Genomic DNA, 69,316 nt, shown 5'->3' with positions numbered 1-69,316 from the left:
AACGTAATGGGAAAAGCAGGCTACAGCTAAATTAAGACTTCACAGTAATAACAATAAAGACAAGTATTGAGTGATTGTATTTTAAATGAGCACAAGTAAAGTAGAACTGATGTAACAGCTGTTATATATGTTAGGTGTTTGTTATATATGTCAACGTTTATTTTCAAGTTTTATTTTGAGGGTCTTTTAAAGTTATTACATGCTGTCTCAGCTAGCAGTTAGCCGAATTAGCTGTTAGCTAAACTAACGTTAACTTGCCTGTGGAGGCTAACTGCAGACCGCTACAATCAGCTAGCAGTTAGCCGAATTAGCTGTTAGCTAAACTAACGTTAGCTTGGCTGTCGACCGGAAGCGTGGAACAGATCGTGCAGTGTCGTAAATCCTCGTACAACCGCGCATGCGCATGTGCAGAACGGATCGTGCAGGCAGAACGGATCGTGTACCGACAAAGCCCATAGACTAATTGCGACAGTGTCGTAAAGCGCCAATGTTATGGTCGTAAATTGGAGTAGTCGTCCTCTGAACTGAGTTTTCAGTCGCCCTTCAGCATTCAACACAAGAGTGCTCTTCTCGGCCAAAACAGACATCAGCCCAGCGTTACACCATGGCAGGGACAATTGCACGGAAAGCTATTGACCACCTGAAGAGCAAAGACTTTAGGGATTATTTGATGAGGTATGCAACGTTAACATGGAAGCTGTTCTTCTTTTTCTCATTTCTATTAGCGCTCATGCTAAAGCGACGTTAGCTTGTTGGGTGTCTAGTGATAAGATACAGCTCGGTAACGTTGGTTAAAACACGGCTGAATTTACTGTCCTGATCTGTCTAGACAACGTTTTAATAAAAGTCCATTCATATTTTTAACAATGTATGCTACTATTTGTTACGTTAGCATCGTTTATCTCGGTTCTCTGCCAGTTTTCAAGGACGATTGGACTTTCTGTAATGTTAACTCTGTTTCTTTAGTTAAATATTTTTTATCTAAACTAACGTTACATGGGAGGGCTATGTTGTCAGTTGTTCTAGAAACACCCCAAAACAATCAGCAAACCTTAAAATGGGTCGCAACTTGTGAGAGGCTCTGAAATAGGGTCGCAACTACTTTAACAACAGTATTGCGACTTAAACTGTGTTGTTCTTTGAAGTTGGAGCCAGTGTCAAATCTACCCTTAGAGATAAAGGCAAGCAGAGTAAACTACTTTTATTACGTTTTGACCTATTTTATACAGTCTATGGTTTTGACTTGTTGTCAAGACGTTGGTTAATGTGTACATGATGCCATGGTGGTGTGTACACTAGCCACAGTTTAGAATAGGGCTGCACAATTAATCGCAATTTTATCGAAATCGCAATATGAACTATATATCCAAATCGCAGAGGGCGCAATATTTGTTAAAGGCAAAATATGTGTCAAACCATTCTAAAATAAGTATTGTGGTAATGCAGAGACATCCCGGCCTACAAATTGTATCTATAGACTAAAGAAAAAAAATCTTTGTTTGGTACAGATCCTCGCAAAAAAAATCACACTTTTTTTTTATTTCATTTTTTTTCAATGAAAATAAGAATAATGATACAAAAATGATCATTCCCTCCAATATCGTGAATCATATCGCAATCGCAATATCAGTCAAAATAATCGCAATTAGATATTTTCCCTAATATTGTGCAGCCCTAGTTTAGAAGAATGCTTGATATTTAGAGTAAAGACTAAATTATGACACGGTGATGCAAGAGGCCATCTTTGTTTACATTTGTCACAGGTAAAGATGTTATCTCTTGGTGTGTTTTTTTTTATCCAGTAGAAAGTCAAGCAACTGCACTGTAGATGTGGGTTAGACACACATTATGTATGACCTTTGGCACCAGCTCTTGTGTTTCTTAGTTTTTCTGACAAAACAAGGTCCTTTTTTGGTGGTATGTTTCATTTAGTTGATAATACAGTAATCAATAAGTTTTCGTTTTTTTAAGATACATTAGTAGTCAATAAGTTAACCTTTAACTTGTTATGAATGCTGTGGCAGACATATGACTTTAAGCGTAGTTCAGTATTTTCATCCAGGTACTAAAATGTTTCCGGTCTAAAACCTGACCTATTTTAGGTGGCAGCAGCTCTTGTATCACAAAGCGCATATCAGCATGACTTATCTGTATTTATGTTATCTTTTCTATGTGGCCCTAAAAAAACAACCTGTTCAACAGCACGGTAAGTACTTATCCTTTCTGTCTGTCATTCTATCTGTGTCACTCCTCATCTGTGACTGCCCGCTTGTTTATGTCTACCTTTCTGTTTCATACCTAATATGGGTGTATCATGTTCAAATCTTTCCTGTCATGCTTTTCTCTTTTTCAGTACTTTTAATAATGGGATTCACAATACATATCTATTTACTATTATGTATTCTAGGGCTGGGAGGTAGGGAGAAAATCAGATATCACAATATTCTTGACCAAATACCTTGATATCGATATTGCTGCGATATTCTAGGGTTGACAATTGGTGCTTTACCAAAATATCTTCACACTTAGATTTTAGATAAATAATCATCAGTAATGTGGACATAATGTCTAAGTGGGTAAAGGCAAATAATAGAACAGCTAGAACAGTCTGGTAAGTTCAGAAAAGTACATCACTTTACTGTAATACAGCCTTTAAAACCAGTAAAAGATAACACTTATGTCATATCACGATATTACGATATCCAAAATCTAAGACGATATCTAGTCTCATATCACGATATCGATATAATATCAATATATTGCCCAGCCCTAATGTATTCACATGGTAGTTATGGTATAGTTCTGTTCTTCCGTACAACCAGTTAAAGATAAATGTTCAAACCATTTATCTATGGTCTTGGCTATATTTTTTCACTTTTATCTTTACAGCATTTCTGGGGTCCTGTAGCAAACTGGGGTCTTCCTATAGCCGCCATCACAGACATGAAGAAGAGCCCTGAGATCATCAGTGGCAGGATGACCTTCGGTAAGACAGAGATATGTACTGATAAACCCAGATGTGCACATGCAGGGCACGCGCAATACTCCCATCCTTTTTGGTTCAAGTTTGTTATAGGGTTAGGTTTGTAATTTGTACTTTATCTCAAGGTTACTTAGACATAAGAGATTAACTAGAAAATGCATTTCCTGCGGAAAATGCGTGGGAATGCTGAATAGCTGAATTGCTAAAGCTAAACTGGTTGAATAGCTTAAATCAGTAAGAAGAAGGTGAAGTAGTGACAATAGTTGAAAAAGTGGAAATCGGTAGAATGAGTATGAATTTCATTAAAAAGTTGAATAACCCCACTAATGTATAAAGTAATTTATATGTTATATAATATTTTATCTGAAATTATGAATTAGTATGGAAAACTTACAAATGCTGTGAGAAACATTGATGAAAATGCAGAAATATGGAACAAATTGTTTGTTCTAAACTGCTGAAAAACTTGTAAGTTGGAAGTTGAACTGCACATAAGTTAAGAGCTAAAATACATTTTAGAAAAGCTGGAAGCTAAACCGTAATACTGTCAAAAGTGGACGTTTCAATGAATTGACTAAGAAGACTATCAGCCATATCCATTGCATAGAACAAACAAGCAGAAAGAGAGAGAGAGAGGAAAGATAAAAGAGGAAAAAAGAGAAAAGGAATCAACTTTCAATAGCATATATGTCAGTGGTAACACACCATTGGAGCAAGTATGGGTTAAGTGTTTACTTCAGGGACACATTGATTGATGTACCTCAGTGTGTGTATATATGTGTGGCTGTGTGTGTATGTGTGTGTGTGTGTGCGTATGTGTTGGTGTGTGTGTGTGTGTATGTGTTTCTGTGTCTGCATGTGTGTGTGCGTGTGTTTGCGTGTGTGTTTCTGCATATGTGTGTTGGTGTGTGTATGTGTGTGTGTCTGCATTTGTGTTTGTGTGTGTGCATGTGTGTGTTGTGTTTGCGTGTGTGTTTCTGCATATGTGTGTGTGTGTGTGTTTGCGTGTGTGTGTTTTTGAGTGTGTGTGTGTGTGTGTGTGTTTGTGTGTGTGTGTGTGTGTGTGAGAAAAGACAGACAATATATAATGTTTTTTATGTCTGGGGAAAAGTGCTGTGTCATGCTATAAAGATTATCACAACATTACGTTACATGTCATTTAGCTTACACTTTTATCTAAAGCAACTTCCAATTGCTATATATGTCACAGGTAACACAGCTCAAAGTGGGCTTCAAACCTGGGTCTCCCAATCCAAGGGCATGTGTCATAAAAGAAAAAAGAAAAGGAAAAAAAAAAAGCAGTAAAGAAAACAAATTGCTATAGGGATTTAGTGTTTTGCTTAAGGACACATCAGTTAATGTAGCAGGGTGTGATTCGGACCCAGGTCTCCCATGTCAAAGGTATGAGTCATAACCACTACACTATGACACTCCTTCAGCTCTAATGAAGCCTTTCTTTGATCTGTCATTACCACACCTACTGTTAATATGTCACCTGTGGCACGCTACAGCTATTCAAAGACAGATTTTTTTAAAAAGGGGAAATTTTAAGGATTGGAAAAGATGCGGAAATATGAAATAAATTGTTTGAAAAATCTCAAAATGAAATATGTTGCTTCAAAAGAAGTGGGCTGAACAACATTGCATTGAAAACGAAAAATGAAATGCATTAATGACAAGGATGTTAAAAAAAACATAGTATACAATGGTATTAAGGCATCGAAATTGCCTAAATATGGATTGTTAGTTTATATCTAAAGTTAACTGAAACAATGAAAGTCTGAGGTCTTTAAAGTAACTTTTATATTATGTGTGTGTGTGTGTGTGTGTGTGTGTGTGTGTGTGTGTGTCAGCATGTGTGTTTTGGTGTGTGTGTGCCAGCATGTGTGTTTTGGTGTGTGTGTGTGTCTGCATATAAGTGTGTATGTGTGTGTGTGTGTGTGTGTTTGCGTGTGTGTGTGTGTGTTTTTGAGTGTGTGTATGTGTGTGTGTGTGTGTGTGTGTGTGTGAAAAGACAGACAATATATAATGTTTTTTATGTCTGGGGAAAAGTGCTGTGTCATGCTATAAAGATTATCACAACATTACGTTACATGTCATTTAGCTTACACTTTTATCTAAAGCAACTTCCAATTGCTATATATGTCACAGGTAACACAGCTCAAAGTGGGCTTCAAACCTGGGTCTCCCAATCCAAGGGCATGTGTCATAAAAGAAAAAAGAAAAGGAAAAAAAAAAAACAGTAAAGAAAACAAATTGCTATAGGGATTTAGTGTTTTGCTTAAGGACACATCAGTTAATGTAGCAGGGTGTGATTCGGACCCAGGTCTCCCAAGTCAAAGGTATGTGTCATAACCACTACACTATGATTGATATGAATAGGATTGCACTGCTGAAAAACTTTTCAACTTGTCAGTTGGAAGATAAACTGCATTACCTTATTAAGCTTAGAGAGAGAGAGAGGAATAGACAGACAGAGAGAGGAATAGACAAAGAGAGAGAGAGAGAGAGGAATAGACAGAGAGAGAGAGAGAGGAATAGACAGAGAGAGGAATAGACAGAGAGAGAGAGAGAGAGGAATAGACAGAGAGAGAGAGAGAGAGAGAGGAATAGACAGACAGACAGACAGAGAGAGAGAGAGAGGAATAGACAGAGAGAGAGAGAGAGAGAGGAATAGAGAGAGAGAGAGAGAAATAGACCGACAGAGCGAGAGAGGAATAGACAGACAGACAGACAGAAGTGGAACGCAAAAGATGTAGACTAATGTTCATATTACTGCCTGTAGTATTCAAGTTGACTGTCTGTGAAAGGGTTGTCATGGTAACGTATGACCAGTGAAAACACCCTTTGAAGTCTGTGATGAGATCTCTTTGATCTTTAATCAGGTTAACGACCGTGTCACCTGCTGAAACTGTCAGCTGTGCCCTACTGGAGCTATTCAAAGACACAGAGCAAGCTCTCAAATAAAGCCTCAGACTGCTAAAACGATAAGGGCTATCGGTGAAATGATGTAATCGTGACCACCACAAGGCCTTTGTGAACGTATTCATGTAAAATTTATGTTGATAAACTTAAAAATGTGGGCATATCAGCGATTTAAAAAGTGGTTCGCTCTGCGTTTCGCTGGGAAATGTGGAGGACATTTTCCATGGCCGTGAATGGAGGGAGATGTGGAACTCTTGTCATTTGGAAGCTCATCGAGCAAAAAAAGTATAAGGCATATCGCAAAAGTGAGCACATTGGCTGAAACTAGACAAAAATACCTACGTTTTGATGTATAAATTGTGTATGACAAGTAGATATTGTGGGCGTGAGAGCAATTTATAGAGAGGGGACAAAGATATTTTTTCTAAGGTGCTGCACTCTAGCGATGACATCATCCACTCTGACAGACGCAACACACACTCACTAGAAACGCAGAAAAATCCTGAAATGATCACTAAACTTAAACAGATTTTTCACAAAAACTGTAAAAGATATCAAACTGAAAAGCCATAGCATAATACCTGAATATTTTGTGAACATTTTAAAGTTTGTTTGGCGTCTGTAGGTGAAAGTATGAAGGAGCTGAAAATTTTGGGAGCAGAAGAAGATTTGAAGGATTTGAAGCATGCTCTCATTGACTTCAATGTTAAAAAAAAAGTCATAAAAAGCTTAATATTTTAAAAAGTATAAATAGTAGAAAAAAGTTGAAGAAGTCCCATCATTAGCTGAAAGAGCTGAACATTTTAAAAGTTGAATGGTTTTAATAGCTGAACGTATGCAGAAGTTACGGAGAGCCAAAAAACGTACGGAATAATAATAAGAAAAAGAAAAAATAAAGAACAGGATAACAATAGTTGGAATGCTGCTGAACAGCATTCCCACTAATTAAAGTAAACTACAGCTGCAATTCTTGTTAGGTCACTTTTGATATTTTCTGTTACTGCCCTTTTCTACGTTACATTCTGAATGATAGAGCATTTACTTTGGCCTGAAGAGGGTGTCAAAAGAACAGAAAACCTGGCAGAAAAGTTGCTTTTTGTGTGCAATTAAGCTAGGTGACATGTTTATGTAACATGTTTGAGCAGTAGTAAGGAGTTTCCAGCAGTAGGTGCTTTAAAAGAAGACAGTGCTGTAATAAACTAATGCATGTATGTTTTCTCACTCCTCTCAGCTCTGACCTGCTATTCACTGCTCTTCATGAGGTTTGCCTACAAGGTGCAGCCACGCAACTGGCTACTGTTTGCTTGCCATATCACCAATGAGGCAGCACAGCTGATGCAGGGAGCTCGTCTCATCAAATACAAGTAGGCAATATTCTATGCTGTGATATGCTGTTGTCGTTGTAAAGGTGGCTTAGCAGGCTACTATTTATATAATTTGCATGGTCATGAAGATTGTCTTTTTTTCCAGTTACTTTGAACCTGGTCTTTCATTTTTCCACAATGACTTTTGACCCAGTTCACCATTTGATCAATGACTTAACTGAAGAGTTATGATAAAGAGCAATGTTATTCAAGTGCCTTTAGCGCTTATATGATAGTGAACGTAAGACGTATGTTCAAAATAACTGAAATGATCTTTAAACTTAAGGTCATAGGCTAAAACAGAATTGTATAAACTCTGACTGTTTCTATATTATTACAGCATAGAGAAGAGGAAGGCATCCTAGTGAGCAGAGTGAAGCAGATGCAGAACGTTCATTGCGGAGTGGCTGCTTCAACAGCCACCTAAACCTGAACATCAAAACTAATGTATCTAAACATCTAATTATTGATACTGTGGTACTTGCACCATTTTTTAAAGCTGATGTTACCATGATTGATCTTCCTCATGAAGTTTTAGTCACTTTTTACTGCACAAACTCCTCCAAGAATTTAGGTCAACTGCTGTAATTAATTTTTTAGATTTTTGCAATATTCAACACATTGACACACATACCTGTGACATGGGTGAATGTACTCTCAGCTAATCAGCCTGACAGTCTTGTCATCAGCATTACTATTTTTATTACTATCTTAGCTGCTTAGTAATTGAAATATTAATGAATTTCAGAGAACTTAGCCTGAGGTCAGTTTGTGCTAAGCATATAGACTTTGTTGATTAACCTTTACTTAAACAAGAGGACACACTGAGTGCTAAGCTAAGAGTGTGTATGAGGATCCAATTTGGTATAGTTTTATTGCAGTATGACAAATAAGACAAGTTGCTTCTGTCAGTGCTGACCAAACATATACTGTATATTATGTGTTGTCATATGTCATTCACATTAATTTATTGTCATTGTATAATTCACATTATTCTTTCTCCAATTAGTGAATTGATTCTCTGAGTTTGTTCAAATAAACTGGCTATAACCAACTTCAACACAATTCAGCGAGTGAGTGATTTGTTTTTTAATGAAGATCTGCTTTGCAATTGCAGTTTTCATTTGATTCGTGTTGGTCTCAAAGTCCTGTTCCATGGTCATTGTTAGGATTTAGGTCACCTTTACAATGTCAGATATTTCACCATGGCAATGACAAGGAGGCCACTGCTCCGTATTTACATTCAACACTTTGTTCTGCAACCCAATGCCCTTGTTAAATTACCATCACATCTTTTTAACTAAGTTAAGTACAAATCAAATAAACAGGAAATTAATGGTTATTTCATATATGTTTTATGTACGCACCCCAGCTTTTATGAAGACCATTTTTAGATGTAAACAATTTTAAAGAATCTAAGAATATAGATAATTCTTCCAGGAAGGTTGTAAAACATGGAATAGCTTTCAGGAATTTGCATTTGTGTATAAACTATGTTTTTGAGTATTATGAAATTACTGAACAAAAATTCTAATTTAGTTGTCCTTCGAAATCAAACTATTACTATGAATCAGGGCTGGCATACCCAAATTATTAGCTGAAATCCAACTGTAGAAATCCTCCCAAAATTAATTAGATGCATTACAAAAAAAAAATATAATGTTCCATTGTTTCTATTCCTGAGCTACAAAATGTACATTCATCAAGGTCAATGTTAAACCTCAATCGTAAAAACTATAAGGATAAATATCAATCATTAATTTAAAGTGCACTTCTTTGGCTTTGGCTGGTAGAGGGAACTTAATATATTCACATCTAATTAAGAAATCCTTCATTAAATATCCCTGTTTTAAAGGTGAAGAAAAAAATTATTTTGAAAATACAGATCTTAAAAATGTATTATTACATTTATTATTTGAAAAAAGGCAATCCATTAATAAACAATGGGTAGGCCTACAGTCTCGGTACTGTAGGAAACGAAAATTTGCTTCCAGGAGATGGCAGTAGTGCAACAAAAAGAACCCAGTTGTGATAGTTGTAGTCAAACGAGAAAGAAGAAGACCAACATGGCGTCCGTGAGCAGTGATGAGTGGAGAACTGTTTGCGACAAATTCACCAATGCCCAAAACCTTACTGTTGTAGAATCACGAAATGACCCTGAGAATGACCCGTTCCGCTCCAAATACAAGGCCAGGGAGCTCCTCAGAGAGATACACTGCTCGCTTAAGAGTTTCGAGGCCGGCGAAGGTGAAGCGGAAAGAGGCGGTGAAGAGATCGGCGACCAGCGGCCGATAGAGCCGCCGGTGGACGGGCAGCTGGAGGACGGGTTCGGTCAGGGCTTCAGCGGCGACTCGCCTGCCGGGCTGCGGGCCGCTAAACTCGGGGCTGTGGAATACTATCTGGGCGTCAACCATGTTGACACAGAGGAGCTGTCAGCCGGACAGGAGCATCTGATGAACTGCATGAAACTGCTTGAGAGATGCAGAGTGTCGTCGGAGAATGTGTCGCTGTTTATCCATGTCAGGGTAACGTTGACGTTAACTTTCTAACAAAATAAACAGGCCATGCCTGCAGCTAACGTTAAGCTCAACCAAAGTTTTCTTAACAATAATGTTTGATAAACATTAAAGATATAAATAAAGAATGATAGATCGTGACCGAGCTGCTACATATCAACCATAACGAATTAACTGACCATAATATTGTTAAACTCCAATACAATTGCTAATGTCATCATCAATAATGCCATTGAAGTAGTGTTGTGTAGCTAGGCCTGTGGTAAAGTAGTTAAACCACAATTGCCCTTTTACATAGCTACATTACGGCGTTATGATTTCTCATAACATATGAATAAGAATCACAGAGTCCATCAGAGCCATCAGGTTTTTTATAAAGCCTTGTGAATAGATTAAATGTAGTAGGAGATCAGATGATGCTGATCACTTGCTCATGTATTGGCTGTTTGTGTTTTCAGAACCAGTTGGGTATCCTGTGGGCAGGCCGGGATGAGACGGAGACAGCTCAGGGATTCCTTGAAACAGCAGAATCCATCTACCAACGTTATATAAAGGAGGTAAGGTTGGTTGTTTACTTGAAGCCGCTTGTACATTGTCTGATTGATGAAAGGACAGGAGAGACTGTAGTAGAAGAAAACCATCACTGCTATCATGTACAGTAACTGTTTGCCTCCCAGGTTACTGTCTGATAAATATCTAGCTTCTTTATTGTCTCACGACCCGTCTACTATTTGTGTATTGTTAGAAAAGTTATGCTTACTTTTCTTTTAGTGTTAAACTATTTGCTTGAAGTAAATGCAAACTATTTCTGCCTCTCATGAGATAATCATGATAGCCACTGACCTTGTGAAAAGCACAGAATGCCCCTGAGGGCAGAGCACATGAGGAGGAGATGCCCGGCCTGACCAGAGATAATTAGACAGTATCTCCTTTGTAATACACTCCCTGATTGTTATAAAAAGACACTGCTGTGAATAGAGCACCAGTCATTTTTTTTCCTGTACTCTCTGGGTGATGTAAAATTGACTCTGCTTGCGCAAGTAAAAACGAACTTTGAGAGAAACTCCAGTGATTTCTGTCCATTCTTTGATAAATAATTATCCTAACAGGTATTATGACACTTGACAGTGTACACCGTAGTGAGTAGTAATGTAGTAGTAGTAGTAGTAGTAGTAGTAGTGATTAATACAGTTCGTTAAACAGTTGTTTCTTAGTAAATTTAGATTTTTTACACTTATTAATCATCGTCAATTTATCTCACTGTCAAGAGGTCGAGTGTCACATAACCATAATTTACCTGTCTGTCAGTAGCCAAGGCAGAGTATTATTATTGTTGTATTTTTAGTAAAAAGTTGTGTATGTGCTGTTGAAATTGCATTTTTCTGCATTCTCTGATTTTGTCCAGGGCTTAAAAGGTATTCCTACCCTGAAATTAAGATTAAATGTGAAGTAGGTAGCAAAAAGGGAGCAATTAAGTATGTGGCCTAACTGTGTGCCACTTGCTGTAACTGTGTTGATGACACCAGCATTCAAAAGACAAATTGACTGACGAGTATTAGTTTCTTGCAACCGCAAGAGGGGCAAGATCATGGAGCCATGGTTGTTGTGTTTTATGTTTTTCAGGACGGGAGTCCACCTACTGATATGGCAGAGTACTTCACTACTGAAGAGAAGCTGCTGACGCATCAGGAAAGGACCAAGAGGTAACTTTTAAACTCCAACATTCCCATAGGGAAGGCCCACACACATATTCATATTTACAGACTTCCCACCTGTTTAAATAATACTATTGTCCAAAGGTTTGCATAAGAGGGGTCATTCATGCAGCAAACCCTGGGTTTGATTTGTATCTTTCTCTATTACGATCTGCCTTCCCCAAATACCCATTCTACCTTTCACTCTTTCTCCAACTGCCCTTTCTCAGGTTTGAGTTGGCCTACACCCATACCATGTACTACCTTGCTCAAGTCTATAAAAACCTTGGTGAGTCTTATCTTGCTTATGTCAAATAAGTGCAACAGTATATATTTATTGACTGTAAATTAAACACCTAAAACATACATGTAAAATGTACTCCATAATATTTAAACAGACATAGAGAACTTAAAATGATCTCTAATCCATTAACATCCGTTTTTATCTAATAAGTAGTATTTTAAAGTTGCATCATATCCATCAATATTTAAGGCAAATTAGACATCTGTTTCTGAACTGGATTCCTATTTATCTATGTGGACATAATGAAACTGAGCCTTGTTGTGTGTCTGTATTAGTTTACTTGATGATAGTAATAATAACTATATTGTTTTGTCTCCCAGGTGAAACTGAGCGTGCTGCTACCTACTGCCACAGCACCCTGCAGAGACAGTTGCAGTTAAATCAGTACAGTCCAATGGAGTGGGCTCTGAACGCTGCTACACTATCACAGTATTACATCACTAAGGTAGGGCACATATTGATTCAAATTGATTTGAAAACAATTGATCTAAAACCTCACATCTAAAAGGATTGAGTGTGTTATCATCCAAACTTGAAAGAAAGAAAGAAATCTATTCTGCCTTGCTTCTGCACAATTTTGTGGATATATTTTTCAGAGACTTTACATGGAGTCGAATCATTTTGATTACATGACATACATACATAAATCATATATCTGCTCTTGTTGCTCACTTGCGTTGTCACTGTGTGTTTTCAGTATAAGTATTGAGAGCTGTGTGTGTGTGTGTGTGTGTGTGTGTGTGTGTGTGTGTGTGTGTGTGATTTCTAGGGCCGATACATGGAAGGCAGACATTGCCTCTCAGCAGCTACTGTCATATCAGGTTTGGCAGGAGAGGTTCCTTCTGAGGCAGCAGCACAGGAGAGTAAGCATCTATCTGAATCTTTAATTAATATGCACATACAAATAAGCATAGTTATTTGCTTATTTCCTTTTGTATTGTATAGTCCTAATCAACTACAATGAGTCTGGCAGGAACAAACCAACACAACTGTGTAGCAAAGCATTGCTACAGTTATTCGACCAATCCTACCTCCCTTTCTCAGTTATTCCCTCCCTCCCTTCCTCTCTCTGACTCCTTCCCCCTCCTTCCCCCTCACTCCCTCTCACTTCATCCAGATATACTGTATCTATCCTTCCTTCCGGCATATCTTAACATCTTTTTCTCCTTCCGTCTCACCCAGGTGAGACAGAGAGTGAGCGTAGGGAGCAGCTCATGCAGAAGAGGGCCGAGATTGCGAGATGTTGGATCAAATATTGTCTCAATGTCCTGCAGGACTCTAAGAAGCTGCTAGAGGTACGGCATGGTTGTATGTGTGTGGGCACTGATATGTGGCTGTTTCTAATATCTTTATACTCAAGTCCACGCCTCTCATATGAACAGCGATAGCCACCATGGCAAGGAAAAAGCACCATCCACAATAACATAAAACCTCAACTTTATCAGCAGTCAACCCAAGGAAAAAGAAGTTGGACTGTTTTTGTAACAACTATGGTATCTTTATATCTGTGTGTTTACCTACCGAAGTTTATGTTTACATGTCCACATGCTTAAGTGTCTCTCTACATAATTATATTGAGTGTGTCTTAAAATGTGCTTGCACATGTTTGTGACCAGGACAGCATCGGGGAGCTGGATACTGATCGTCAAGAAGAGTTGAAAAGAGCGAGGAGACGTGAGGAGGAGGAGGAAGAGAAGGGCAGGAAGAGCGCTCTGCTGTTTGGCTCTGAAGACACCTTTGACTCCATTGTTAGCCTGGAAGAGAAGGTCTATATACTGTGCCTGATGCTACTGCTAGTAGTAATGCTTTTTGTTATAACTATTAGTGTTACAGATCATGTTATACCTGTTAAAAGTCACCATTATCTCTGTGTCAGTAGCAGCAGCAATGCTTTTCTTTATCGATACTTAAAATGACAGTAGCTATCTTTTTAATGTCATGTCTTAGTAATACAGGGTTTTTAGCATCAGAGGGTGCCATTCTGCAAATGAATACTTAACCCATTTTAGAAGATGGGATCAAACTCTGCTTTCTGTTTTCCAGGTGCGCTGTTTGTTACCATTGGACTTCGCTGAGGCCAGAGCTGTATTTCTGGTGGGACAGAATTATGTCACGCAGGTACACACAAACACACACACACACACACACACACACACACACACACACACACACACACACACACACACACACTGAAACTGGTTTGGACAGACTCATCATCAATTTAGACACTCTTATACAAGTAAACGGACTCACACAGCAGTGGAGCACAGTTAAATAATCCCATGAAGCTGAGTTATTGAAGTTAGCAGAGAAAGACTGGACTTGACTTGAAACATCAGTGAATGTACCAAGCAGATAGCTGCAGATGTTTTTAACTGCACTGGTACTACTTTACCGTCCCTGAAGTCCTCAACCATATTGTCGACTTAAATATTTACCTCAAGAAGCAAATTGCATTATGATGTTAAGCTGATATTAAATGGCAGAGTTGCCCCTCAAAAGAATTTTGTATTGAAAGGCAATGAGGGAAATTGTGTAAGGAGCACAAAACCAGATTTTCTGTAAGTAAAAAAAATGTATCTGACAATCCTTCATCCTTCATCCAGACAGGTTTACATTTGGAAAAAAAAATGCCCCAAGCGTCGAACCCACAATGTATAGTTTCAACTACTAAACATGGCAAACTGTCTCCATCTTTTCACTCACTCTTGCAGGCCAAGGAGTACTTTCAGATGGACGGCTATGTGACGGACCACATCGAGATCTTGCAGGATCACAGCGCTCTGTTCCGGGCCCTGGCTTTCTTTGAAGAGGATCTGGAGCGGCGCTGCAAAATGCACAAACGCAGAGTTGACATGCTGGAGCCAATCTGCAATGGTACTGCACTAACTTTGTTCTTGAGTTGCATTTTTTTTTGAATATTTTCATAAAATAGATTACAGTAGGCAAAGATGACACAAATGTTCAACCCAAATGTCTTCACAAGCTGACATAATTGATTAAATCTGACTTTCTCTCACTCTCTCTGTTTGTCTACAGACCTGAACTCCCGGTACTACCTAATGATCCGCAGACAGATGATGTTTGAGTTGGCTGAGATCTACAATGAAATGATGGACCTGAAACTGACACTGGCCAACAGACAAGCTGATACACAGTCTCTAGATAACCACACTATTAAGAAATTCAACCATCTCTGCTCTGCCTCTGCCAAGTGAGTGTGTTGTGTGTGACTTATCTGTCTGTGCATCTACAGTTATTCCATCTAAATGATTTGAAATACTCTGTTCTCCTCTCCAGATACTTCCAGATGTTCCTAGACTCTCTGTGTTCTCCAGAGGGGAAGATTCCGGAGCACCTGGAGGAGGAGGTGCTCAGACCGGCTCTGGTGGCCCGCTTCAGATTGGCCCGACTCCACAGCCGGCTTATCAGCTCTTCACCCTCTGTTCAGCTGGAAAACCTTGACAAGTCTCTGGAAAACTACAAGTAAGAATATATATTTGTTATTTTATGGTGTTACATCCAAATACTTTCTGGTTTGCATATTGAAAGATGTGCTCTCGACAGGAGCCCTCTGCACGATAGTTATATGTTGACGTTAGTCTTGCATTGCCAGACCTTCCTCCACAGCGCTGCGGAGGAGGGTCTGGCTAGTCCACACAGCATTCTGGGATGGGAGAAAAACAGTGCTCTGGTTTATTGGCATTTCTTTAAACCAATCCCAATCGTCATGGGCAGCGCTAAGTGCTGGACGGAGCCCCGGTGCCGCTGCAAAATAGCCTCGGGAAGGAACTTGTTTTTGTGTATGTGTATGTTCAAAAGTTGTTTTAGTTGTGCAACAGAAAACTCAGATTGGACAGATCGTCTAGCTAGCTGTCTGGATTTACCCTGCAGAGATCTGAGGAGCAGTTAACCATAGTTTTCATAAATCCACCAGAGTTTAGAATTCCAACACAAAGAAAGCGGAAGGTACTGGACGTCCAGCCAAAAGAGGGACATCCGGTGGAATTACGGCCGGCACCAGAGCAATCCCAGAAGTGGAACGTCGTGGCTATAGACTAGGTTAATGTAGAAGCATAAGGTATATAGTAAGACAGGTGTATTTGGTGGAAAAGAAAGGACTTTGTTGAAAGCAGTTAAAATAAGTGGGCTGGGGTAGGTTTTATCTGGATGTACCTGTATAATGTGTTGACTGTCACTTTTAATCTCCACCTGTTGTCTAGATATGTGGTGCAGTACTGTGAGGCCCACCCTGAGGCAAAAGCCACTGTGGAGACAGAGCTGGAGCTGAGTACGGAGATGGTCGGTCTGCTCCCTCTCAAAATCAATCGCCTCAAAGCTAAGATGACTGCAAACAACTGAAGGACGCCACCGATCACTGACTGACTTGTTGTTTGACTGAAAGTGTTGAATCCATCCAATGAGTCAGTCTAAATTCACCATCTTTATGTACACTCCCAACAATTAGAGAAACTGGATGGCAGAGTGAATGACTTTCTTTTTTGTACTGGTGATGGCTTAATTTTGGTGCAGTGGGCATGCTGCTTCCAAAGGACCTTTGAACATATTACACACTGTACATATGTGCTCTCCTCTGTGAAGTAAAATGTGTGGTCAATTTACTTTTAATTCAAATAGCACCGTAAATATACCCACTTCAAAATTAATATGACAATGTCTTTCTCATAATACTAATACATAATTGAGAATAGTTGATGATATCTTTTCAACACTTTGAAGTGAATGTGGGTTGACCCAGACCTGTTTTTTCTCTTTACATCGATGCTTTCTTCCCACTCAGAGTGGTGTAAAGAAATCTTTGTTGGTCTATCGCTAAAACGCTCCCTTTGCAAGAAAAAATTAAAACTAGCTGCTTGGACTAAGGCAGTCCCCTTAACATCATTGTGGTGGATATGTACATAACAGATTTTTATTTTATTTTGTGTCATTTTATTTTACAATCCTATGTGACCCTATTCTGATGCATACTTGTTTTCTATTGTTAATCATATTGGTTTTCATTTAATGTGGCTTCATTTTGTGTAAAGCCCTTCAGCACACATTTTTTTTTTAGCTACTTTATGTCTCTGATGGTTAAACAATTGTTGAGGCCTACTGTAACCAGGGTTAGTGTGGTAATAATAGGCAGCCAGAGGTTCAGATCAGAGTCCTGCAGGGGTCCAGTTTTGCAAGCCCACGCGCACTAAGCTCAGTACCGGAACCGACCCGTTACCCTCAATTATCTCCAAGTCAAATCCAGACCTGATTCGTCCCGCAGTGACTTGTCACCTGTGATGTTGTTGATGTAATGCAAAAGTAACAAAAGATGAGCAATTTTGCGGTAATCTGTCTACATATCCAAAGTAACTGCCCGATTGCTATCAGTCAGCTGCATCCTCAGCTCCAGAATGTTTTGTAGATGGTCCTCTGCATATTTTGTCAGTCTGCGTGATACAGTTGGGATCAGGCAGAAGCTGAGCATCCACGCGGCCACCGATGTCAATCAAACCCTGTGCTAGTTCGTTTGAGTCTAATAATGCACAAACATTTTTATTTCTGATTTCTCCAGAAAAGTCCAACATATTTTGTCACCCGCTGCCCACCCGCATTAAGTTCATTTTTACCCGTGCCCGGGAATTTATATAAATATATTGTTTACCTGTTACACAACTTTTTTGCAGGTTTTATCTGTCGGGTACCCGACCCGGTGCAGGTCTCCAGTACACATAGTAGAGTTGACCCAGTTTGTACTATTTACAGGTTGTTGTTGCGCCTCAAACTGAGATGCTTATTCTGCAAATCACCAGAACAACTGCCTGAACTGTCAGAAACAACAGTTCCAGTGTCATAAAGTGGACTTAATGTTGGTTTGAGATATAATAATCTGCATGATGCCAGCTTCATCCAGTTCCAGTTAGTGTATTTTCTTCCTGTCTGAGTAATCACATTGTCATCCTTGTCATCAATGTACAGAAGATACTGTATGTAATAATAAACCAATTAACTAATACACATGTCACAATCACAATATCTGCTTTTTTACTTTATAAATAGAGGCTGTGTGTAAAATGGGTCCTCAGTCTTTTCTCTCTTATATCTCCATATAACAGAAATACCCAAGTTGATTTAATGGCTCTAGGTCCTGGAATAAAAGGCTAAAATGTCTCAGTTTGGGGCCCAGATTAGTTTAAAAACTTTCCCAGTCTGTTAAATTACTTAATGCAAAGAACTTTCTAAAAAAGAAATGTGAGGATGTTCTATAAAAGTTACAATAGGCTATACCTCAACTTAGATCTTTTTTGTCAATTATGTCTTTATATTGTTTGTCTCCCACAGCTGTGTCCTGCATTTAATGGACCATATATCTACACAGTGTATTGAGTAATAACAGCTATACATGTGTTACAGCTGGCAGAGATAAAAGGGACTTTTCATATTGATAGTTAAAAGTCCTAATAATAAAAAGAAAACTCAATCGCTTTCCTTGTGAGGTCCCTGACTTTGCAAATGCTGGATTAGAGTTTGAGAACATCAGCAACTTTTCAGATTCAGTTGCATGTTTTTGTACAACAGATGTCAGATGTGTGGGCTAATGCATGACCAATTTCCAACTATACATGAGGCCATTGTAATGTAATGAGGTCACTAGGGCAGACTAGAGTGAGGCGGTGCAAAAAAGCTGAAAGAACAGGCAGAGACTTTATTCTTCCATCAGCAGGTTCTTAAATGGTAACTCAGGTAGTTTGTTCAAAATCCAAATCAAAGTCCATGAGCAAATGGAAAACTTCCCGGAAGAGCAAAAGGTTCTTTAAAATTGAACAGAATTCCTCAACAGTGATCAACATTGGTGTCCGGTACTTTCCTGTCCTTTGGTGGTCCTTTCACAGTCCATTTCCACAGCTCTTTCCAGCCCTGTGTTCTCTGTTCCCCTGCTTCCTTTGTTCTGCTGTCTAGGAAGCTCCTTAGTCCTGCTTCAAAACCTACACCTGGGTAAGTGGTGAGGCATTCATCACCATCACAGTCATTCAAGTCCAAGTATCCTAAGGATGAACACCTAGTATCTTTCACCTAGTAGTGAGTTCTGTAGATCAAATTTGTGGAGAAGAAAAGTGGCGAAACATAGCTAATGCAGATGCTCCCATACATACAAAATATTGACTGTTATGTAAATTGCAGTTTATTATGAAACAATTTGTGGCTTCTTTATTCAATGGAAACTATTTCAATGCATCAGAACCTGCAATTCCTGCTTTCATTAATGCTCTCACTAATCTTTCTGATGCTTGTCTTGCCTTATGGAAAATCCACCCTTACACAGAATACGCATACAGATTCACAGTACACAATAGATTCATATTCATGTTTGGCACATTACTATGTACACTAATGCAGAATGTTTCTTGTAAGATTAATGTTATCAAGTGACAAGAATAACTGCAGATGTGCTGAAAAACCAGGTGACCTGCAGATGCTGTTGATGGTTACAATTCACATTATGCCAGTTATGAAGAAGTATATTAAATACAGACATGAAGGGAAAATCACTTTGAAACTCTCATCCCATTGGATGGATTTAAACCTTTTTAGAGAAGTCTGTACTTAAGCTTCTCAACCTTGTTAAATAAAAGTTATACTGATATAATGATTATGATCATCCAATATATGAAAATGCTAATATATATATAACCTTCACAGTTATATATATATAGTTACCATATATATATTAAACAGAATATCTCTTACATTAGTGATTGTATAGGCATTGTAGCATTTTATAATGCCTGAGTATTAAATAGAGACTTGAGACATGCTGTGTGTGCAGTAATGTGCGTAGCTGGGTATGTTACTCATAAATATGTCACTTACAGTATGTGTGTGTGTGTGTGTGTGTGTGTGTGTGTGTGTGTGTGTGTGTGTGTGAGGTGAGGCTGGGCAGGCTACTGTGTCATTTCCTGAAGGAAAATGATAGCAACTGATGTTACCACTTCCTGCAGCATCGTACCAATGTGTCAGCAGGAACAAACAGTTCTCTCTCTCTCTCTCTCTCTCTCTCTCTCTCTCTCTCTTTCTAACTGTGTCGTCTTCTCTTCTTGTCTGACACAGACAAGAAATAGGCCTGAAAAGGAGGAAGAGGAGTAAGCAGATCACAACGGTAGTCAATGAGAGGAATGCAGGAGCCACAGAACCACCTCTGTCTCTGTCGTACAAGAACTCGACAAATATTTGTCAGAGTGCTGACAGTAACACACACACACACACACACACACACACACACACACACACACACACACACACACATACTCACACACATACACAAACAAACAAACAAACAAACTGTGGTTTATGATGTTTGGATGGCCTTCTTTTGGTTCAGTCCAACTTAGTGACCTGTATGTGTGTGTGTGTGTGTGTGTGTGTGTGTGTGTGTGTGTGTGTGTGTGTGTGTGTGGGCTTGTTTAACTATATTTGTGGGGTCCAAAAACCGGGAGTCCAGTATACTTGTGGGGTCCCAACAGCTTTGTGAGGCCAAAATGCTGGACCCCACAAGTTTAAAGGGCTGTTTGAGGGTTAAGACTTGGTTGTAGGATTAGGGTTAGAATTAGGTTATGGTTAGGGTTAGGGTTAGGGTAAGGGTTAAGGTTAGGCATTTAGTTGTGATGGTTAAGGTTAGGGTAAGGGGCTAGGGAATGCATTATGTCAATGACGGGTCCCCACAAAGATAGTGCCACAAACCTGTGTGTGTGTGTGTGTGTGTGTGTGTGTGTGTGTTAGTTAGTGTGCGTGCGTGTGCGTGCGTGTGCGCGCGTGAGTGTTGGTGAGCAGCTCTTTCTGGTTCAACACACACCCTAGGTACACAGTTTAGCTTGTGTACCATGAAGAAAAGCTGGGTTGTGTAGCACCCTGTGATAAACATTGATAGTGAGGTGCAGTGAGATAATGTGATGTGAGATTAAACTGCTGATTCTCACAGAATGTGACAATCACAAAACCACAGACGTTGTCAGTTTAGTCCTTCCTATCGATTCAAGTAGCGTAACTGATGAAACCAACACTTTAGTAAGTGCATCAAAACAAATGCATGATTTGAAGGCAAACACAACATTAAATTTAGTTTCGACAAAATGTGTCAATATGTTATTAGTAGATACAGGAAGATGAGTGTGACATGGTAAATAAATAGGAAATTTTAGGGTCCGTTTTAAATAAATTGGTTTGAATATTTCATTCAATATAAAAGTGACAATTTCAATGAAGGGTTGGAAGAAGCAGATACAGAGTATAAATAATATATAATATATGTATCACTGTATACAGACGGAGAGGATTTTCCTTCTAATGATGACACCGCTCATAGGGTAATTTAAAGAAATACTGAGGTTTAAGAGAAGTTCAAGCTACCCTTGACATAAGAACAGCTTTTTTCCAACTGCCATCACTCTACTGATAAGTGGGGTCATCCCCACTTTGGCCAATCACCCACTTCTCTACACATTACATACTTATCATTCCAATATGCATCTTACCATTACCTTTTGCACTTTACATCCCACTCCATGTGGTTTTGATATTATGTCATATTTGTATATTTGTATTTTTGTATATTATGTTGATATGTGCCTATATGTATATTGTTGTCTCTATTGTACAGTATGTGTCCATATTCGATCTGTCTACTGAATGTTTACTACCACATGTCTATTTGTTAAATGTATAGAGTTAACACCTACCACAGTCAAATTCCTTGTCTATGTAAGTATACTTGGCCAATAAAACTGATTCTGATTCTGATTATTGGAATTTTTTCATAACCTGTTAGAAATTGACAGCGGCGAGATAGCTGCTCATTAGTAACATCCCAAAGGTCGCTCTAATACCTTTGGTCCTAACCCAATGTCACGATGGGACGGCACACTGAATTCTTCTTCTTTTATCCTAATATCTAACCATCATTAACACTTCCTTAAAATCACATGCACATTGCATTACATGCTTGCAACATGAGTTACAACCATGTATTTCTTCTTTTCATGTTTTCCTCTTCCAGCTCCAAACAGTGCAGGAGCATCCTGAGTAACTTCTGAGTCATCATTGAGTTAATCTGATAAATGCACTTCATTTGCCCAAGGCACCGGGACATGCCAGGTGTTCCACACTTGAAATGTCTCAACTTGTGTTTACCAGCACAGTGTTACGTCACAGAAAGAGAAACACACAGATAAACACAAACATGAGAGTGGTGGAGGATGCATTTAGATCTTCTACTAAAGTACAAATAGTAATACCATGGTAAGAAAATACTGCATTAGACTAAGTCCTGCTCTGAACATTTTACTTGAGTAAAAGTACAGAATTATTAGCAGCAACATGTATAGGCTACTTCAAGTATCAAAAGTGAACTACTCATAATGCCATATGGCCCTACTCAGAGTGCATTTTAATGTGATTAAGGGGAGCTCGTTTTAACTACTTCATACACTGTTTGGGTAGTTTAATCTACAAAATACATTATATTTTATAAAATGATCATATATTCCATTATGCTAAATTACTTTTGCAATGTAACTGTAATAACTGTAGCTAGCAAAAACATGCACAACAGTGGAGTCAAAATTTAAGTTTGAATACTCAAGTAAAGTACTAGTTCCTCAAAACTGTAATTAAGTAGATTCAACCAGCAACCACCAATGTGGAGATGCATAAAAAAACAAATAGGCCTACAAAAAATGGAAAAACAGGCGCTGACACATAAAAGCACGCACTTAAGTACATAATATCACACACAACACGGATAGTGTACACACACCCAGCCAAACATTTACTCATACTATAAAGAGAGGACACTTCAGTGGTAATATAATGTGCTATCTCAGGAGATGGGTCTGTTGCTGTTTTATACCGTCTATGGTCTGTTGCTGTGTAGAGTTTGGAGTAAGTTTGTTAATGCTAACAGGGGTTTGGGACCTGCAGTGACTCCCAGGACAGACACAGTATATATTAATAATTACTTGTGTTACCCACAGAAGGTGATGCTGTTGTTGCTGTTGTTGTTGTTGTTGTTGTTGTTGTTGTTGTTGTAGCAGTTGTATTTCTCTCCTTTTTCTGTTAAACCTTGTGAAAACTTGAAGTAAGCAAAGTGAAATCACAAGTAAAAGAAAATAAAGGGGTATACACCCCCCTCTCTCGCTCCCTCTCTCTCTCTCTCTCTCTCTCTCTCACACACACTCACACACACACACACACACACACACACACACACACACACACACACACACACATACACACACACACACACACACACACACACACACACACACACACACACACACACACACACACAATGAGCAAGCGTAAAATTGTTTTTTTGCATGACTTGAAGAGACCTAAAAAGATCAAATTCAATGGTCCGAGTTGTGGTGTGTAAAATAAGAAACTTTCAAAGATACTGTCGTTTTCTTATCTTACTACAAAATGAGCCCGCAGCCAATTAAGACAAATTGTCGTTTCTTCTTACGTTATTATCAGAAACAGATTGAATCTTCTGTTATTTCCTCAGTCCAAGTGTGCAGTTACGCAAACTTCAACCTGATATCTGATATTTGAGGCTGCTTATGCAAAAAAAAAGTTTCCACAGAGGATGTTCAGCCACTTTCTGCACAAGACTTCAGGAAACCATGACGCACTCAGAGGGCTGAACTCATTTAGGGGGAGTTTGGCTGTCTGTGTGAGTTTTACAGTTTACACTTATTCTTCACCACCAAGCACAAGAAGCTTCATTTCGAGGAGTGCCTTTATATTTCCCTGGTATATCTGTTAAAGAAAGACAAAGTTGAGGATGAAACTGATTCTGTTCCTCGTTATCTCCTGCCTCGCCTTACATAACGGAAAGGGTAAGTCGACAATGTGATTATAAAATACTTACGGACTCTTGTTACGGGGATACAGGTCGCAGCTTGTGGACTTCATGCGGGCTTTATTGAGACAGGCAGTAGTCAACATCCTGACAGTTTAAGTGCTTTCCCGGAATATCCTCACAATATCAGAGCAGTGAGTGACCCTAAAACTGGGGTCACTTTGATTGACAAGCAAAATTAGGAATCGTTCCGCTAATTGACTCACTATGTCAGCATAATGGGGTTACCGTAAGTAACTAAGACTCATATGTTAACTTCAGGTTACTTAGTCCTCACTGCTGATCTGATGGTATATGTACAAAACACTTTAAAGTCAACATTAATCTGTTCCTACTATAACATCATATGAGGATCATCACGGTAAGGAGGTTCATGAGGGGAAAACATGTGGGAGCCCCTGCCTGATCTAGTTATATTCAATCTGAAAGAGGAAAGGTTCAGTTTCCGAGTGAAGTTGCGTTGTGGCTTGTTGAACACTGTGTACATGTAAGGGGGCTTTTTGGACTCTCACCATGAAAGTGTCTTTTTTATATAGGCCTAGAGGAAGGAAACTGCATAGGGAAACCCTTAGGCCTATACATTTAAAAATAACATTCCTTTGATATGCTGAATTATATCTGATACTCAATGTTTTTAAATCAAGTAGTAATATTATAGACTCAACTTAAATAATAATAAATAATAATAATAATAATAATAATAATAATAATAATAATAATAATAATAATAATAATAATTAGGCTAACCCTCAATATTTAGGTTTGAAGGAGCTGATGGGATTACATTATACTGGAATTGTACCTCAAACGATTTCATGTGACAAATAAGAATGTATTGATATCCAAAGTATTACTCTAGTTTTCTATATATTGTCTACTGCATATGTGTAGACCACATATCACGTTCCCTTATAGTACATGTCCTAATTAATGTATTAATACAAGGTTACATTTAAAAAGAAAAAGGAAAAAGTATATAAGTAGGCTACTGTTGCTTTGGCTCTGTTCTTCTTGTACTTTGCCAATCACTAATAAGAGCACTAATAAGAGCAGCAGCTAAATCAAGATTTTATTCAGTTGAATAAGGGCTATAAATGAAATGATATAAACAAAATCTTATTTTATTATAGGTGTCACATAGTATGCACTTGACACCAACACTTACACCCAAGCAACAGATTATCATCAGTTTATACTGGGCCTATATGCCTTTTTAGTGACACTATTATTTTCCATTTTACTGAAACAAGTTTCAGACTACTTGTCACCCATATAAAAACATCCAAATGTATTATTAAATTATATTGATAAAACTCTCAGATATCTTCTGTATTGTAACTTGTGGTAGACTATCTTTGGCAGTAGTATCTGTGTGATACCATAATGTCACACCAACTTTTTTTTTTACGTTTTCTTTTCTTTTAATTTATCAAATGTATTAATGCCAAAAGTCAACAGTGTGGGCAAAACGGGAAATAGGGATTTTGGCTGAGCACTGTGCAAACAGGATGCGCAACATCAATCATCGAACATTTAAGATCCCCCGATCAGATGATAAGCAATGGAACACTCGATAGCTAATTTCTTTACAGAGGATATTGGTGGAAAAAAACTGCTAATGCTTAGCATCAGATAATTTCCATGATCAACTTGCTGCCATGTGTTGAGAAAAAGCGGTGATGCCATTACTTCCTATTCTTACATATTATTGAAGAGGATAAACACCGCTGAAGCCAGTTAGGTCAACTGCCACTTTACCCTGTTGCAGAATAATGCTGTAATATCCTGAAACACTCTATTACAAAGATCACTCTTTAGTATTGTTGCAACAAAATACACAAACTGGACATCAACAACCCTTTTCTTCTCTCTCTCTCTAGGAGCACCTAGAACTGCTGTGTATAAGTTTGTGAGATGTAACCCCAAGGGCGACCAGGCCAACTGTGTGACCCAACAAAGTCAAGAAATGGCGTGGAGTCCAGACCTACCAGCCAAACTGCCTGCTTCAACTGCACAGTATCTGTAAGTTTTCATGTGTTGTCTGTCTGTCTGTGAGTGTGAGAGTGTACAAACTTGGGATGTGATGGTTTATTTGCTCTGTGAGTTGCTCAGACTAAGGTGAGATTGTCTTTGTAGCAATGAGTCTGGAAAAACAAAACAACCATGACTGTGATAACATACTGTTTTCAGATAAATGCAGACTTTAAATATAGAAATGCTGATGCTGTATTGGATCAGTTACGTTGGTTAACCCAATTCCAGCAACACAACCTCTGTCCGCTTCTATCTCTGTGTGTATACATGTCTTTTGTGTGTGTGTTTGTGTGTGTGAGAGAGAGTATATAAGTGTGAGGTAGGTGGCCAAAAAAAACCAAAATAGAAGACAACGTGGAGGGATAAAGAAAGACAAAGGGACTGACAGAGAGGGCAGAGAGGTTAGAGCTGGAGAAAGAAAGACCTAAAGAAATCATGATCTATTTCATGTAGTCACTAAGTACAGAAGTAGGAGTATACTGTACATTATTAATGCAGAGGGTGTTGGTCTATGGCTGAGTTTGAAATTAAGGGCAGAAATGTTTTCTCTGAACTGAAAGATACTTTAATACAGATCATTTTAATTTGCTTACAGATTATTTTAAAGTAGATTGACCAAAATGTTTGTTTTTGTTAAACCTACTCAGAAGTTAGAAGTATGCTAGTGTGTCTTAAGCGGCATATACATCTAGCCTTAATCCCTTTGGCCTCTAGTGGTGTTTGGAGTTTTTCGTTTCTCCATGACCAACTGCTTCACAGCTTTGATTACTGTAAAATCATCCAACATCTAACTCTTCCAGCAGAAGTTAGGATTGAATTATGTCCTAGTTTTATCTTGAAAGGAATCTAAACCATAATTTTTATATAGACTCTCTGTCCAGATTGTTCAGTTTAGTTTAACTTGAACTTCAAAACTGTGACCCTCTGGAATTAATGAGCCAGTTAAGAACTGCATGTGTGCGTGTGTGTGTGTGTGTGTGTGTGTGTGTGTGTGTGTGTGTGTGTGTGTGTGTGTGTGTGTTATTAGCACATATGGTACGTGTGAAAGAATTTCTGTTTTAATATATGCGATTACTGAGAAAGTTTGTATCACAGTCTTAGCCCTCAATTTCCTCTTTTAGGGTTCCTCTTAACCAACATAAATTATATCAGTTAATGACTCATATTCAAAAAAAGGAAACTTCAAAAATGAATACCACAAATCATATTTTATCCAGCTGCAGTCCAGCTACAATGTTGTTGAAATCACACAGTGTGTTTTGAATGAATTTAATCAGCTGTAGCATAGTCTTCACATAATGTAAACTCTAACACAGTGACGTACATGCATTACAAGAGTTCCAAAGAAAAATGCAAACATTTAATCTGTCATAAAACACTGCTTCCTATCACATTTTCTAAAGCATAAAAAAGGTGGATGACTGATTGCTTTAGCATTACTCTGCAGCACTGTGGAGATAGGTCTGGCAATGCGAGACTACTTTAGCATCAATGCGCCAAAGCTACTCTACTGAGCTACTACCATCACATGATTGCACCTGGTCTGATCTATAAAATTGGTTAAAAGTCCAACTGAGAATTAAATGACTTAGTTGTGAGGCACCTTTTAACAGTTCTAAAAATGAGATTTAGGATCAGAGACTTGAAGGGGAAAAGAGGCAAGGAGGGTAGGAGACAGAAGGTAGCAAGTGGAAAGGATGGTAAAGTGTTGTTAGTCGGAGTCTTATCTGGCCTCTTACATCATCATTTCAGCTTGCTTGAAGCAGCAATGGCCTCAGCATCAGCCCTCCCTTTTGCAGCTTGCCTTGAACAGGAAGTCAGAGGGAAGTGTTGAGAGGAAGTGGGCTGTGACGCCTGGTGGGCTGCTACTGGTCTATTGTTTTGTATCAGCGTATGTGCCACAGTAGTCCGACATAAGTATGTGTGAGAAGTACCAGATAACATGTAAAAACTGGAAACTGTCATTTTCTTACACTGACTGGTTTATTTCAAATTGATACTGCTTCTAGAGTTACTCTATAAAAGAAAAGAGACATTTTTGCTGATTTAATAAGCTTCTTTTTCACTTGCTTAAAAAGAACCAAAAGCTTAAAACAGTAAATATACCTCTGTTCTTTTTTGGAGTACCAGCTTCAACACAAACAGTATCATTAGTCATTTCATATCACCAGTATGAAAAAACATAAACAAAGCAACGCCCAACTTTGGACCCTTAAAGCCCCCCTTCACTCAAAAATGTGTTTTGGTTGTTGTCACTGTCACTATGCAGAATGATATGTGTGCAGGGCTGCAACTAACAATTATTTTCTTCATTCATTTTTTTTGCTCTATGATGTCAATGTCATGACAACTTCAACTAGAGCAAAGCTGATGCAATGTGTAATGTTTTGCTTGTGAAGTTGTTACTTTTTGTTGTTTTTTATGCAGTGAAAATGTCAGTGATGATAAGGTTGCATGGTAACATGAGTATTATTTACTGAAATGATAAATGTGGACAGCCTTCTAAAAAAACACAACTACAACCTGCCAGACTCCATCAACTTTTAATATCTGAATCTCATTCTGTTTCCAGAGAGGCAGAGCCTGAGGAGGGTGAGAGTCCACCAAGGGAGGATGAAGTGGAGTTAAAGATGGAAGATGAGGAAACGCAGGGGGATGTATCTGTGCAGACTGAGGACGGGTCTGGAGGCTTTGAAGGCTCTGCAGCTGAAAGTACATTCATGGCAGACTGGGCCTTTGTGCCTGCTGAGAGTGAGGCAGGCTCCGGCGAGTCCAGGACAGAGGAAGACGGCAAGCTATACAAAGGTAATTTTTTAGAAAAAGGCTCTTGAGTTGCAAGCATTCAACAGTTTTCAAGGTCCTCCTTTTTTTCTGCTTCATGTAGTCTGATCTGTGCTTGTTTTTCTGCTTGTAGTTGGGGATACGAGTGGCATGAGGCGGTTGTTCCCTAGCAGGTCTCTGGTGGGTGAGGCAAAACCAGCAGAGCAGGAGCTGAGAGAAGACCACCTTCTGCAGCTGTAGACTGCACACACACACACACACACACACACACACACACACACACACACACACACACACACAAGGCTAGCATCTATTTAATTTCTTCCCTGTCTATTCAAATAGTAAAACAAATATTGCATCATCACCTGGTGGTTTAAAAACATGTTGCTCAGACATTAACAAATGTGCTATTGGTAGGAATTACTCTCTTCAGGGACAGAAGTACATTACTGTAAACAATGGAAAAGTAGCTACTAAAGTAAAAAAAAATGGTCTGCATTATTGAGACATATACACACTTTAATTTAGTCTAAGTTGGCAGTGACCTGTATTTGCGTTTTCTTGTGGAAAAGATGTGTAAGTTGGAATATGCTTTTTACCATAAAATTTAGAATATGCTCAAATAATTGTATTACCAGTGCAATAAGATGTTTGTCTTTGTCCACGTATTGCTCATTCTGTATAGCTGTGGTTCCAACCATTTTTGTTTTAGAGCTATGAGGCATGTGTTCCCTTTAGACACACAAAAGAAAATACATATTTATATTATCTGATCCCTTTACACTTACCCAGAAGGGTTATGCAACATATTTTGGTAAACTGCTGTTCTGCAAAGTTGAACAAGAGAATCTTGCACACCCAAACCCCTCAGGAACGGATTCACACAATCTTAACCAGTGTGAGCTGAAACATATTCAAAATATGTATTGTGCACTTGCATGCATTTCAACATGCTCTGTTGTCTAATTTGCATTTGAAATACAATAAAGGATTTATATCAACAGTATCATTTGTGTTTTCAGTAGATTTTTTCAAAAATCAGTTCTGTTAACTGTTTATTATATCTCTGCAGTCAGTTGGGTAGTTTGGATAGTTAATGGATAAACAGAGTTTTCTTGAGTTTATCCTCTTCTGCTCCAGCCTTCACTTTTATACTTGCTCAGAACATTAAAGAGATTATTTTTGGATGCTTTATAGTTGTATAATTTCCAAGGCTGTTTTTTGCATAAATATTTCAACTAAAATTACTTTATAAATCTACTTTTCTAACATAAAGAGAATATGTATGTAATGCATTAATAATCATAAATACTTACTTAGACATTGTACATTGTATGTTATGTTATTACTCATATGAAAGATGTATATGAGATGGGACATTACAGTACGCTTTTAGGACAACAGCTGGACAAAGCCAGTACAATTGAATTACAATAGGCATTGTCTAAGTTCCTCATTAAAAACAAATGTGCACACTAAACAACACGATAAACAGAATAATTAGTGGAAAGCTATTTTAAAGGGTGAGGGGTATTTTGAACAACATCACCAATTCAAGCCAGATAAAGACAGATAATTTGTATGACAGATTGTATTCAAATATTAGTTTATCCCACATATTGTACAGCCTGTATTGTATCAGTGTATATGTTGGCCGACTCAGACAAGTAACAACAAATTGCAGTAGATAAATGCCAAAGATATGTCTTAAATTTAGAAGCAGTATCGTCATTAGTCTGCCACCAGAGAGCACTGATCTTTAACTGTAAAATAAATGTCCCACTCAGTAGCCTACATATTTTGGTCACATGTTTTTTTTTCAATAACCAAATTAAGGGATCACTATCAAAAAAGGTGTGTATGTTAAAAAAAAGAATATCAAACAATATATCATGTTTTCCTCTCAACTTTATATATAGGCTACATATACGGGCGGTTTCCCAGACAGTGTTTAAATTAGGCCAAGACTAGGCCTTAATCTAGAATAGTTAATCACTGCTCAATAAATGGCTTTCTGAAACACAGACTAATTAGAGATTAAGAACACCTGGACTATGAAGTTTTGTACTAAAGTAAACAAGATTAATTTATAACCACCTGTGCCACTCTGAATTAGCTGGACTGAGGTTGCCTATAAAACATGGAATGGACCATGAAACACCTAAAACATAAGGAACTGGAGAAGGAAATTCAAGGAAAGCAATGGCAGCAGAAAAGAGACTGCGATCAAAAAACTTTAGTGAGCATGAGAAAAGTCTTTTAAAGACAATAGTATCAAGACACCCGGTCATTGAAGACAAACAGCACACATCTGCTGTGGAATCAAAGAAAAGGAATGCATGGAAATCCATCTGTAATGAATTTAATGCAAATGAACAAACATCCACAAGAACAATACAACAGCTTCAGGTAAGGATTGTCAATTTGTATTACCTTGATAGCTGTATTTTATTACTGTTCTGTGATATCAATGGATTGACACTACAGTATTATATTCGGTACAGGTTTTGTGGAAGAATATAAAAATCAACCTAAAAAAAACTGCTGCAGAAGCCCGAAGAGAGAGGTTTAAGACTGGTGGAGGACCTGCAAATAAAGATACTGATCAGTTGGATGACTTACTGACAGGAATAATGGAGAACCAGCAACCTTTGGAGAACATACCAGATGATGACCATCTAGACAGTTCAGATGAGGGATCACACACGCATACTACAATGGGTATATTTTGGCATTTCGTACTCTCCTTTCAAACTTTCCTTTCTTTGTTTCATTCTCTTTCATTTGATGTGGAACATTTCTCATTTAATGTGCATTTATTTGATTATATATGAACTGTTCTTTCTTTCAAGGAGAAAGTCAAAGGGACATAACTGAAGCGCTGCAAGGTAATTTACCCTCCACATCCTCAGAAACTAGGGTGGCAGTGTCTGCCAGTACCGGTCATCAAAACAAAAGAGTCACAATCCACGAAAAGCTGGCCATTGAATTTCATGAACACAAGTGACACACAACACAACAACACAAAAATGAAGATCCTCCAAGTAGCACTGGAAATGAAGGAGAGAGAGATGCAACTGTCTCAAATATCACAACAATGAATATGGAATAAAAATTGTTTATTAAATCATTTATGTTTTGGGTGTTTCTTTAATATACCAGACAAATACTTTTAAAATACATTCACACAGTCATTCGCTCATTACATGTGAAAATGTATCAGATCCCAGCAGAAGTGTGACAAGGCAATGTCAAAAGTGACACAATGCGAAAGCATCTCTGTAGGCAAGTCCTTCTGTGTGGTCTGTTGTAAATGGTGGTATATCTAGATTGTCATCCTCCTATATCGGGGGATCTGGGCATCCATGCTGTTTCAGGTAGTTGCGAAGAATGGCTGTTGCAATGATAACGGTGCAGCATCTTTTTGGTTGGAATCTAAGTGTTTTCCGAAGGCACTGAAAGCGACTCTTCCAAACTCCAAACATGCGCTCTACTAGTCCCCTAGTGCGCATATGAGCCTGGTTGTAGTGCCTTTGCTCAGTAGTTGTTGGGTGCAAGTATGGTGTAAACAGAAAATTCTTCTGAGCATACCTACTGTCACCAAGCAATATTCCCTTGTGATCTCCTCTTTCAAACTGAGAACACAGATGAGTTAAGGAAGATCCGGGAATCATGAGTTGCACCTTTCCAATGTGCAACAATGTTTGAAAACTGTAACTGGGGAGTGCATACACCTTGGACATTTATAGAAAACTGTCTGTATGATCATGTTCTAATTAAAGTGGCATATGGATTCTGTGGTTGTCACTAGAATTAAGTGAGGTTTATAATGACATTATGAACTAATGAAATAAACAAAGTAATTATGCAATTGGATGTATGCTATGCTCCCAAAATTAGTCATGGATTTGTTTCTGGATCAAGCAGCAATTGTAAAACAAAGTAACTTAATCTTTTTTTTAATAATATATATACAGTCTGGTGTCTTCAACCTGTGACTGTATCCCAGGGGAGTTTTTTAGCCTCCTCCCCCTGACAATACACACATGACCCGGATCACATGAGCCTTGCTACTACCTCCTGGTTCAGACAGACGGGCTACACGGATCGAGGCTAGCTGTTAGCTTCAACTGTCTACACGGCCGAGATGGTGAGTGTAAAAACAAGCGTCAGCTGTTTGAAATGAACTGAGGTATTAATTCATAAAACCCTGTATTTACACGGACAGCCAGTTTCACTTGATAGCAGCAATGTAATATTTTAGCCTGACAGGAAAGCTAGCTGGGTCGTTCGAAGTAGCATCAGTACGAGGCCGTCTCTGCTTTCTCAATGATGTTTTGGCTAGCTAGCTAACGGCCCTGCAGCTTTGGTTAGCAACAACTCTTGAAATTGCGTAAATGTGTTCATGTTTAAAGGATACGCGTTGATCGCTTCCTGATTTAGTTAGTTAAGGACAATTGCAGGTTGACACCCACTGACTTTGAAGCACCGTTGCTGTGTTTGCTCCTGTGAAGCTCATAAGGTTGCTTTTGGAGTTTCTACTAGGATGCTCCTAAATTATCTAGGAATTCCTCTTACGGAATACAGTGAATTAAAAGCATCCCATTCGTGTCCAGGCAGCGACTGGTCTCACATGACATCTCGATGATTTGGCTGATTGCTTCAGATTTGCTTCATGCTGAAGCATGTGTTTGTGACTTTGTGCCAGCTCAGAGGAAATTAATGTGGCTGTGCAGCTGGTGATAAGTGATTGAGTTAGTGTGGAAATAACAGATAGGGAGTAACTGTGGGGGATTTACATGGTTACAAATTCTAGCACTAGCACACCCATCAGTCCCATTCATGTACACACACACACACACACACACACACACACACACACACACACACACACACACACACACACGTACGTATACATGTTGAACTTAGCTGTGGTGGTGTCTGATTATTGCAGACAGCAACAAACTCTAATATACTTTGCTCAGTCTGTTGTAGCTTTAAAGTGCCTGTAAACTAGAATGCTGTCTGAGTCCTGTCCCAGTTATTTATAACGTCAGCCTGAAAACTGGGACTGACATTGTATTTTACTCTCTTAGATCAATATAACCACATATCATAGTGATCATAGATTTGTTTTTGTATTTGTTCTGATTTTGCCCTCACATTTTATACATTATACATTTATACATATTAACATATTATTCTGACAAACCCCCAATTAGTAAACTCAGAACAAATAGTCTTATGTATTTCATTAATAGCTTGTTTCCGTATGTAATACACTGTTTTCTATGCTGTACTTTGTGTTATCAGAGTTTCCTAGGAGGTTTATTTGGGCCGGTATGTGAGATAGACGTACTGCTGAACGATGCAGAGAACAGAAAGACAGCCGAGTTGAAGACAGAAGATGGCAAAGTGGAGAAACACTACCTGTTCTACGACGGAGAGTCTGTATCTGGCAAGGTAAACTGAGTTTACATTATTTATAAAGTGAGATGCAGAGCTCCACAAGTTTCAGTAAGGCGGTCCTACACACATGAAGCTTAATTTAAATTTGCTGTCATTGTATTTGTTAACAGTACTCAGTCAGCAGATAACAGAATTCTCAGCCATACCACAGTCTATAGGGATCCTCTCTTTAACTGAGCCCAGTGGGAAATGATGGTTCTTTTCATGTGTGTGCAATATTTGCTCTGACTTCGGGAGGAAGCGAAGCCTCTTAATTTGTTTAGGATCCACAAATGTATCAGCAGATATAGCAGCTTTATTAAGTAATATTGGAGGATCCAAATAACAAGGGATAGTTCTTGTCAGAGATGTTTTTGTGTTCTATAAGAGAGGATACTCTAGTTTTCTCTGTCAAAGTCAAAAATATTCTTTGTGACAACATGTTTTTACTTGATACTTATATCAAATATTTCCTCTCCAGGTGAATCTAAATGTGAAGCAGGGAGGAAAGCGACTGGAGCATCAGGGCATCCGCATTGAGTTTGTTGGACAGATAGGTAAGCCTGAAGTGGTGCATTTATAACTCTGTGTACAGTGTATGGAGAGTTGAATGTTATTTATGGTTATGATGAGCTTACCCAACTTACTTGCTCTGATGTAAGTAGGTTGGTGCTGATGGATTTATTCCTGTTTAACACTTGTAACCTCTAAATTGCTTTGCGCAACTAGCTCCATGAAATATTTGAAATGCTAATATGCTTTATAGCTAGAAAACTACTTGTCAACAGTCAGCTGCCGGCTTTCTCATGTGGCTAAAAGGTTTAACAAAGCATGTGGTCATCATGTGCAGCCCGCCATAGTGGAGCTAAACCCTCCTCCAACTGTATCTGCAGGAGGAGGAGGGGGATGAGATCAGTGTGTTGAAAGAGCGTGGAATCGATACTAAACTAATACATCAAACTTTTTGTAGCCTGTTTAAACTGTCATGAATTCTACACCATCACTCTAAATCCACTCTGCTGTATTTCAGAGCTGTTCTCTGATAAGAGCAACACCCATGAGTTTGTGGACTTGGTGAAAGAGTTGGCTCTACCTGGAGAACTCACCCAGAACAGGAGCTACGACTTTGAGTTCATGCAGGTGGAGAAGCCCTATGAGTCCTATACTGGAGCGAATGTCAGGCTAAGGTATATTTATTACACAGTTTGACATAAGGCAAACTGCAGGTTCTATTATCATATCAATCACACAGGGTGTATTTATGACACCCATGTATTTTAGTCTGACTTGATGTTTTTGATTGGCAGGGAACTTCAGCATCTCTTATCCACGTTCAATCTTATGGCAGCACACAGTCTGCAGGAGAACTTTGCTCTAGCTTCTCCTGTGCTGCTATCACAATGGAGGGGGACAGTACGAGATATTCACTACAGGGATCAATACATATATTTGCTGTAATTGGTATCAGTAGTGCTGAAATTCATTATTTTATTGTTCATGTACAGGAAATACAATAAATAATTGATCAATCATTTTTGTTATCAACAAACATTGTGCTAGCTACAGGTTTACAAATAACTGTTTTATGATTTTCTCTTTTTTAACAGCGTAACCAATTGTAGGATCATGTGATTTAACTTCTGAAAACTTTTTTTCTTTCCATTTTTTATCTTTTATGATTCATTAGAGCTACAAACTTTTGGAACACAATACCAAGCACTTTAAGACAATGCTCTACTCTGAAGTTTTAAATCAGGGGTTGATGCATAGAAGTGCAAAACATCCTGAACCCCCCCTAGTGGCAGCAGTGTAGGTCATAAATCCTGCCCCCTCCATGTTAGCGGATTAGACATTGGCCAAACTAAAAAAATCTAAGTACATGTCAAATAATGTTTTCCCAAAGATGGTGTCTGTCATTTTAGGTAGTTCTGATCACACTGATGTTTGTTCAAGTGTTAATTTTTTTTTTTTATTACTTATTTGATGCTATTGAAACGTCATGGTTGACAGCTGTGATTTACTTGCGATATTGATACCGCGGCCCCACTGCCCAATCACTGCTGCACACACAGACTCTGGCTCCAAAATTACAAGATGGCGGCGCCCGTATCCAGGATATTTTGGCTTCACTTTTGTACAGTGGGAGGAAGTGGAGACACGTTGTCCATCTTTATGTACAGTTTATTGTTTAAATCACAACTGAAATCATGGCTGAAACATAACCAATTATGTGACCATTAACCAATCATGTTTTGGATAGACCTCAACGGTCCCGCCCCTCCTCCGAGAGACCTTGGGTTCCGGAAGTAATTTTCCCATTCATTTCTCCCATTGACGTCTGGAAAAATCCATATATAAAGAGTTTTAGTCCATGCCTTAGGCTAACCAGACTTGACGTGACTCATAAGCATACAAATATCATTTCGAGTGAAAAAACAAAGAGAAAATCCAAAAGTTAAAGGTACAAGACCGTGTACATATTTTCATTATCGAGCGAAGGAACTACTCATCCCATAAACCACCAGCGCACCACGGAATAAAGGAAGCTAACGTTAGTTTAGCTAACAGCTAATTCGTCTAACCGCTAGCTGAGACAGCATGTAATAATTTTAAAAGACCCTCAAAATAAAACCTGAAAATAACTGTTAAAATATATAACAGCTGTTTTGCCTGCTTTTCCCAGTGTTTAGTTTGAGTTAACGTTATTTTAGACTGAATCAAGCTGTCAGCTAGCGGTTAGCCGAATTAGCTGTTAGCTAAACTAACGTTAGCTTCCCGGTGGAGGCTAACAACAGAAGCGTGGAACAGATCGTGATTCGTGCAGTGTCGTAAATCCTTGTAGAACAGGATTATCATCTTGCGCATTGCGCATGACGGATCGTGTGCAGGCAGCACAGATCGTGTACCGACAGCTCACCCTCCTCACCAGCATGAGTTCCACCAGTCAGAGGCATCATTGTGGGATTGTTCAGGATTGTGGGTAATGAAGGACTTATCCAAGACATCGCAAATAAGACATTTATCTCAAAACAAGGTTGGTGCCCCATGAACTTTTGGCGTCTATATGAGCATATACAATCGCTTAGTCATGTCGGCATGCTGGTTTTAAGTCTACCATCGACAGTTAGGATTTATGGCTTATACTCCAGTTGTCAATGGAGAAATTGCATTGTATTTTTACTTCCGGAACCCGCTGTGGGCGGGACTGTTGAGCTCTAAAGTCTATATCGACGACGTTTAATTTCCGGGATTGTTCGGGTGATGTGGGAAATTCCGCCGGATGTCCCTAATTTTCAGACAGATGTCCGTCACCTTCCACTTTATTTGTGTTGGCATTCTAAACTCTGGTCAATTTATGAGGATTATGGTTAACTGCTCCTCAGATCTCTGCAGGGCTAATCCAGACAGCTAGCTAGACTATCTGTCCAATCTGAGTTTTCTACTGCACAACTAAAACAACCTTTGAACGTACAGTACACGTTCCACCAAAACAAGTTCCTTCCCGAGGCTATTTTGCAGAGGCACCGTTGCGCCGTCCAGCACTTAGCGCTGCCCAAGACAATTGTGATTGGTTTAAAGAAATGCCAATAAACCAGAGCATGTTTTTCTCCCATCCCGGAATGTTGTGTGGACTAGCCAGACCCTCCTCTACAGCGCTGTGGAGGAGGGTCTGGCAATGCAAGACTATGTTTTGTATGATGTAATGTTTTAAATGGGAAGTTGGGGAGATGGGAAATCAAAATGTAGTCAACGGATGGATAATTACAGTAGTAGTTTAGTTGCAGCCCTATGCTATTAATAATATATCTTAGAAACAGCCCAATTTAACTTGATTCTAATGAACAGTACATGAAAATTGCAGTGGCTAGCCAAAATATGACCAAAACACATTCAGGGTTGTTTGAGTTAGGTATGCACAAATGTGAAGTAGAAAGAAAAGACTCAATTTTATTTTTCCTGCAAATTTCATATGGTTGTTACAGATTGACACAGAGGGGAATTATCTTTGGATGACAGCATCTTCAGCATTGTTTCGGTCCGACTCTTAAAGATTGCGTTGTCTGTTCTTGTCACAGGTATTTCCTCAGGGTGACAATAGTTCGTCGTCTGTCTGACTTAGTGAAGGAATACGAGCTGATTGTCCACCAGTTAGCCACCTACCCAGACGTCAACAACTCGATCAAGATGGAAGTCGGCATAGAAGATTGTCTTCACATTGAGTTTGAATACAATAAGTCAAAGTAAGACCAATATAATATATTTAACTTTCATGGTAAAGTCTTTTTTTGCTCCCTCAGCAAGCCTCAAATCCAAATAACAGTCAGTTCAAGCAGCTCCTCTTCGTGTCTCTTTGTTAGATACCACCTTAAGGATGTGATTGTTGGGAAGATCTACTTCCTGCTGGTCAGGATCAAGATCCAACACATGGAGCTACAGCTCATCAAGAAGGAGATAACAGGCATAGGTAAGAATCAAGGGTAAATACGTGTAAAATGAAACTAACACAGATCTGACGTGCGAATGGACCAGCAGCATGACTCTGTTAACGTTGAAGTTCATCACTTTTGAGGTTTCTCTACCTGTAAAATTCTGTAGTTGGTTTACTTTTCTGTAAGGTCCCAATAAGAGCAGAAACGTCTGTCAGCTCTGCTCCACTTTACCACATTCTATCACATAATCAAGTCATTTTTGTCCTCCATTTTAGGTCCCAGTACTACCACAGAGACAGAGACGGTTGCAAAGTATGAAATCATGGATGGAGCTCCAGTTAAAGGAGAATCAATCCCCATCAGACTGTTCCTGGCAGGTAAGTTCTCTTCTCTTCTCTTCTCTTGCAGTTACAAGTAATAATAGCATATTTGTACTGAAAGATTAAGCGATAGCATATCCCATCTTCTGTTTCCTTACAGGATATGACCTGACACCCACCATGAGGGATGTCAACAAGAAGTTCTCTGTACGCTACTTCCTTAATCTGGTGCTGGTAGATGAAGAGGACAGAAGATACTTTAAACAACAGGTAACACACTTGCAGGCATAGCAAGAGCATTTTGGTGTTTTAAGCCCCCAACGTTGTCTTCCAGGCAGCGCTGCATGGAAGGCACTACGGTTAAGGTTAGGTGCCTTGAAGTTGACGGTCGCAGCGCTGCCTTGAAGTCGACGGTGGGGGATTAAAACACCATCAAGCTAGTATTCCACATCAACAGTGATGATAGGTTTTCAATGTCCCCGGGAACTAACTTTTTTCACCATTCTCCGAGAAACGTCCCGAAATACAATCTAAGTCGTCCTGAAATGAATGTGGACTAGGGCTGCAACAACGAATCGATAAAATCGATAAAATTTGATTATTAAAAAAAGTTGGCAACGAATTTCATTATCGATTCGTTGTATCAATATGCCACTCAGTCGCGGACATAAAAAAAAAATATACTGAGTTGAGCGGAGCAGTGCAGAGCGGAGCAGCGCAGAGCGGAGCAGGGGTAGAGGAAATATGCAGCCCAGCCCCGTAGTCGCGGCCGTCCTTTTCGGCTGTCTCCCGGCGTGTGCGGCGTCCTTTCCCCGTAAGGTATTTTGTGCTGGCCACCACGAGAAAAACGTCCCTGTGAACACGTATCAGTAGATTCAGAATAACGTGACATTTACACGAACTGCCGTGAGACCGGGTTGAAATACGGAGAGACCCGTAACGTTGTTCTGAAACGCATGGCGGAGGCAGAGAAATCCGTACGACCTAAGTCGTCCAAGGTGTGGGAGCATTTCACACTAAATAAATCGAAAACGTGTTAATTGCAAGATAAGAATAAGCGACATGGCATGGCACGGGCGCACCACGGTGACGATTCAGCACCTAAAACGTAAACATGTTGGAGTCCTTGATGAGGAGGAAGGGAGTTCAACAGCAGGGTAAAGTCACTACACAATCCTACTTTTGTTCCGTTTTGAAGTGAGGAACGTAACGTCCCTCCAGTGGTGCTGTTGTGGTATTTACTCGTTATCCAGCTTGACAAGCATGACCAGCTAGCGTTAGCTCGTTAATAACAGTAGTAAAGCAGGGGTGGTATAATTTGCAAGACTAAAGACACATTTTTATTCACTCGCCTTTTTTGGCCCATTCATTTTTCAATCTATTGTCATGTATATATTCTGTGCTTTGTCCCATATCAGTTATTGTTGACAAATATATTGTGTGTGTTGTACTTTTTAATTTCATTTTAAAGTTCTTTTATAGCACTTGGTCATCTTAAGATGTGTTTAAATGTGGTGTACAAATGAACTTAACTTGCACTGATGGTAATAATTTAATGAATAAGCTTCAAGTGAACGTGTGTGTGTGTGTGTGTGTGTGTGTGTGTGTGTGTGTGTGTGTGTGTGTGTGTGTGTGTGTGTGTGTGTGTGTGTGTGTGTGTGTGTGTGTGTGTGTGTGGTCTGTATCTGCTCTTTGGGTTACTTACCTTTACACAACTATTAACTAAAACAACAAGTATGTAAGTATGTATTGAGTTGATGTAAATTAATGCTTTTTTGTTTTTATCTGATTCATTGATTAATCGAAAAAATAATCGACAGATTAATCGATTATTAAAATAATCGTTAGTTGCAGCCCTAATGTGGACCATCACAAATTTAAAAAATCTTTGTTTTTCAACATTATCATTAGTTAAAGAGCTCCTATTATACTCCTTTTCACCATCATATGTGTCTTCTTGGGGTCTCCTAGATTAGGTTTACATGCTTTGATGTTCAAAAAACATATTATGTTTCTCATACTCTCATTCTCATCATCGCTGCAGCGCCTCCACCTGAAACGCTTTGTCTGAGTTCCAGTCTGCTCGGATTGGTAAGCTGGCCCACTCTGTTGTGATTGGTCAACCAAATTCCAACCACTGGGCGGGCTGTGCTTGCTCAGGCAGAACCTATGGGCAGCACATGTGAAAAACTGGGCTGGCTTTTTCCATCAATGACATCATTAATTGAGGAATTTCAAACGGGAATGTGGGTGAGGCGTTTTCATGCAGTTGGGAAAAAGTGCTGTCTGTGGGAGAGAAAGCGCCATTTGAAATGAAATGTGTTTTGTTGTACTTTTAACACCTGTTACATACACACAAATATATATATAACATTACAAAATGGGAAAAATCCAAAAAAAGCATAACAGGGGCTCTTTAAAATCATTCAAAGTGACATCATAAACATGATTAGAACATTGATCATCAAACTTTTTATTTAAAATCCTCTGAACAGATTAGATTAGAGACTAGTTTTGGTGCTTTACTACAAAGCTGTCTGTCTGTCAAGCCTATTACAAAGTTGATTCATTCATTGATGATAATGGTTGGTACAGCAATGGCCCAAGAAGCGTAGCAGTGGCCAAGAAAGGCAGTGAAGAAGACCACTGCTACCAAGCAAACATGGATGCAAACAATGCAGGATTTAAAATATTGTCTCTGCAGATGTTTTATAACAAAGAAAACACATTTAACACATTGGTGAAATACAGTTAGTTTTGGTGAGAAACACTGAATGGAAACACCCCCACTAGATTTCGAATTGGGATTACTGTAAATTTTCATTCCTTCATTCTTCTGCCTCTGTGTTTAGGAGATTGTTTTGTGGAGAAAAGCTCCAGAGAAGATCAGGAAAAGAAACTTCCATCAGCGCTACGAGTCACCCGAGCCCCGAACCCAGCCAGTTGATGCAGAGCAGCCAGAGATGTGAGGGTGATGCTATGAACTGAAAATACACACAGACACACACCAACTCTTCACTGCTGAACAGCCAGAGGTGTGAGGGCTGCCACACTATCTCCCTGGACTGAGAAATGTATACATGAATACATATAACATACCTTCAGACATCCCCGTTACCACTCCACAGCTTCAGATGTGAGCTGTCCGACCACCTTCACTCTCTCCCCCAGGACTGAAACACACTCGCATACAGACGCACAAGCATACCATCCAAGAAGGCTGAAAGCTGAATGTCAAGGCCAGAATGCAAAGCAAACAGACCCAAGTAAGGAACAGTGAGGCAGCCTATTTGATCTTGGCGTCTCTGAAAACACACATACATTCATACACAAGTGAAGCCATACAATCTCAGTTTGCTGAATGCATAATAAAACAGAAGCAAAGAGGAGATGGCTACAGACCACTATACCACACCATTTATCCATTTCTTCTGCAACAGGAGCTTCTTTTGTTTGCATATTTGGACAGCACTTATCCTGGACTTTCTCTGGCATCCCCCCCCACACACACACATTTCTAGAGTCTGGCTGGGCTAGCCAGTGATTTAAAGTATTTAAGACGTGGGGATCAGCCTGAGCAAAGGACATGAGAAGCTAAGCTATGAGTCAACACACGCACTCTGTGTTTATTCACAATAAGCTATGATATTGCCACTGTGCTCTTGTTGAACCGTCTAGCTGGGAAATCAAGAGTTTTCCAGTTGTTGGTAAGTATGTTGCAACAGTCCACAGACTGCTTCTTCCATGCACTCTTCCATGTCTGTCTGGTGCAACAAATGTCCATCTTAACATAAATATAATCTTATATTTCATCTTCAAATGCGGCTGTTTTGGTAAAATGAAAACATGTTCCAGTCTTGCATCTCTCCAGTTCCAGTCCACATTTTATTTCATACAAGAAATGTGTTGGATTCAAGATAAGCATTATTATTTCAATGTCATTTATTTCATAAAATAATTGAATCATATAAAATAATTTAGTGCTGCAACTAATGATTAATTGCATTATCGATTAAACTGCACATTCTCGATTAATTGATTATTCATTTAGTCTATAAAATGTTAGGTATAAAAAAGGTATGTCTTGTTTTGTTTGACCAGTAGTCCAAAAATTTACAATTACATAATGGAGAGAAACACAGCCAATGCTTACATTGGAGAAGCTAGAACTGGAGAATGTTTGTAGTTTTTACCTTAAAAATTACTGAAACATTTAATCAACCATCAAAATAGTTGCAATTAGTTCTTTGACGATTCACAAATCGATTAATCGACTAATCATTGCAGCTCTAAAAGCATCATACATTCAAAGTTGTTGCTTGTAAAAGATTCTTGAACTCAATACAACATTTCAGTCTTTTGTTAAGTTGAATATTTGATGCAGTATTCACTGATGGGGTCTATTTATTACAGGATTGCCTCCAAACTGATTTGGCGATTCACCCCTAGGTTTTTCTTAAGTCAAGATGTTTCTCTGGTACAGGGCCTTTTGCTTGATCTTTAAAGTGCTGTTTATTTATGACTAATCTTGAAGAATAGAAACCATTTGTTGTTTGTCTTCCCTAAGATATTTTAAGGGTCCGTTCACCCAAATTACAAAAAAAAGGAACATATTTTTTTCCAAGCCAGATATGTGGATTATCTGGATTAACAGGGAGTTAGATTTCAGTGCTTTGAGCACCAAAAATTAAATTCCATTGACCTCCATTTTATTGGGATGGAGGGAGAAATTGTAGAGAGATAACAAAACTGAAAATATGTTTATATGAAATATGTTCATTTGTAATTTGGGTGAACTGAACCTTTTAAGTTCTCTCACGTCAGTCGATGTGAAAAATTGATTTTCTTCGATATCTTAAATTCAGAGCTTAAAAAAAGTTTGAAAGTTGAAGTTGTCTGGCTACTTATACCTGAAAATGAATGAAATTTCCACTTTCTTCATAGGTTGCAGCATTTTTTTGAGCCGTTTGGTATAAGTAGAATAGTAATGTTAAAAAATGGCTCATGTCTGCTATTGTAAGCACTAGAAGGGATACCATATCAACATACTGTAAAATCCAACAATATTCCACTGTGATGCTCAGACCGGACAGTTTAGGTCCTGCTTTAAAGACACACACGCACACGCACACGCACGCACACACACACACACACACACACACACACACACAGAGTTTGGTGATGTTACGTGTGTAGGTTGAATTTGCCCTTAAGCTCTGATCTGTGGCCAGTTTTGCACTTTCCCCTCCAATGCCTAACTTAATTACAAAGGGGCATGGAAGCTGAAACTAAACATCACTCAAGGACAACTTCACCTCTGAGATCTTCTGTGTCTATAATGGAAATGCTACTGTCATTTATATATCACTACTTGTTTTAATTGGACTGACTAAGTACACCATTTTGTTGTTTTTTGTCTCTTTCATGAGCAAGTCATGCTATCATGTTCTATGTTTCATTTTTTAAACCTCTGAACACTCATCTACAGTTCAGATATGTTTGTTCCTTTGCAATCTGGTTTTCTTTTGTTTGGGAACAGTGTAATTTATTTGCAGGCAATGCTTTCTTTCTTTCTGCCTGTCAGACATATTTTCTGTCTTTCTAAACACTGTACAGGTAGGGTTTGTTTGGTGTACTTTAAAATACCTTCAAAGGTAATGAAGAAACACTTAAATGCCGAAACTCTGCCCCCGTCTCATCTACTGCATGTTAATCTTTACACAATGTCTGATTATGCCATCGACATGTGCGTGTGTGTGTGTGTATATGATATGTGTATATACACCAAACCCAAATATATAGCCAAAATGAATCATGAATAAAGAAAATTTATACAGAATATCTTTTGAACAACAGTTTCTTTAAAACAACTTAGTCATAAGAGTTCAGTTCTTTATTGTTAACAGATACAGCTCATCATGTCTTGTACAAAGAATTTATTTATCCAACTAGACTTCTGTGTGGAAAATACCCACAGCTTTCAGGTCCTTTATTTTTAAAGTCATACACATTCATAACGATAAATTACATTTGTTTGGGTCTGCTTTTTTCAATTTCTTTAGGATGACCACCTGGGGAAAGCGTGTGAGAGGTTTCAGAGTGACTTTAATTGCTTGACTCCCTCATTGTAAATATTTTAAGTCCTTTATCACATACAGCTGATGGATCACTGCACATGGTACATAGTAGTCACAACAAACTTTGATAAACAATGTTCTGTGGGGGGTAGTGTTGTGATGAACTTTGGGTTTTGAAGGAAATAGCTACATATGTCTTGAAATATAGTAGAAAGGATATGGAATAGACACACATTTTCATAATGGCTTTTTATTAACTAACAGAATTTACTAAAACATAAATAGGCCTACAAGTCTACCCAGGGGCGTCGGACTGGGGGGAAAAGGGGGACTGAGTACCCAGGGCCCTCATGTGAGGAGGGCCCAAAAAGATGCTAGAATGAATAGCTGTGGATGCGGGAGGGTGGGAGGGGCCCATAGAAAATGCCTTTCTACAGGGCCCAGGATTTTGTGCTACGCCCCCTGAGTCTACCACAAATGGAAAGTGCTTCCTGAGTTAACTTGAGTGAATGCATCGCATTGGAAACCTTCAAATATCGTTTTAGGCAGGCAAAGGGACGCTAAAGCTAATTTTTATATGGCGAGGCAATCTTCAGTGTTGCATTTACGATCTTTGGCTTCAGCTAGAGTAGTCCTTTTTTGCCTGTTTATATTTGTTCTTTCTTTGCTACACAAGATTCAAAACAAATATAAATGTTCGGTCATATTAAATTATTTGGAAAATGTTGGTTCATTTAAGCGAGTAGCTCTCATTACGTTTTGAATACAAATAGTTTTATGTTCAATGCCAACACAGGCACATTTGTGGGCAGCTCTACAGCGACTGGTCCTGTCCCACGTTGTGTCAGCAGGAAGAGAGTAGTGTTGACCGTCCTCTGGCGAAGTTTGTTGTGTGTAATACACATATTTAGACCTGCTGAACAGCATGGAGCGACAATAGCACATTTTGTACGTAGCCCGTAGAAGGTGCTAATACCCGGGGTATGAACGACCCGCAGCAATGTCAGTAAACCGGTGTATGTATTTGTTTTCTCGGCTTCAACGCCACATTAGCACCCGGACTGGCCGCACTACCGCTGGCAGCTGTCATGTGTCTTCTGGGTCTGGTTTGTTACACAAACAACAACAGGCTGGTGCTGGAGTTTGCAGCAGAAATGTCTCATCAAACAGTTCTTCTCCAAAACCCCCGGACACCTCTCTGTTTGTCCCCGTCTCTCTGAAGACTGACTTCTCGGCAGATGGGAGCGTGGGGATAGAGCTGACACAACCACTCGATAAAAGTGAGTGAATTTACTTGAGTTTAAGTGTAAGTGACCTGTAGGTTTGTGGAAATATTCAGCACTTCAGAAAAACAGGCGATAATTAACGTATGCTGTTGCTTTCAGTTTTCTGTTTTTCTGTGTGCCAAGGCTATCTGAGATGTCTCAGATGTACAGTGTGTTGAACACTGTGTGTAACGTTATTGGTTGCTCTCTGTTAAGAATAGACATTAAAGTGTTTGTCTGTTCTCTGATTCAGATGAACTGTTGAAAGTTCTGAACCGGTTTTATAAGAAGAAGGAGATGCAGAAGATGGCAGCAGACCATGGCCTGGATGGTGAGGAATTAAATAACATATTTTCACAGATGTCAATACTTTATTTTCAAAAACTTCTAATTTTGACGCCAATGTAAATGTTATTGATTTAACATGGTTTTATAGACTAGTAATAATCATGATAGCATTTATTATTTAACCCTTATACTATTGAATTAACCTGAGCTGGCTGTTAACTTCTAAGCCAGCTGTGGCTCAGGAGGTAGTTGCAAGGTTGGGGTTCGGCCCCGACTCTTACTGCCCACTGGTCGTAGTGTCCTTAAGCAAGACACTGAGGCCCAAATTGGATAAAAGCTCTGTAGGAATGCAGATCATTTACCAAATTCATTAATATAGAACTTTAATGCAAAGACATTTATTCACATTACAAAATAAAGAAATTTAAAACCTCAATCAATAGTCAAAATATCCTCACATACATGGTGAGTAAAAAGTCTTTACTAAGGTTATTTTAAATGTCCCACGTTGTGAAATGAATGTCTGCCACTTATTTGGCCTGATAAATGTTGTCATCAACCAGAGCAATATCTGTTTCAATATCAATAATCTGTTAGAAGAATAAACGTTCATAGTAAAAATGAAGACTAATGAACTCAAAATATTTTCAATTAAACAGAAAGTGAAGAGTTTCTATAAAACATAATGTTGGTCACACGTGCTGCCGTGATCTTGTGAAGCCCCCCCCCCCCCGATCCTAATATCAGAATGAAGATCTAACCAGCATGTTTTGTATGGTGAGCCTCATGTGTCTTTTTGTGTGTGTATACAGCTCGTCTGTTCCACCAGGCCTTCATTAGCTTCAGGAAGTATGTTCTGGAAATGACATCACTCCCCGCCGATCTGCACATCATCCTGAGTGACATCTGCTCTGGAGCAGGTTTGTCGGTTTTGAATTAAACCTCAAGATGTAGTTGTGTCAAGAGATAATATTAATGAATTTAAATCCAACTTTAGTTAACTCTAATTTCTGTTGTTCTCCAGGTCATGTAGATGACATATACCCGTACTTTATGCGTCACGCCAAGCAAATCTTTCCTATGCTGGACTGTATGGAAGACCTGAGAAAGATCTCAGACCTCAGAGTCCCAGCCAACTGGTATGTATTAGAGATGCCTAGGAATGTCAGGCCCGTGTACTGTGTGTGCCCTTTATACATCTGATATTGGAGTTAACAGTCTAGTACAACAGTGGTTTTCCACCGTTTCTTCCTTTATACTGGCTGTAGGTTTCAGTCATCATTTAAATTCATGTGTCATAACTTGCACACTGTTACTTTGTGGTGTGTGCATGTGTGTGTGTCATCAGGTACCCTGAGGCTCGTGCCATCCAGAGGAAGGTGATTTTCCATGCTGGACCCACTAACAGTGGTAAAACCTACCATGCCATCCAGCGCTACCTGGCTGCTAAGTCTGGAGTCTACTGTGGCCCGCTGAAACTACTGGCCCACGAGATCTTTGAGAAGAGCAACAATGCCGTACGTATTTGTCTTCTTCTGTCATTCGTTTGGTTTTTGAAGCGGAACTCCGCTGACTTGACACATCAGTCTTTCACACATCAAGGTCTTGGGGAGTTCTACTACTACATACTGTATGTAAAAAAAGTCTTGAGTCTGAGAAAGAAAAATGTCTTTATCTAACTGTGTTATCTCGCTATCCTGTCTTTTCTATTTTCCATCTCTGTGTGTTTTTTAAGATTTTTATCTTTTATCTCTTCCTCCCCATGCTGTACTGTTGACTATTGCCCCGTGTGTTTTGGCAGGGTGTGCCATGTGACTTGGTTACTGGAGAGGAGAGGACCTTCATGGACTTGGATGGTCGAGCAGCTGGTCATGTGGCCTGCACCATTGAGATGTGCAGTGTCACCACACCTTGTAAGTAAACATAACGCATACACACATTTTAGTTTAATAGCATAAATAAAACAAGAAAGCTCAAAAACATTTCTCTGTTGGACATCGCATTGAATTGTATCTTATCAGATTGTATCAGCTGTCTATTTTCCATAAGGTAGAGTCTCATCTCTTTAAATCACAAAAAATAAGATGAAAGCCTTTGTTGAGTTGTGATTCTGTTAAATTAAAATCAATCTACTTTGCTACTATCTATAAATGTATGTGTTAATATGTTTAAACCAGTGGTTCATTTGTTTGTATTTTATGTGATATTTCAAGCAGCAGACATTTTAAGTCATTTGCACACTTACTGATAGTTATGACTGGTCGCTAGAAGCAAATGTTTGTGAATTTTTTTTTCACAAACAAACAATTTGTCAATGTGAAATTACGCTGTGTGTGTTCATTGATAAACAATGGGGGAGATGACTTTCCCCAGAATGTATAGCCCAGGTTTATTTTTATTTTCTTCAGATGAGGTGGCTGTAATCGATGAAATTCAAATGATCAGAGATCTCTCCAGAGGCTGGGCCTGGACCAGAGCGCTGCTGGGTTTGTAACACAGTAACGCACATTTTAACAACATAGAGTCAAACACACACAGGACCTCTTGTGCTGTCTTGGACCTCATGTCTCTCTCTATCTCACTGTGATTCATTTGGCCTAAGACTAAACTAATGAGCATCATCTAAAACTTTCTTTTACCATTCGGTTAATAAAGCTCACACTTAATATTTGCAATTGCAATAGTAACATTTATGATAATTAATAAATGAAAGAGTTTTCTGAATCTTTTGTTTTGTTATGTTTTCACACACACACACACTAACGCAATATTTTCAGGCAGGATACATGCATGGTCTCCTCTAACAACCCTAATGGACACATATTTTGCATGTTTTCTTCATACCTTTTGATTTTATCATTTAGTTTTGAATAATTAATGTTTCCAACTTCGGCAGCTGACATCTTCTCTGTGTATGTGTAGGTCTCTGTGCAGAGGAGATCCATGTGTGTGGGGAACCTGCAGCCATAGACTTTATCAGAGAGCTGATGTTCACCACTGGAGAGGAGGTGGAGGTGAGGCTGTAATATGTAGTGCAGCAGGAGAAGGGAGTGTCACTGATGTTATTTGATGTTTTTTTTTTTCTTTGGGTAACCCTCTCTCTGTCCCTCCATTCCTTTCTCTCTCCTAAGGTCAACACCTACCAGCGTTTAACTCCATTCACAATCTTGGACCATGCTGTGGAGTCATTAGACAACTTGAGACCAGGAGATTGCATCGTCTGCTTCAGTAAAAATGACATCTACTCCATAAGTAGACAGATTGAGGCCAGAGGACTAGAATGTGCTGTAATTTATGGGAGTCTACCTCCAGGTGAGTTTGTGTGTTTTTAGAAGGATGTATAGATAGATGTACCTTTGTGTATAAGGAGGAAAAACCCCAATATGTCAACTTGTTCCCCAGTCCTTATGTAGACTTAAGGTTAGGGTTGGGTATTGTTTGGGTTTTTTCTGATACCGGTACTAAATCGATACTTTTAAAACGGTGCCAGTGCCTGAACCTATATATATATATATATATATATATATATATATATATATATATATATATATATATATATATATATATATATATATACATATATATAGACCAAGCTCGGCTGTTCTGTGGTTTACAGGCACCAAGCTGTCACAGGCCAAGAAGTTCAATGACCCCGATGATCCCTGCAAGATACTGGTTGCTACAGATGCTATTGGCATGGGCCTTAACCTGTAAGTACCATTATGTACACTATATCACTGTCAAGGTCTTATCCCTTTTTTTTCTTCAGAAAAAATAATTTGAAAAGATTGTATATAAAAAAAATAAATTAAAAGAATTGCCAAAATTAAATTGCCATTATAGTGCCTTGTGGAATCAAGCCTTCTTTCTGTATGCCCCATTCTATGGAGATGTTATATAAACCTCCATGCTATATTCTTTGTGTTTATCTAAAATGGTCATTGGGAAACCTTAAAACAAGACAGTTGTTCTATTGTTTGCTGACATGTCCAGCATACACCACTAGGAGCTGCTAAGGTCAGAAGTGATTTAATCCTACACATGGGGGCTTTAAAAGGACCTTTTAAGCTTTAGCTACAGCGGCAGCGTAATGTCACATTTTTATTAGGAAATTGTGTAGATTTCATCAACTCAGCTCATGTGTATCCAATTTTCTGCCTTTCCTCCCCTCTCTCCAGGAGTATAAAACGTATCATCTTCAACAGTCTGATAAAGCCAAACGTTAACGAGAAAGGGGAGAAACAGATGGAGGCCATCAGCACATCACAAGCTCTGCAGATATCTGGCCGTGCCGGGAGGTCAGTCTCATTTTCACTCGTATTCTCCCAATTCAGGAAGGTTAGAGGTGGGAGAGAAGATACAATATTTACCAGTAATTTTAGTTTCTGTCAAGTACATTTTTTAAACCTCTCTCCTCTCTGACACATTTCCCAGATTCTCCTCCAAGTTTAAAGAGGGAGAAGTTACCACCATGCACAGAGATGATCTGCCTGTTCTGAAGGAAATCCTCAGCCACTCCGTAGACCCCATAGAGGTGATCATTTACACACAAGCATACACGCAAACACAAACTCCTTAGTAAAACCTGAAAAAAACCCCAGCTTCGTTGTGTATCCCCGTAGTAGAGTATGGTGCAAAAAAAGATGTTCCTGATGTTTATCACTCTCAGACTGCAGGTCTCCATCCTACAGCAGAGCAGATAGAGATGTTTGCCTATCATCTACCGGATGCTACACTGTCAAACCTTGTCGTGAGTATTTAATCCATTCATCCTCCTACCTAGGATTCTTCTAATTTACTTTTTTGTCAAATGAGTATTCCTCTCTAGCACTGGGTAGGAGTTGTTTTGTCCTCAGGACAGCCTGAATTCTTTGAGGTGTTTATTCGAACGGTTGCTCTCTTTCTCTCCCCACCCCCACATATCTTTCTCGCAGGACATATTTGTCAGCCTGTCTCAGGTGGATGGTATGTATTTTGTCTGCAACATTGACGACTTCAAGTTTCTGGCTGATATGATTCAGCATATCCCACTTAACCTGAGGTCACGCTACGTCTTCTGCACCGCTCCCATCAACAAGAAACAACCTTTTGTATGCACCTCCTTCCTAAAGGTAAGGATGAGTAGAAGTAAATATGGGAAGAAAGCATGAGATGAAAGGAGCCAAATGGAGATGAGGAGAGAAGGTTGGGTTGATGAGCAGTGGCAACACTGAGGGGAAAGTAAAAACTATTCATCAATAGTAACGGCAGTGTCTGGGTTAATTGGGGTCAGACAGGGGGGACACAGTAAGAGATCAAACCAAACATCTGATCTGTAATCATCAATCAGACATACTCATATTTGATAAGATAAGATAGACTTTATTAATCCCACACTGGGGAAATTCCTGTGCTACAGCAGCTCAAAAGAAAAATGTACACACATCAGAATAACACACATTAATTAGACATAGGAGAAAAAATACACAAACTATAGGAAAAACCTTTAAAGCTGTGGCAGGCACTTTCTTTTTGACGTTGTTGGGCAAAACATCCATAATAATGAATGAATGAATATAATTAGTTATAATAATAATAGTAATAAAACAACCATATTTACAAAATAAACAACCTTATATAAACAGACAATATATAAACACAGATATACAGATGAGTAAGGTGCGAATGAATAGAGATGACATATTGCACAGTTGGAGGTGACACAGAGTAATAAATAGATAAATGTGCATGTGCATAGTGCAAAATATTGTCCAGTGATGGCTCATATTGCAGAAACAGCTAGCAGTGCTACATTATGATGTTACATTAAAGAGTCTGACTGCTGCTGGAATGAAGGACCTGCGGTAGCACTCCTTCTTGCACTGAGGGTGCAGCAGTCTGCTGCTGAACGAGCTGCTCAGGGAACTCACAGTCTCATGTAGGGGGTGAGAGGTGTTGCCCATGATTGATGGGCAGCACTTTTTACCTTGACGTTAAAGCTGCAGTGGGTAGAATGCAATAAAAACGCCAGGATTTGATTAGAGTAGGACCTCTTCCTATAGCTCTCCCTTCTTTGTCGCACCAGCAATGCATGCAGAGAACAGCCAATAGGAACGCTGTCTCTCTCTCTCTCCGAAATGACCTGTAATTGGCTAACATCTCCCGTGACTAGATTTTCTGAAGCCCGAGCCAAGCGGAGGTGCAGAAGTCTAGTTTTCTCTCAGGTCACTTGAATTAAAATATGCTGAAAGATTATTATGGATGTTTTGCCCAACAACGCCAAAAAGAAAGTGCCTGCCACAGCTTTAAAGGTTTTTCTGTTTAACAAATAATATGAACTTATTCAGTGTTGTAAAAAAAAAAATTATATATATATATATATATATATATATATATATATAGAGTCCAAAGATGAGTTTATACTTTTTATAGGCGCTGTACTTTTGCTCTCCCACTTTATGGCCATACTGATAAAACAAGATTAGCAGGATTAAATTACAGTCCTCAACAAGTAACCGTTGAGATTCAAGGTCAAGTTGTAACTTCTAATATTGGTGTTGTCGATGTGTGCAAAGAAATCTCTTAATACTATGATACTGCTCTAGACAGTGTTTCGTTGCCTGTCTGTTGACCTTAGCATACTGCCCTGTACGTACAGCTGTATCGCACAGATTTGAATCTTGTTGTTTCTCTTTCAGTTTGCCCGTCAGTTCAGTCGAGACGAGCCCCTGACATTTGACTGGGTCTGTCGTCACGTTGGCTGGCCTCTGTCTGCACCCAAAAACATAAAAGACCTGGTTCACTTAGAAGCTGTTCATGATGTGTTCGATCTGTACCTCTGGTTAAGGTATGTTATGTTTTTAATATTCACTTCTTCCTGTCACTTAAATGGGATCATTATGGGCAGTTGTTGTTTGACGTAATCATCTATTAGTTGTGTGCGAGACATGGTGCGGTGAATTTGATTTCTGTCTCTGTAGCTATCGTTTCATGGACATGTTCCCAGACACTGCCTTGGTTCGGGAAACCCAGCGGGAACTTGATGACATCATACAACAGGGTGTCCGAAATATCACCCGTCTCATAAGAGCGACTGACCCAACCATCACTGACTCACTACAGACACAGGGCAGGCCATCAGTTGGTAATAGTGGAAGTGCCAGCAGTAGTTATTCGACCCATAGCAGAGGCCAAAGGGGACAAAGAGGCTCAGGGGAGATGATGGACCGCTCTCTGGCTAGTCGCCTGGTGAGAGACGGGCTGTTGACTCCTGATTTGCTCCGGCAGCTGCAGAGGGAGTGGTCCAAAGATCAGAAGCAAGAATTCTCCAATCAGAGCGCACTCGATACAGAACATCACAACAACAACAACAAAGGGAAACGAAAAAAGAAGAAGAAATGAAGAGAACACAAATGGGTCAATGCTGTTCCCATGAAGATCGATAACTGATACAAGCCTTGGATAATATCTGATGGTTTGTTTCAAACGAATCCCGTTTTCCAGCCCTGGAAGGATCGTAAAAAGCTTTGAGCTGAAGCTATAAAAATAAAAACACCAAAATGCATTTTGAACACAAGAGCAGTGTTTGATTAAGGGCATTTGGTCGGGACTGAGATTGACACCTGAATACTGGGTTATTCAATGTTTTCATGTAATTTACTTGTTTTGACTGTGCTAAACACTCGCATTATGTTCTCCCATTTTAGTGAGAGCATCAAATAACTCCCAGAATCTAATTTAAAATGGTCGAATTAGCCCAACAACAAACTTTACTGACTTCACTTGGATTTGGCTTAGTAGAAATAGACCCATTGTCGGGGGTTATTGTGGGAGATGCCGTGTCCTGCCTGAGCTACCGGCCCACAGTTGTAACTAGAAAACTGACCAGCAACGTGGTTTACCACAGTGTTTCAGTGGAGAGTCACTTAGTGTATTAGAAGCATTGTGACCAGGAAACATTTAAACATGCACTGTATGTGTGTGTTATGCAGGTCTTGAATTAATTTGCTTTCATTTTGCTCAGTATTCTTAAATATAAAACCGCATGAGCAGGTATCCAACTTAGCAATTACTGTCAGTGAACTAATCTGAAATGAATTGCCGTTTCTGTAAACATTTTGAATACATAGAATTCAGTTCATTTCTGTTAGTGTCTTGATACAGATGAGCCATATTTTTGTTATTGTTTGTATAGTTAAGGTGAAGACAGTCAATTAAAATGTTTTAACAGTCTTGATTCCATGTTTATATTTTTTGTTATGCAGCTCACACTAGGAAGTAACAAAACGAAGCATACATGATGAAAAACTAACTCAGTAACATTAATGCTCAAAGATTGGTCAGATTAAATAGCATTTAGCATAATTCAATCTAAACTTTTACATGTGAATTTATCAGTGGAACATTAGGGATAATTAATTAGATAATAGATAATAATTAAATCAAATGTAACTTATAACCAAACAGGAAAGAAACCTATGTACTAATGGGAAACTATTTCAAGTCATGACATACTGACAAACTACATCAATAAAGAGGGACATCAGTCACAGGTTGGAATTAACAAACATGGATGTGGCAGGATCTGCCTCTACAATATATACCAGTAGTTACTTATATCCCTTAACATACAGCTTTTTCCCTTTTTGTTTTCCTTTAAGCTGCCTTAAGGTTGTTAAAATCATCTTATTTCACAGTGTCATAAATATTCTATATCAGCTTGTTCTAATCCTTCATTGAAGTTATTTGATGTTCAAATGTCTGCATTATTCCATCAAATCATTTTCTTGACCTTTGCTGAGTAAGTCTCCTAATATTTTGGTAATTCAATGTTTCTGCAGAACTTCAGTAAAGTCTAGTGTTGGTCACAAGAAACGCTTAACTGAAATTAAAAAGACGAGAGGGTTGGGTGAAAAGAAAGATTGGGGAGAAATGATGAGATCAAGGGGTTTGTCTTGTTGTTAATCATTGAGTTAGAGCGGAAGTTGATCTCTGCTCAGTGGGCTCAGTCAGTGAGAACAAGACGAGACTCAGGAGGGAAGAAACTGACTTTCTCTATCTTAATATGTGCAGACACTGAATGCCGTTTTTATCATAATTTCATTGGCGTGTGTGCAGTTGTATCACACAGTGACAGAGGAGCACAGACTCACTAACAAACCAGCTGGAAGAGTTTTCATGGTGGTGTGTGTTGCACATCAAGATGTTTGCTGTTCACCTTATTTCCTTCTTCTTCTCCAAACTCCAGGAGGACCCCACAAAGAAGGTAAGAACTATTCCACAACTTTAACTAAACTTGTGTTCCAGTAGCAATAATTCTCAGTATTAAAGAGATTACTTTCAAGATGTAATCTGCTACAGACAAGGTATTATGATATTGACAAAGATTGCTGCACTATATTCAAACTGAAATGTCCTTTAAAACAATCAATCTGTAATATAAATAATTTGCTAAATTCTCAGGCAAAAAGTTTATGTATGGCCTTACTTTATCTGACATTTCCTGTAAAACATATCCGCAAATCATAGAAAGTTCAATAGAAAGATCACTTGTTGCTGTAATGTAGTGCCGCATCATTCAGTGTGGGAAATTCTGGTAGGATTTATCATATGATAAAAAGTTGACTTTTTAAACTGATTTTATGTATCCAGCACTTGACCTGCTGAGGTTTTGCAGATGTGCCAACATCTATTTTTACTAAATCCAAAAGATACGGCAGTAGCTTGTGCTGTAACAAGATGCTGTAATCATTAGTTACTGTGTCGCCATTCATCTCTCCTGAGCAATGATTAACATCTTTGCCTGGCAGTGTCACTACTCCTCCCTTAGTGCAGATGGGATCAACACACACTGTCCGACTCCCAGGGACAAAGTATTGACACTCCCATTCAAAAACGCAAATACAGTACATGCCCATACATGACGCCACAGTAATAGAGTATACAGGACGGGACTGAGCATGGGAAAGCTTGTTTTATATATACATATATTTTTGTCATTTCTTAAGAAGATTAGCCAATGTGTGGAAAATAAGTCCACAGTCTTCTCTGTTTCCTACAACATGTTCCACAATCAAGCGACACTCCCTGGATCAAGTTACTGTTAACCACAAAATGACCTTTGAGCTTTTGATACACAAGTATTACATCTGAATGCATTTAGTATGCTGCAGCAACTCTTGTGACATTTTAAATGTTTGCCACATGTAAACCTTCAAAATCAAAGATTCCAGCATATTTGCTGATAGAAGACAAATCTTCACAACTATGATGTGAATATACTCCAATTTTGAGGGACGAATAAACAAGATAGAATTTCCATTGACCTTTGTTCTGCTGCTCGTTTTTCTTTATTACTTTGTTGGCAAGGTAGAAACCAAAGAGTAAATCAGTATGCCTCATTTCTCTTTGCTTGTTTGCTAACCATTTACTCTGTTTCTCCTTTAATCTTCAGGTGGACAGGTTTCTGTACGCCATGCGTCTCCATGACGACCAGTTAAGTGACATCTCGGCTCGTTTCCAGGCTGAAATGAGGAAGGGGCTTTCAGCGGAAAGCAACGCTGCAGCATCAGTGAAGATGCTGCCAACACACGTCCGCTCCACTCCCGATGGATCCGGTAACTCACATTAATGGCTTTCACACTTTTTCAGGCTTTTGTGTTCAATGTGAATTAATATAAACTACATACAGTACAATACAGTTAATATAATGTTTCCTCATTTCTCCACTCATGCAGAGAAAGGACAGTTTCTGGCATTGGATCTTGGAGGCTCCAGGTTTAAGGTGCTCCAAGTTAAAGTGAGAGAGGGCATGGGGATTAGGAGGGGAGGAGTGGAGATGGTGGAGAAGACCTACCCCATACCTAAGGAGCTACTCATTGGGAGAGGAACAGAGGTACGGAGAAGAGGAAACATGGAGAAGAGGAAACATGGACAATTAAAGGCATAGAAACAAGGGATTGTGGAATTCTAGAGGGAACAGAAAAGACATATAGGATCTACATGAAGGTGAAGAGTTTTGAACAAGAATGGGAGCAGAAGTATGGGGTTGGAGTAGGGTGCATAAACAGAGAGGGTGTTGGAAAGTTAACACATTATGAACCTTCTTCTACAATGTCTTCCTGTCTTCTCTCCCTCTCTGTAGCTATTTGACCACGTGTCAGAGTCTCTAAAGGACTTCCTGCATGAGAAGAACATCAGTTTGGAGAAGAAACATCCTCTGGCCTTCACATTCTCTTTCCCCTGTGAACAGTCCACCTTAAATCAGGTAACTATACATCCATCTGGTCATCTGGTTTTCTTGACCTGCACCTGCAACATATGTTACTCTGTATATATTCCTTCTTTCTCTGTAGGGATTATTGGTAAACTGGAGTAAAAACTACCGGGCTCGAGGCCTCCAGGGTAAAGATGTGGTCCAGGCCCTCAGAGAAGCAATAGACAGAACTGGGGTAGGATGCCTGTATTCATTACAGTATACATACTGTTACTTACCGGTTTTTGACCCACAAACCAGTTTTCATTTATCAGACAGGCCAGTAAAGGTACTGAGACATGACTTTTTCATGAGGAGCTCATTCTATAGATCTACTGACTAACCCTTACCCACTTTTTATAACTTAGAGCTCACTGCACTGTTTCTGAAACACTTCATTTAATATACAAACTGTACTGTAGTTGATGTTACGTTAACCTTCACTCACTCTGTAACTCATTCTGAAGGGTATGGATGTAGAGGTGTTAGCCATGGTTAACGACACTGTAGCAACCATGATGACCTGCGGTTTTGATGACCAGTACTGTGATGTAGGACTCATTATTGGTGAGTACATTCATCTTCATACAGTTCACTTAGCTGTTTGAGGCATTTATCTGTGTTTTAAGCCCCCGACGTCTCCTTTCAGGCAGCACTGCCTGGAAGGCACTAGGATTAGGCAATGGTTAGGGTTAGAGTTAGCTGCCTTGAAGTCAATGGTCGCAGCGCTGCCTGGAAGGAGACGTTGGGGGCTTAAAACACCATTGAGTGTTAGAGGCAGAAAAAGGAACACCTGACAATATAATGCAGTCCAACAAAACAACAGTCTCAAAACTTATAATAACTGAACTGAAGCCTTCCTAAATGTCATAAAATATAGAATTTATGTTTAGTTTGAGAATTAACCTATTTGGGCCTACTATGATAAAATAATAAATGTTACAAAAAGTTTTTGTCCCTCTAGTGGTTGGTTGTATTAATGCATCTGTGTGAGGGAGGGGAGGGATTGTTTTGTGTGAATGGTTTTGCACTCTGTGTTTGAACCATTTTTACCAGACTAAGTGAAAAGGGGTTAGATTATAGTTATTTTAGGATTAGAACTGCATTTTAAGGTTAGATTAGGTTTAACATCTTGTGATCTTTGAAGATAGAAAATTAATTTAACCAGAGTAGAGTTGTGCCATATCACATAATTTGCGATAATTTTAATATCATATTATGTGATAAAATTCATACTGTGATAATGACAATATTCTGACTTGTTGACGTAATTGCCTGTTTATTTGGGAACTGTTTGGATGTCCACTTTGATGTATTTATATTTTATAGAGAATCTGAATGTCACGCAATTTTTTAAAAAGTTTTTAAAGGTTTTAACTGGATATTTGAAGGCAAACTGTTAACATCTATGCAGAAATATAAAACTATAACAATCATTTTGTTGCCATTATATGTTCTTGAAATAAAAATTATTGTTCAGTATTTTGTCATATCATCAAGGATTTCATTCTTGCAGATATTCCCTGAAATATCGTGATATTACTTTAGGGCTATATCACCCACCCCTAAACCAGAGCAAGTTTCTTTGAACAGTATTATGATGTATGCTTGTGTGTTTAGGCACTGGCACCAATGCGTGCTACATGGAAGAGCTGCGTCACGTTGACCTGGTGGAGGGAGACGAGGGCAGGATGTGTGTGAACACTGAGTGGGGAGCCTTCGGAGACGACGGGGCTTTGAATGATTACATCACAGAGTTTGACAGGGATGTGGACGCATCCTCCAACAACCCTGGAAAACAAATGTGAGGAGAGCGGCTTTGACTTTTCTCATGATATGTCATGTTATGGCACAGCATGTATAACACAATATCAACCTTGAACCCTTCTTGTTTCTTTTTTCCTCATGGCAGCCTAGAGAAGATGGTCAGTGCGATGTATCTGGGCGAGTTAGTGAGGCTGGTTGTATTAAAGATGGCTAAACTCGGACTGCTGTTTGATGGACATGTTTCTGATGCCCTGAGGATTAAAGGGAAGATAACCACGGCACATGTAGCAGCCATGGAGGAGTGAGTTATCTTTCTCTGTCTGTCTGTCTGTCCTTCCATCCGTCCTTCTCACTCTCCATCTGTGTAAAAACAAGTGATATCATACATGTTTGTCTATTTCAGATACAAAAATGGTCTGAAGAACACCAGAAACATTCTCATGGATCTTGATTTGACCCCAACATCTGATGACTGTGTTGCTGTTCAACATGTCAGCACCATAGTGTCCTTCAGGTCCTCAAATCTGGTGGCTGCAGGACTCGCTGCCATCTTGACTCGAATAAAGCAAAACCGGAATTTGAGGACATTAAGGATCACTGTAGGCGTGGATGGAACTCTGTACAAGACGCATCCACAGTAGGTTATTATGGAAATATTCACCAAAAATCACAATCATATGCCAGTGGTGCACATCAATAGGCCTTTTTCATTTGGATATACAGTATCTTGAATTATCATCCTGATTAGTCACATTCTAATAGCACACACCTTGAATTGTCATTGGTCACATTGTTATGACCTGTAAAAATACATTTGTAAGTATCTAAATTAGAATATAATTATGGATTTTTATCAACCTGCTACAATGTGCCAGACTTCTACATTGGGAAATTACAACAGTGATGTTGTTACAGCTGCTACAGATTACCAATAGAGGTTAAACATTAGACTTCTTCCATTTCAGGTATCCTTCCCGTCTCCATAAAGTAGTGCGGCGGCTGCTTCCTGAGTGCCATGTCAGGTTTGCCCTCTCAGACAGCGGCAGCAGCAAAGGAGCTGCCCTGGTAACAGCAGTCGCCCAACGACTGGCATCACGAAGGCGGCAGGTTAGGATTGTGTGTGTGTGTGTGTGTGTGTGTGTGTGTGTGTGTGTGTGTGTGTGTACTTAATGCTATCATATCTGGTATGACACAGTATCTCTTACGTGTATCGCAGGTGGATGAGACAATGTCTCCATTCAGACTGAGCCAAGAGCAGCTCCAGTTGGTCAAGACCAGGATGAGGATGGGGCTGGAGGCAGGGCTGAAGAGTAAAGGCCCCTCTGCTATCAAGATGCTGCCTTCTTTTGTGTACCGTACACCTGATGGCACAGGTCAGACACTAAAATTAAAAACGCACAATGTGTCCATGAATAAATTAAACTGAATTGTATAAAAACAGATAATCAGTAAACTCATCTTTTGTTTTGTTTTCCAGAGCGTGGAAAGTACCTCGCCTTGGATCTGGGAGGGACAAACTTCAGAGCATTGTTGGTGAACTTTAAAAATGGTCTGCAACAGAACACCCGGCTTTACCACAAGATCTACACCATACCGCTGGAGATAATGCAGGGAAGTGGAGAAGAGGTAGGACATTTTGTTGTAGTGTTACTACTAAATAATCCAGACAGAAGGACTGACAGTGGTAGGCAGACAGATAATGTGAAACTGGGGCTTGGTAAATGAAATACTCATAAAGAGTTAATGAGTATTTTCAGTAAATTACTAAACAAAGAAGCACATTACATGCAATTTTGTCGAAAAAAGCCTGTCAGAAGTGGAAGGTCAAATTCATTTTCTTTAAAACCATTAAAAAGCCAACTGGGCTGGATACTTTTCTTTCATTGAAAACCTTTCTTTGTCTGTCTCTAGTTGTTTGATCATATAGTGCAGTGTGTAAGTGACTTCCTGGACTACATGGGGATGAAGAACGCTCATCTTCCTGCAGGCTTCACCTTCTCTTTCCCCTGCGAGCAGACATCTATTGACACGGTAAGTGTGGACATCAGAGTTCAGTTATATAAGTTTAGTTTGTTACAACCACAGACAACATTTTCTCATAGGAATAGCAACCAATCAGTCAATGATCAAGTGAATAGCTTTTAAGAAAAACACACAGTAAAAATACACAAGATAACAGACACCAAAATGAGTAACATCCATTTTGTAACCTCTTTCAACCATTGTGTGTTCCTCAGGGCACATTGGTGAGCTGGACCAAAGGCTTCAAGGCCACAGACTGTGAAGGACATGATGTTGTGAGCATGCTGAGGGATGCCATCAAGAGACGCAACGTGAGTCAAAATACAACAGAATAGAGTTCATAATGACGATCTGGGTTTTGTCAGATGAGCTTAAAGAATAATGGGCCATTTTTCCTATATTTACTTATTTGTTTATGTACATGTAGGAGCATAGAGCCTGCAAGATGCACAAAACTGTGTCACTACAAAGTGAATGTAAATTATATTAATACATGGAGTCCAGACTCTGTCACTATATTCTTGTATACTGTAGAACAGTAGTTAAATATCAACTATGTATGTGTGTTTGTATGATTGTGTACGCACATGTTTATGTTTGTATAGGAGTTTGACTTGGACATAGTAGCAGTAGTCAATGACACAGTGGGGACCATGATGAGCTGTGCCTATGAAGACCCTGAGTGTGAAATTGGACTGATTGCTGGTATGTGGCCTTCAGTGTTTTCATTTTTTACAAACTGAGGACATTTGGGCTAGTCAGTAAGTTAGTGTGCTTTTCAAGCGTAGGTCTTGTATTGTGTTTAGGGTTGTGGTCAGTCCTGTAGTTATCATGGTTGTTGTTATAATTTGGGGTTAGAAAAAGCTCTCACCAGTCAGGGTCCTCACAAGTACTGTAAAAGTAATGTGATGTTTCTGTTTGTTGTTAAGGACTCTGGGTTCTGTCTCTAAACACAAGCTTTAGTTTGATAAGCAACACATATTCTGAATGCTTGCTTTATTGTTATTGTAATGTTTTATATAACAGAGATGATATGACTCTGTTTCAAAGGAACTGGCACTAATGTTTGTTACATGGAGGAGCTGAAGAACATTGAAAAAGCTGAACAAAAGACAGAAAAAATGGAAAGAAAAGAGGGGACCCCTGAAGGAGGCGAGGAAAAGGTTGAACAAGTCTTATGCAGTACTCACAGTGTTTAGTTTTTCAGTGTGCTGTGTTGATGTTAAATTAATATTTGGATGATAACCCATAAATGTAACCCCCTCATTTGTATCTGCTCACAGCTGGATGATGGGACTAAAAGAGAGAAAAAGGTGGGGGATTCTGAGATACCAAAGATGTGTATAAACACAGAGTGGGGAGGTCTGGGTGATGATGGCTCTCTCAATGACATCATCACACCTTATGACATTGAGGTCGACCAAAACTCACTGAACCCTGGAAAACAAAGGTTAGAAACACTGTTTGTTTGCATATGTATGAGGACATTCTCATACCTGTACATGTTTGTTAATCATGGTTTTGTGCTTGTGTGTTAAAGTGCCCATATTATGAAAAAATCACTTTTTCTGGGATTTGGGGTGTTATTTTGTGTCTCTGGTGCTTCCACACACATACAAACTTTGAAAAAAATCCATCCATGCTGTTTAGAGTGAGATACGGTTTCTGAATGTGTCCTGCCTTCAGTCTCTGGGTGAGCTGTTCAAAATCGGCACGGCTTGTGACGTCACAAGCCGAAACGAGCAGGCTAACCGCAACCATTAGCTCGTAGCGTTAGCATGCTAACGCTATGGCTAACGCTAGCATGCTAACGCTAGCATGCTACCTCGTTCTCAATAGCAAAGCACTACTACAACACACACAAGTTCACCATAATCTACAAAAGAACTACTTACATGTGCGCCCTCATTTAGAAGTCTCCCAGCTAATCCTGCCTTGTAACTGACCGAAGTTGTAGAAACAGCCTTTCTTTTACTGTCTATGGAGCTAGCTAGCTGACATGATCTACATCTGAGCTACTGGGCATGTGCAGTGCAATCAAAGATAGTACAGAAGAAGAAGAAGAAGAAAAGAGGTCTCACTCTGTAGCTAAAACAGAGACCAGCTGAAAAGAGGATCTGCAGCAGTGAGAGAGAGCACTGCAGTACAACACAAATATGGTGTTTTTTGAAAATTAAACCATGTAAACTTATTCTGGTACAACCTTAAAATACAATTATGAACCTGAAAATGAGCATAATATGGCTGCTTTAAGGCCCCATATTACTTGCATACTTTTATGCACATGTACATATGTGCCTTATGCTCCAGTAATTCTGTATGCTTTATATTGAGCTGTTCATTAACTCGATCAGGTGGCCACTTTGGTCTTTGTGGATCTAACAAATAATTTGTGTCTTTGTGAGTGTGCAGGTTTGAAAAGCTGACCAGTGGGATGTATTTAGGAGAAATTGTTCGTCAGGTGTTATTGGATTTAACCAGAGGAGGTTTGCTGTTCAGAGGACACGTCACTGAAGCTTTGAAAACACCTGGAATATTCCAAACCAAATACCTGTCACAAATAGAGAGGTAGGAGAAACTGTGTGTATGTTGTGTGTGTATATGTATATTTGTGTTTGAGACATGTGCAAATGTATACATACATGATGTCTCTTTCAGATATCCTATTCCACAGAATAAAGGTTTTGTCCCCAATAATGCCTTTTAAATCTGTGAAAGACACCTTCATTCTACCACACACACCAGGGCAGAATTTAGGTGTGTAGGACTGTAACTGTGTGGCTGTATTTTACTGTAATGCGTGTAACTGTGTTGCCTCCCCCTAGTGACCGCCTGGCTCTACTGCAGGTCCGATCTATTCTCCAACAGCTGGGGCTCGACAGCACCTGTGATGACAGCATCATTGTCAAAGAGGTAGAAGACAGGAAAAAAAAATGTCATGTTTGTAGACAAATAGCTGTTTAAGTGCAGTTTCAGAATTCTAACTAACTTTAAGGTCTGTGTGTTTTTAAAGTCAAATACAATTTTAAAGGACAATTCCGGCGCAAAATGAACCTAGGGGTTAGTAACACGTGTACCGAGTCGACCGTTCTCTGGGATATGTTTTGATGGTAATCGAATGTGTCTCTAGCTTGAGACAACAGCTGATTAGCTTAACACTAGGCTTTCGGGGCACTGGTAGAGTAAAAATAAATCGCTATTTCATACCACTAACAAGGCTCAAAATAGCACCACACTTCCACGGTAGCATAATGAGGGTCCCTACATGTAAAACTTTTTAAGTGTACAGACAGTTTATTAAAAAGATAGTTTATAAAGACATTACCTTTGGGTATACAGGCAGGCGCCATCTTGGGAAAATAGTCATGACCAGTCGAACCATAAACGCCCTGCTAGAGCTATGTTACTGGTTACTGGTTGCACGGCGTTCGTGGTTCAACTGGTCATGACTGTTTTCCCACAATGGCGCCTGCCTGTATACCTGAAGGTAATGTCTTGTTTTGAGCCTTGTTAGTGGTGTGAAATAGTGATTTATTTTTACTCTACCAGTGCCCCGAAAGCCTAGCGTTAAGCCAATCAGCGGTTCGCACTAGCTTGTTTCAAGCTACAGATACATTCAATTACCGTCAAAACATATCCCAGAGAACGGTCGACTCGGTACACGTGTTATTAACCCCTAGGTTTATTTTGCGCCGGAATTGTCCTTTAAGGACATAATCTTTGTTATACTGTAGCTGAGGACTGCAGGACAAACATAGATATTTTAACCAGTTGTCAATATTTTGACATTAATAATAATAATAGTCTATTTTACTACTCTAGTAGCCTCTCACAGTCAGACTACATCTCACAAGACTGTGTATATATATATATATAATACTGTGTACTGGACAATAGCAGGCCCGCTGTCAGGAATTATGGACAGGGGGACAACATTTTCTAAACTGGGCCCCACATTCAACCCACTCCAGCACCACAGACCTTTGCATGCACCCCCCCCGGATCTTGGGCAGAGGTCATCTGTACCCTTTGGAAGTGGTTGTCTGGCACACATAATGCAATGCAGCCATCATTCATGTTAAACTTTTGAACCTTGTTGACGACGATTTAAAGTAAGCGTTTAAATGTAAAATATCATCATTCTGCAACCCTATGGCCTATTTCTTGTCTCTGATTTGTCTCAAATACCAGAGAGAGGTTAAGAGTTTAAATTTTGACACACTACTGAGAAAATCATGTTCTCTGTTGCAACCTCACTTTGGCATTCAGTAAGATTTCTTTCTACTGGTTGAGGAGTGATATTATATTGTCTGGCTCAGCTAACTGTGGCACCAACAGTCTGTTAAGTGTTGCAATAATGATAATAGTTTTCATTGTTATACAGGTATGTGGAGCAGTGTCACGTCGTGCAGCTGTGCTGTGTGGGGCAGGAATGGCGGCCGTGGTCGATAAGATCAGAGAGAACCGAGGCCTGGACCATCTAAACATCACTGTAGGGGTGGACGGTGCACTCTACAAACTGCATCCACAGTGAGTTCTTCTTGTTTTAATTGTTGTAGTTGTGGAGTGCTACAGGCACAAAACTATTTAAAAAGGATTCAATTCAAAGTGTTTTTTCCTTGTTACTCCTTTATCTTGCTTCTTCAAAAAAACTTTCTAAAAACAAAATTGTTTTTTCTTCTGCTGCTGCTGTTTCTAGTTTTGCTGAAGTCCTTCAAGAAACTGCCAGAGTTTTGGCTCCTCAGTGTAACGTGACTTTCCTGCCATCAGAGGAAGGCAGCGGAAAGGGTGCTGCCCTCATCACAGCTGTGGCCAGACAAAAGCTGTAATGCCAAGTTCCCTCAGCACCGCTGTTCTTGTTGCAGTTGTCGCCTTTTGATAATTGACTTCAGAAAAGGCAGTGTCGAAAGCGAAGCATCATACATGATGAAGATGCACAAATCGTTCTTGAATACAAATACCTGGGAAGAGTGTTCGATTCACAGCTGAAATGTAATGAGAACACAGCCTGTATAGTAGAATATACTGTATAGCAGAGAATTCATCTGCTAAGAAAGCTAAACTCTTTTGGTGTCTGCAAGGAAATTTTATGAAACGTTTATCGAGAGTCTTTTAACTTTTTCATCGTGTGCTGGTTTAATGGTTTGTCTGTTAAGGACAAAAACTGTCTGTCTAACATTGTTAAGGTCTGCTCCAAGATCACTGGAGTCCAGCAGAAAGACCTCAGCTCTCTGTGGAAGGTACGAGTGGTTCAGAAAGCTGATAAAATATTAATTAACCTGACAATGCACTTTTTAGTGAACTTTTAGTTATGCCGTCAGGTCAGCGCTATTATGTTCCTGCATGGAAAACTAATCGGTATGCAAATTCTTTCATTCCTTCAGCCATTAGGCTACTGAACACAAACCGTTGATCTATGCTCTTGTTGTCACTGGCATGTTGATGTTGATGTGAATGCTTAGTGCTGTTGTTACTTTTGTACTTATTTATGACATGGATGGGATAGACTGTAAAAATGAAATGCCCCTTGGGGATTAATAGTTTTCTGTCTTATGGTCTGGGAGAGCTGCAGACTGTCATATATTGCCTCAGATACAAATGGATTCACCAACAGCTTCTTTCAACCTGGCAGCAAAGAGCCTGACCTGAAGAGCATAAAACATGCAGAGGTTTTCAATGCATGATCCCTCACAGGCTTCCCACCCATGAACCCAGCCGTTTGGGGTGCGTTGTGCAGCCAGCTAAGATGAAGGCACTGCTGCCAGGGAATAACTTCTGGTTCCCTATAAAATGTTAAGAACTGGATTCCAACTAAGGGATTTTTGCAAGATGACAACAAAACTTGTTAACCTGAAAATGTTTCATATTTGTTCCTCGAAAACCCTTATTTTATTGTCTGCTCTGTATTAGATATACACTACACTATCTGAAAATCAAAATAAATGTATGAATGGCCTAACAAAAATATTTTTCTTCACATATTTGGTACTTGAGGGCTTTACACCAGAGCCCTCTACTTTCCAATCATTACCAAATAAACTCTGGGAAAAGTGTGACACCAACAGCTGCTCAGTCACCTGATGCCAGTGTTAGCATTGCACTGATTAGAGTCTCTGCCTTTGATACCAGGGTTCAGTATTTAGTTTTGGAAGCAAAAGGGCGCTCATATCACAAATCACACCCTGCATATTACTCAAGGTTATCACTTTAAGTGAGACCAAACAAAAATGATATATACAGCTGCCATAACATTCCCTATGGCAACTGATAATAAGCTTCAGTTGTCAAAATGTGATTCTCTGAAGAACTAAACTGTCTCTTCACACACACACACGCACACACACACACACACACCTTCTCTTTGTCTCTTTTATACAACATACACCATATATTCTAAATAGATTGACATTAAATAATGTATTAAGTTAGTGTGAAGGAATCATCTGCTTCAAAGAACTAAAGAACTTATCAACAAAATTACTGATACAAATTACTGCAGTGTAAAAGTAGAATAGAAACGTGTGTGTGTGCGTGCGTGCGAGTCAGCAGTATCTCAGTATTGATGAAGGTTAAGAGGAGGATTGGAATGCTGCTGACCACATTTCCCAACAATAAAAACAACCAACACTCTGTTCCGTCTTGACTGACTCTCTGTCCTTGTGATCGCCTGTCTGTCTCTGCATCTGTGCCATTTTGTCCATTCTGTCTGTCTGCTTTATCTGTCTTGCTGGATCCTTGCCCATTCGCCTGTGTCTTTATCTGTTCTGTATACATGGTAAATACTGAAGTAACAGAGAAATCCACCGATGTGTTTTACATTAGTATCGCTGATAGAATCAAGGACCTTAACTATGAGGTCAGGAGTACAATATACTGTACAGTAAATGTAATGGTTAGACTTTTTTTAAACTCTTTTAAGCAGAAAATACAATTAGGGGTTGTGTTGTGTCGCATTGTAATCTTAAACTGATTTGACAATACTAGATACAATCCAATGAGCAAATGAGCAGTGCAATGATCAGTGTATTTATGATAATCCATTCATGACAGATTAGATGTGTTGAAGATGAAGGCAGGAAGAAAGCAGCATGCAATAAATATAGAAAATAATGCACAGCAAAACCAAAGCATCAAGAAACAAAGAATGAAGGAAGGAAATATTAGAAAGGAGTGAAGGAAAGGTATTGAGAACCGCTGCCTGCTAACAGGAGTGAGCACACTAATCTGTTAGGGATTAGCATGTTAGAATGCTACCATCTGAGGGCTACGACATGCACACACGCACGCACGCACGCACGCACGCACGCACACACACACACACACACACACACACACACACACACACACACACACACACACACACACAGCAGGGTAATCCCTCACTGTCCTAGTAGTGACCTAGTAGCTTCACAGTTAAACCACACATACACTGACTCTGCAGCTTCAATGCAGCAAATACAGCTGTGCTGCTGACTCTGCAGCTCTTGCAGCACAGTAAAGCGACTGATACAGAAGATGGAATGTTCTGTCACTCTTTGCCTTGTCCTGTGTTTCCTTTAATGTCTTTCTCTTTTCATACACTTTTGTACAAACTCCCTCCTCTCTGTTGGATACTTTATGTAAAATTACTGTACATCCCTCTTTAATTTTACCTTTTTTTTGTTTGAATACCTCAAATGCCTCTCACATCTTTCAGTCTTCCTGAATGACCATTCCTCAGGGAGCAAGGTGTGTGAATCTTATTATAAATTCACTTTCTTGTGCGTGCACATGTGCACGTTTGTGTGTGTGTCTGTGTGTTAGGCTCTGTATGTGGTGTCTTTGTCTCCCCTGCAAACCAACAATAAGAGCTTTGACACACACACACACACACACACAAACAGAAATGGTCACCACTAGATTGGCAGAGTTAAGACGCTGGTTCTTCAGGACCTATAAAGGGGCGAGCTGTGGC

The 69,316-nt window shown here is 39.3% G+C and overlaps 7 protein-coding genes and 1 long non-coding RNA gene across 10 annotated transcripts; 7 read left to right on the top strand and 1 right to left on the bottom strand.

Annotated features, from left to right (window-relative positions):
- Positions 1–434: 434 nt before the first annotated feature.
- mpc1 (mitochondrial pyruvate carrier 1) lies at positions 435–8,337 on the top strand. The gene is made up of 5 exons (XM_031314435.2): positions 435–675; positions 2,203–2,206; positions 2,890–2,986; positions 7,140–7,272; positions 7,613–8,337. Exons 1-5 carry the CDS (start codon positions 605–607, stop codon positions 7,635–7,637), a joined length of 330 nt encoding a protein of 109 aa, XP_031170295.1. The 5' UTR covers positions 435–604; the 3' UTR covers positions 7,638–8,337.
- Positions 8,338–9,254: 917 nt separating this feature from the next.
- LOC116060704 (kinesin family binding protein) lies at positions 9,255–17,796 on the top strand. 2 transcript variants are annotated; one of them, XR_004107560.2, is made up of 14 exons: positions 9,270–9,797; positions 10,247–10,345; positions 11,412–11,491; positions 11,713–11,771; positions 12,107–12,231; positions 12,556–12,649; positions 12,969–13,081; positions 13,403–13,552; positions 13,830–13,904; positions 14,501–14,663; positions 14,826–15,000; positions 15,087–15,272; positions 16,010–16,210; positions 16,322–17,796. XR_004107560.2 is itself a non-coding variant. In XM_031314429.2 (13 exons), the coding sequence occupies exons 1-13, from the start codon at positions 9,270–9,272 to the stop codon at positions 16,146–16,148; spliced, it is 1,986 nt and encodes a 661-aa protein (XP_031170289.1). In that variant the 5' UTR covers positions 9,255–9,269; the 3' UTR covers positions 16,149–17,796. The 2 variants fall into 2 exon arrangements, 1 of the variants encoding a protein (XP_031170289.1); XM_031314429.2 differs by having other exon boundaries at positions 9,255–9,797; positions 16,010–17,796.
- Positions 17,797–23,419: 5,623 nt separating this feature from the next.
- Positions 23,420–29,518, top strand: srgn (serglycin). Its single transcript, XM_035999402.1, has 4 exons — positions 23,420–23,674; positions 25,578–25,719; positions 28,304–28,536; positions 28,646–29,518. The coding sequence occupies exons 1-4, from the start codon at positions 23,620–23,622 to the stop codon at positions 28,750–28,752; spliced, it is 537 nt and encodes a 178-aa protein (XP_035855295.1). The 5' UTR covers positions 23,420–23,619; the 3' UTR covers positions 28,753–29,518.
- LOC118494708 lies at positions 26,633–27,039 on the bottom strand. Its single transcript, XR_004896857.1, has 2 exons — positions 26,928–27,039; positions 26,633–26,834 (listed from the first exon to the last, which is right to left on the bottom strand). It is a non-coding gene; the product is annotated as an uncharacterized LOC118494708 (long non-coding RNA).
- Positions 29,519–30,684: 1,166 nt separating the features above from the next.
- LOC116060707 (myb/SANT-like DNA-binding domain-containing protein 3) lies at positions 30,685–31,548 on the top strand. Its single transcript, XM_031314433.2, has 3 exons — positions 30,685–30,921; positions 31,017–31,233; positions 31,365–31,548. The coding sequence occupies exons 1-3, from the start codon at positions 30,715–30,717 to the stop codon at positions 31,517–31,519; spliced, it is 579 nt and encodes a 192-aa protein (XP_031170293.1). The 5' UTR covers positions 30,685–30,714; the 3' UTR covers positions 31,520–31,548.
- Positions 31,549–32,424: 876 nt separating this feature from the next.
- Positions 32,425–42,775, top strand: vps26a (VPS26, retromer complex component A). The gene is made up of 9 exons (XM_031314431.2): positions 32,425–32,662; positions 33,826–33,975; positions 34,442–34,517; positions 34,991–35,147; positions 38,037–38,201; positions 38,319–38,425; positions 38,666–38,767; positions 38,871–38,980; positions 41,563–42,775. The coding sequence occupies exons 1-9, from the start codon at positions 32,660–32,662 to the stop codon at positions 41,677–41,679; spliced, it is 987 nt and encodes a 328-aa protein (XP_031170291.1). The 5' UTR covers positions 32,425–32,659; the 3' UTR covers positions 41,680–42,775.
- Positions 42,776–45,612: 2,837 nt separating this feature from the next.
- On the top strand, positions 45,613–54,555 carry supv3l1 (SUV3-like helicase). 2 transcript variants are annotated; one of them, XM_031314366.2, is made up of 17 exons: positions 45,613–45,690; positions 45,721–46,067; positions 46,306–46,383; positions 47,153–47,260; positions 47,365–47,479; positions 47,689–47,857; positions 48,142–48,253; positions 48,749–48,826; positions 49,263–49,354; positions 49,472–49,652; positions 49,957–50,050; positions 50,519–50,638; positions 50,775–50,874; positions 51,010–51,090; positions 51,275–51,451; positions 53,018–53,166; positions 53,300–53,720. In XM_031314366.2, the coding sequence occupies exons 2-17, from the start codon at positions 45,788–45,790 to the stop codon at positions 53,718–53,720; spliced, it is 2,355 nt and encodes a 784-aa protein (XP_031170226.1). In that variant the 5' UTR covers positions 45,613–45,690; positions 45,721–45,787. The 2 variants fall into 2 exon arrangements, with proteins under 2 accessions (XP_031170226.1, XP_035855294.1); XM_035999401.1 differs by lacking the exon at positions 45,613–45,690 and having other exon boundaries at positions 45,788–46,067; positions 53,300–54,555.
- Positions 54,556–55,314: 759 nt separating this feature from the next.
- Positions 55,315–66,361, top strand: LOC116060693 (hexokinase HKDC1-like). Its single transcript, XM_031314417.2, has 21 exons — positions 55,315–55,584; positions 56,773–56,935; positions 57,056–57,213; positions 57,463–57,585; positions 57,674–57,769; positions 58,041–58,140; positions 59,194–59,377; positions 59,486–59,641; positions 59,744–59,977; positions 60,306–60,447; positions 60,557–60,713; positions 60,818–60,966; positions 61,252–61,371; positions 61,578–61,673; positions 61,968–62,067; positions 62,413–62,525; positions 62,646–62,812; positions 63,775–63,930; positions 64,188–64,275; positions 65,747–65,892; positions 66,062–66,361. Exons 1-21 carry the CDS (start codon positions 55,522–55,524, stop codon positions 66,189–66,191), a joined length of 2,841 nt encoding a protein of 946 aa, XP_031170277.1. The 5' UTR covers positions 55,315–55,521; the 3' UTR covers positions 66,192–66,361.
- Positions 66,362–69,316: the final 2,955 nt, after the last annotated feature.

This window comes from Sander lucioperca, chromosome 3 (assembly GCF_008315115.2).
Source record: "Sander lucioperca isolate FBNREF2018 chromosome 3, SLUC_FBN_1.2, whole genome shotgun sequence".
NCBI classification, from domain to species: domain Eukaryota; kingdom Metazoa; phylum Chordata; class Actinopteri; order Perciformes; family Percidae; genus Sander; species Sander lucioperca.
Note: the sequence above shows the minus strand (reverse complement) of the source record. Positions and strands in the feature narration are given on the sequence as shown.

What these genes read in the sequence shown, in the direction of transcription:
- mpc1 (XM_031314435.2), top strand. Translation starts at nt 605, where the DNA reads ATGGCAGGGACAATTGCACGGAAAGCTATTGACCACCTGAAGAGCAAA. An exon ending in CAGTGGCAGGATGACCTTCG is followed by an intron (nt 2,987 to 7,139) that starts GTAAGACAGAGA and finishes CACTCCTCTCAG; the next exon opens with CTCTGACCTGCTATTCACTG. An exon ending in GCTCGTCTCATCAAATACAA is followed by an intron (nt 7,273 to 7,612) that starts GTAGGCAATATT and finishes ATATTATTACAG; the next exon opens with CATAGAGAAGAGGAAGGCAT.
- LOC116060704 (XM_031314429.2), top strand. Translation starts at nt 9,270, where the DNA reads ATGGCAGTAGTGCAACAAAAAGAACCCAGTTGTGATAGTTGTAGTCAA. An exon ending in CATCAGGAAAGGACCAAGAG is followed by an intron (nt 11,492 to 11,712) that starts GTAACTTTTAAA and finishes GCCCTTTCTCAG; the next exon opens with GTTTGAGTTGGCCTACACCC. An exon ending in GCTGGAGCCAATCTGCAATG is followed by an intron (nt 14,664 to 14,825) that starts GTACTGCACTAA and finishes GTTTGTCTACAG; the next exon opens with ACCTGAACTCCCGGTACTAC.
- srgn (XM_035999402.1), top strand. Translation starts at nt 23,620, where the DNA reads ATGAAACTGATTCTGTTCCTCGTTATCTCCTGCCTCGCCTTACATAAC. An exon ending in CGCCTTACATAACGGAAAGG is followed by an intron (nt 23,675 to 25,577) that starts GTAAGTCGACAA and finishes CTCTCTCTCTAG; the next exon opens with GAGCACCTAGAACTGCTGTG. An exon ending in GCTTCAACTGCACAGTATCT is followed by an intron (nt 25,720 to 28,303) that starts GTAAGTTTTCAT and finishes TTCTGTTTCCAG; the next exon opens with AGAGGCAGAGCCTGAGGAGG.
- LOC116060707 (XM_031314433.2), top strand. Translation starts at nt 30,715, where the DNA reads ATGGCAGCAGAAAAGAGACTGCGATCAAAAAACTTTAGTGAGCATGAG. An exon ending in GAACAATACAACAGCTTCAG is followed by an intron (nt 30,922 to 31,016) that starts GTAAGGATTGTC and finishes TATTCGGTACAG; the next exon opens with GTTTTGTGGAAGAATATAAA. An exon ending in ACACACGCATACTACAATGG is followed by an intron (nt 31,234 to 31,364) that starts GTATATTTTGGC and finishes CTTTCTTTCAAG; the next exon opens with GAGAAAGTCAAAGGGACATA.
- vps26a (XM_031314431.2), top strand. An exon ending in GAAGGAGATAACAGGCATAG is followed by an intron (nt 38,426 to 38,665) that starts GTAAGAATCAAG and finishes CCTCCATTTTAG; the next exon opens with GTCCCAGTACTACCACAGAG. An exon ending in GAAGATACTTTAAACAACAG is followed by an intron (nt 38,981 to 41,562) that starts GTAACACACTTG and finishes CTCTGTGTTTAG; the next exon opens with GAGATTGTTTTGTGGAGAAA.
- supv3l1 (XM_035999401.1), top strand. Translation starts at nt 45,788, where the DNA reads ATGTCAGTAAACCGGTGTATGTATTTGTTTTCTCGGCTTCAACGCCAC. An exon ending in TTGAGAAGAGCAACAATGCC is followed by an intron (nt 47,858 to 48,141) that starts GTACGTATTTGT and finishes GTGTTTTGGCAG; the next exon opens with GGTGTGCCATGTGACTTGGT. An exon ending in TATGCACCTCCTTCCTAAAG is followed by an intron (nt 51,452 to 53,017) that starts GTAAGGATGAGT and finishes TTTCTCTTTCAG; the next exon opens with TTTGCCCGTCAGTTCAGTCG.
- LOC116060693 (XM_031314417.2), top strand. Translation starts at nt 55,522, where the DNA reads ATGTTTGCTGTTCACCTTATTTCCTTCTTCTTCTCCAAACTCCAGGAG. An exon ending in TGCAGGGAAGTGGAGAAGAG is followed by an intron (nt 60,967 to 61,251) that starts GTAGGACATTTT and finishes GTCTGTCTCTAG; the next exon opens with TTGTTTGATCATATAGTGCA. An exon ending in TGAAATTGGACTGATTGCTG is followed by an intron (nt 62,068 to 62,412) that starts GTATGTGGCCTT and finishes TCTGTTTCAAAG; the next exon opens with GAACTGGCACTAATGTTTGT.